Source organism: Myotis daubentonii, chromosome 21 (genome assembly GCF_963259705.1).
Source record: "Myotis daubentonii chromosome 21, mMyoDau2.1, whole genome shotgun sequence".
Taxonomy (NCBI): domain Eukaryota; kingdom Metazoa; phylum Chordata; class Mammalia; order Chiroptera; family Vespertilionidae; genus Myotis; species Myotis daubentonii.
In genome coordinates this window covers 14,883,238-14,954,565 of record NC_081860.1, presented here as the reverse complement: position 1 = coordinate 14,954,565, position 71,328 = coordinate 14,883,238, and the positions used below count along the sequence as shown (strand labels likewise).

The 71,328-nt window shown below is 46.8% G+C and overlaps 2 protein-coding genes across 3 annotated transcripts; one reads left to right on the top strand and one right to left on the bottom strand.

The window, feature by feature from the left end:
• Window positions 1–13,998: 13,998 nt before the first annotated feature.
• On the top strand, window positions 13,999–67,464 carry SV2B (synaptic vesicle glycoprotein 2B). Its single transcript, XM_059677924.1, has 13 exons — window positions 13,999–14,280; window positions 43,192–44,067; window positions 48,402–48,582; window positions 49,503–49,654; window positions 51,879–52,012; window positions 53,469–53,558; window positions 54,894–55,004; window positions 56,128–56,216; window positions 57,855–58,019; window positions 59,936–60,069; window positions 60,996–61,196; window positions 62,675–62,834; window positions 66,070–67,464. Exons 2-13 carry the CDS (start codon window positions 43,617–43,619, stop codon window positions 66,251–66,253), a joined length of 2,052 nt encoding a protein of 683 aa, XP_059533907.1. The 5' UTR covers window positions 13,999–14,280; window positions 43,192–43,616; the 3' UTR covers window positions 66,254–67,464.
• Window positions 50,405–51,151, bottom strand: LOC132222758 (dynein light chain Tctex-type 1). 2 transcript variants are annotated; one of them, XM_059677960.1, is made up of 2 exons: window positions 50,856–51,151; window positions 50,405–50,813 (listed from the first exon to the last, which is right to left on the bottom strand). In XM_059677960.1, the coding sequence occupies exons 1-2, from the start codon at window positions 51,113–51,115 to the stop codon at window positions 50,774–50,776; spliced, it is 300 nt and encodes a 99-aa protein (XP_059533943.1). In that variant the 5' UTR covers window positions 51,116–51,151; the 3' UTR covers window positions 50,405–50,773. The 2 variants fall into 2 exon arrangements, with proteins under 2 accessions (XP_059533943.1, XP_059533942.1); XM_059677959.1 differs by having other exon boundaries at window positions 50,405–51,151.
• Window positions 67,465–71,328: the final 3,864 nt, after the last annotated feature.

Below are 71,328 nucleotides of genomic sequence, written 5' to 3'. Positions count from 1 at the left end.
CTATGGCTGACTCTGGGCCCGGGGATGGCCGGAGGTCAAAGAAGCCCTTCTGTACAGTGACATTTCTGAGCACAGGGCTGAGTTATAAAACTCTTGAATGGAAGGTTTCGGCACTTGGCTTGGGATGGAACAAGGTTTTTATAGAGGCGATTCATGGAACTGCTTATGCTGGTGGAGAATCCAGACTGGTATGACTCACTTGTCTCTTTATTGCTTTGGACCAAGAACTGTTGTTTCTTTCTCAGTCCATCTGTGGGAGCTGAGCTACAGCCGCGGGTCAAGATGACTCTTTCAGAAAGACACTGCGGCCTCAGTGAGTGTGAACAGGAATGTCCCTTTGTCGGGCTCTGGGTCAAGCGCCCTGGACAAGCAGAATGAGGATTTTATTTTTCACCAGGGGACAGAGTTTCTTTTGGAAGCTGGCAGTATTCTTAATGCTTCTTTATTTTTTAAAAAATATATTTTTATTGATTTTTTAGAGAGAGAGGAAGGGAGAGGGATAGAGTGATAGAAATATCCATGATGAGAGGAACATCATCGATTGGCTGCTTCCTGCACGCACACTGTTGGGAATCCAGCCCGCAACCTGGGCATGTGCTCTGACCGGGTGGCTCAGTTAACTACAGCATCATCCTGCACAGCAAAAGATTGTGGGTTTGATTCCCAGTTGGGCACATACCCAGGCTTCCAGTTCGGATCCCCAGTCAGGTTGGGATGTCTACAGGAGGCAACCAATCTATATTTCTCTCTTCCGGTCTCTGTCTCTCTAAAAATCAATAAACACACCCAAACCCACCCCCACCCCCACACACATTTTTTTTTTTAAAGAAAGAAAGTAGAAATCAGTGTGTCTGGGTGGAACTAGGGTCAGCAGAAGGGGTCATTTGGAGTCTGGTTTGCCTGAGGACCTGCTAGGCCTTCTGGGAAAAACTGAAAAGAGAAGTTTTGGACTGGTGGTAAGACCCAGTGCTGGCAGACTTCAGAGACAGCTCCCAATGTTCTCCACCTCCTGGCACCTGCTCCTTTGTGATAGCTCCTCCTCTTCTGTCTGGGCTAAGCCTAGTGACCTGCTTCTCATGAATGACTGTGACAAAAGTTATGGGATGTCACTTCCATGTTTATGTTACAAAAGATTGTGACTTCTACCTTGCTAGGACTCTCTCACTTGCTGAGGATGAACTTGAGGTAAATAAGACTAGAGGAATGTTTTCAGAGATACTTGAACTGTACTTGGGTGGATACAGTGGAGCTGCAGAGATGGGGCCATTAACAGAAAAGTTGGCATAAAGCAGGCAACCGGAAGCTGCTATCCCGTCAGGTTCAGGTTATGCTGCCATTATAGGACAGCGCTGCAGAATGCAAAGTGTCATTCCTTGTTTGGTTTAGCCAGACTGTGAACTCTCTCTGGGAGAATATATATTAATATTAATATATATATATATATATATATATATATACATACATATATATATACATATATACATACATATATATATACATATATATATATATATGTCATTGGAATTCACTTATTTTAAGAATATTCATTCTTAAAATAAGTGAATTCCAATGACATAGTATTTTTGGTACAGTAGTTATCCGGATGACTTTTCAGACCACCTTTGTTAGTCAAGTTCAATATCGATTGTGAAGTCAAGACCCAGAGCTATTATCAGACTGCACATTAAGGGGTGAACGCTTCAGCAGAGTTCACTGCCTACTGAAAAGCCCAGGCTGTTTTTTTCTTGACTCCATTCTCTGCTGCCATCTGCTGGGACAAGGATATCATAGCGTCGCAAAGCAAGATAACCAGTCAAGACAAGCTGAAACAGTGGACAATTTACAACTTAAGTGGAGAAACAAGTGTTACATCCATACTATCTTCCATTTTGAGCTCATCTCCAGTATTTTCCAAAGATAAAATATCCTTCTATTTTTTTCATGCAGACTATCTTAAATATATGTGTTCCCTTGGAAATTTTGTAACCCCATGAAAACAATTATTATTATTATTATTATTATTATTATTTTAATATATTTTATTGATTTTTTACAGAGAGGAAGGGAGAGAGACAGAGAGCCAGAAACATAGATCAGCTGCTTCCTGCACATCTCCCACTGGGGACATGCCCGCAACCCAGGCACATGCCCTTGACCGGAACCGAACCCGGGACCCTTCAGTCCGCAGGCCGACGCTCTATCCACTGAGCCAAACCGGTTTCGGCCATTATTATTATTTTAAAAAATATTTTTATTGATTTCAGATAGAGGGTGAGAGAGATAGAAACATCAATGATGAGAGAGAATCATTGCTAGGCTGCCTCCTGCACGCCCCCTACTGGGGATTGAGTCTGCAACCCAGGCAGGTGCCCTTGACCGGAATCGAGCCCAGGACCCTTCCGTCCGCAGGCCAACGCTCTATCCACTGAGCCAAACCGGCTAGGTCAACAACCATTATTATTATTACTAGCTTTCATATGAGGAAACAGAAGCACAGAGATTTAAATTATATGCCAACTTCAGCCCAGCTGGTGTGGCTCAGTGGTTGAGCATCGACCTATGAACCAGGGGGTCATGGTTTGATTTCCAGTCAAGGCACATGCCCAGGTTGCAAGTTCCATTCCCAGTAGGGGGCGTGCAGGAGGCAGCCGCTCGATGATTCTCTGTCATCATTGATGTTTTGTCTCCCCCTCTCCCTCTATGAAATCGATAAAAAAAAAATTTTTTTTTTTAAAAAGCCAACTTCAAACAGTAAGTAAGTGACTGGGTCAGGACTGAAGTCTCCTTTACTCCTAGTTTCACACTTTTCTCAATAAACATGTTAAAATAAGAAAAAGCTTGAGGGGACTTGAGTGAAACTGCTCATTTGTAGCACCGACAGGGCAGGTCTAGCACAGAGGTGGAGAGGGCTGTACCTCCTCAAGGTTCAACACTTAAAATTCAGTGTGTTGTGTGAAGGTAAGGGTGTATGTAGCAGCACGAACAATTCTGCATACAGAGAGTATACCGACACATATCTACTTGCCAAATTCTTTTGAAGGGCAAAAATCCTCATGGATTGTAAAGAACACTGAATGTAATATATGTCTCTAAATGTCAGCAGTATAATTAAATACTCTGGTGTAGGATGAAGCTGCATCCCTAAAACTCTGCTATTGGAATTTTCATTGATTTCAGAGAGGAAGGGAGAGAGACAGAAACATCAATAATGAGAGAGAATCATTGATCAGCCACCTCCTGCACGCTCCCCACCAGGGATCGTGCTCACAACCTGCGCACGTGCCCTGACCAGAAGTGAACCTCGACCTCCCCATTCATAGGCCAATGCTCAACCACTAAGCCCCACTGACAGGCCTACTGGTGCATTTTTTTAAATTAGTTCTTCCATTTGGAGAACAAATTGGATCATAAAGTTGAAGACACAGGCATCTATGACACAGCAATTCCATCAGTACCATCTATAAAGATTTGTTTCCCAGTCAGCAAAGCCAGAAAACCAAATAGTGCAAACAACTGCATATATAAATGACTCCCAGTGGTTTCATTTTTCAGCAAGAGGACAGCTGAAGAAGAGCAGAAAGAAAACTGACAAAGTTCTTATGAGAGAGAAATCAATGCTTTTCGAATGCTGCTGTCACTAGTTGAAAAGGCACATTGGCAGCAAGTTCTCAGTGACGGAGACCAGCATGCCATTTGCCTCAGACATTTTCAGAATAAGCCTCTCTGAGAGTCACAATTTGAACAGGTAAAGATAGCTGTGCACAGAAGAATCAATGAAGTATTATTATCTCAAGTAGTTCTTATAGGTAGATGGGAAAATACATGAAAAGGAATCTAATTTTTACAGTAACATTTTACCTAGTGTTTTTTTTTTATTAACAGAAGTATTGATACAGGAAATATTGTAGAATTTATCTGTTGTAGGTAAGTAGAGATTTATATACAATAATTTGCTTTACTGATAAACTATTCTGGTAATATGATAAGAGCACGAGTCATCGCCATAGTGACATATGTACAAAAACCCAACTCTAATCTCACTACATGGAGATAACAATTGTAATGGCTGTTAAGGGTATATAGATAGCTCTCTAATATTATTCCACACATATATTTATGAGGTAGGATACACCTTTGCGATATTATTCTAGGCACTTTTCCCCATTGCAAATCTTGTCCTCTATGGTGGGTCATTTGTCACTCCCCCCGCCCCCATTTACTTAATCAATTCTTTTTTTAAAAAAATGTATTTTACTGAATTTTTACGGAGAGGAAGGGAGAGGAATGGAGAGTTAGAAACATCGATGAGAGAGAAGCATCGATCAGCTGTCTCCTGCACACCCCCTACTGGGGATGTGCCCGCAACCAAATTACATGCCCTTGACCGGAATCGAACCTGGGACCCTTCAGGTTCCCAGTAAGGGTCCCCAGGCCGACGCTCTATCCAGTGAGCCAAACTGGCTAGGGCTACTTAATCAATTCTTAAAGGATCAACATTGTCTTCTGAAACATGTAAGTATTAAGAACCTTGCATGTTGCCGAAACCGGTTTGGCTCAGTGGATAGAGAGTCGGCCTGCGGACTGAAGGGTCCCGGGTTCGATTCCGGTCAAGGGCATGTACCTTGGTTGCGGGCACATCCCCAGTAGGGGATGTGCAGGAGGCAGCTGGTTGATGTTTCTCTCTCATCGATGTTTCTAACTCTCTATCCCTCTCCCTTCCTCTCTGTAAAAAATCAATAAAATATATTAAAAAAAAAAAAAGAACCTTGCATGTCAAGCTCTGGGATGTGAATATTTTGAAAGTTCACGTTGCAATGAGTTCAGTGCATAAAAGTGTATTGCAGGGGAGAGGAGCCAGAAGATGAGGACTCCCCAGCCTGTGGGAAGGCAGTGGGAGGACCCAGAGCACTTGCTGAGAGAGAGATGAGTGGGGTCGGGAGGGACTATGTAGCCTGGAGGGGACCCAGCCATGAGCTGCTACCCAGCCTCTGTCTGAGCAAGCACTACCTGTTGCTGGCAATGGAGAGCTTTGAGGGAGCTGTGTCAAGCCCCACTGGCCACTGTGCCCCACAGGAGTAAGCATTTGTCTTACCAGTGCCAAGGAACTAAGTTGGTGTTCCCTCCCTGCCATTGTACTAGGAACGCCCACGGAGATCAGCTAGTGGGTTTCTGGCTCATTGATCTACTGGCATGAGTGTTGTCCATCTGTTTCCTCAGACGCCGCTAGCCGCCATCTGAATTACCTTGTGTGGCCTGGCCTGCTTCATTGGTCAATAACACTTGTGAGCCCAGCTGGAGCCCGGCTCTGGACATCTGGAGTGGCCGTGGTGAGGGTCATACAGAAGGACCCAGTCATGCTTCTTTGGTGCAACTGCGTGAAATCAACTCTTTGGAGCACCCACCCCACCTCTTAGACATCTAAACAAAATTAGGCTAATATTGTATAGTCTATTTGGAGACCCTCCTTTTCTCTTTTTAAAAAATATTTTTGTATTGATTTCAACGAGGGAGAGAGAGAGAGAGAAACATCACGCATGAGAGAATCATTGATCGGCTGCCTCCTGCATGCCCCCCACTGGGGATTGAGCCCACAACCCAGGCATGTTCCCTTGACCAGAATTGAACCTGGGACCCTTCAGTCTGCAGTCTGCAGTCTGACGCTCTATCCACTGAGCAAAACCAGCTAGAACTGGAGATCCTCCTTTTCCACATAATAATCCAATCATGCATGCGCAAGTACTGCCATGATTTACTTTAAAAATCCTTTCTTGTTGGTGTTAAAGGCGATTCCTAGTGTTCTCTGCTACAAATAATGTAACAATGACTCCCCTTGTGAAATCTTTGTGAATGTCTCCAAATTGAAAACAGATTCTTAAGTAATGGCGAGCAATCACAAGATAAGTACTGTGAGCATTATTGTCTGGGTTTGGGCCTAATTTCCCAGGATTATTAGTGGTCCATAAAGCAGCTGAGGCCCCAGCTGCATTGCAGATGGGCAAAGCCCACAGAGGTTCAGTGGACTTAACACACTGGATGGAGGAAGAAAGGCAGACACAGGAATGTAAGACGGCCATGGAAACATGCTTCCTGGCTAAACACACATCTTGGTGTCACACCCATGTCTCAGAGTCTTAGGATGACTCGTGGAGGTGAAATGAGATCCCTCCTTGCGCTCAGCAGTTTCAGAGGAAACTGCCATGTGCAATAGTCTGGGCCTTCTCCCCGTGACTCAGGAAGCCCAGTCTGAGTTGGCCTCACACATGAACAGAAAAGTCATGAAATATTAACGCTTTGTTACTGATTCTGCTGCGAACACTTACAGACCATCAGTCCCTTCTAAATCAATAAGCTTTGCATTATGCATAAGAGGGCCATGAAGTCACATTTATCACTGCCCTTTGGGTTATAGGGTGGAATGGCTAGGAGGATAGACTCAAGCCAGATGACAATACTGGAGGGTTGCAATCCACTTTTTCAATGTTTTTTGTTGTTGTTGTTGTTGTTGTTAATCCTCACCCAAGGATACCTTTTTCTCATTGATTTTTAGAGAGATTGGAAGGGTGGGGGAGAGAAACATCTATGTTAAAAAACCACACAAACACTGAGCCCTATCCAGTTTGGCTCAGTGGTTAGAGTGCCGGCTGGCAGACGGAAAGGTTGTGGTTTCAATTCTGGTCAAAGGCACATACCTGGGTTGCAGGTCTGATCCCTGCCCTCAGGGGGCATGTGGGAGGCCAACACTATCCACTGAGCAAAACTGGCTAGGGCTATTTGTGGTTTTAATTGAGCATTTTATATGATTACATTTCCTCTCCTTTCTTAGCATATCAGTTACACATATACCTACTTTTTTAGTGGTTTAGATAGAGTTTGTAATACATATTTATAGCTAATCCAAGTCCATTTTCAAATAACACTATAACGCTTCATGGGTAGTGCAAATATCTTAAAGCAACCAGATATTCCTAATTCCTTCCTCCTGGCCCTTGTTTGTACCTTGTATCATTGCTGTTATTCATCTCATTTACCGCATACAGACAAAAATATGTGTTTTTTTAAAAAAAAGAAAAAAAACCCCAAAAAGTAAAAAAATATGCTTACAGATGCTATTGTCTATGTATTAAATATATACCATGCATTATATATAAGTAAACATACATAATCAAACAGCGCTGCTGCTATTCTTTTTAACAAGCTCTTATCAGTCTGATCAAGCAAGAGTAAGAAAAAGAAAAGTTTTTACTTACCATCATTTGTTCCTTCTCTAACGCTCTCCCTTTCTTGATCAAGGCGGGAATTTCTGATCTGTGTCCATTTCCTTCTGTTCATGGAGAGGCCGCCATCACTGCCCTTGGCCCACAAGCTGGGCCCGGATAATCAAGCTGGACCCGGATAACCGAGCAGGACCCGGATAATCAAGCTGGACCCGGATAACTGAGCAGGACCCAGATAATCGAGCAGGACCCGGATAATCGAGCAGGACCCGGATAACCGAGAGAACCCGGATAATCGAGCAGGACCCGGATAACTGAGCTGGACCCGGGTAATCAAGCAGGATCTGAATAATGGAGCTGGACCAGGATAATCGAGATGGACCTGGATAATTGAGCTGGACCCGGATAATTGAGCTGGACCCGGATAACTGAGCAGGACCCGGATGACCGGAGGCCTCTCATCCCCTCCCCTGTCCTTGGATGGTATGTCCTCTCTCCATCCCCACGGTGGGTGACATTTTCCAGGATGCAGCCTGCAGAGAGCAGCGGGGTGCTGAGACCCTCCGGACAGTGTGCGGCTGAACCCCGTGAAGATCCCGGTGCGGGTGCCGAGAGCTACTTCCCTGAAGTGAACCCCCTCATTCAGTCCCCTCGCTGCTTAAACCGCCACCCCCGGGTCTGGAAGGGCCTCCTCTGTCCTGTCCTGCGAGTGTGGGGGTCACGGCCTGAGGCCCCCCGGAAGCTCCCTCCGGGTTTCCAACCAGCTCCTCTCCCCGAGGAACTTCGTCTCAACCAGGCAAGGCCCCTGGCAGCGCCTCCCCTCCGGTCCTGTTTGTCTGAGAAAAGCAGTTCTTCACTTTCGAAGGATAATTTCTCCGAACACAGGCATTTGGTTGGTGTTTGTTTTGCTCTCCGCACATCAACTGGGTCCCCCTCTTCTTGGCTCCTGGTTTCTGACGGGAACCTGGACGGAGTTTCAAGTTTTGCTCCTGCACAGGTGGAGGCTTTTTTGTTTGTTTTTTTTCACCCTTTTAGGCTTCTTTCAAGATGTTTCCTTCATTTTGGGGTTTTCTGCCGTTTTGAGGACCATATGCCCGAAAAGGAGGCTTTATTCAGGTACCAACTTGCACGCCGGGCAGCCCAGAAACCAGCTTCTCTGAGAGGAGAAGGCACCGTCTTCCACAGAAGGTTCCCACCCAGGTGATGCGCGCGGGTCGGATTTATGCAAATGAGGCTCTAACCTTCGCTCTGATTGGTTCTCGAGTTGGGCCCTCCTGATTGGTCGTGAGGGAGCAGTTCTGATTGGACGGGGCCGGCCCGGTCTCCAGGTGAGAAGTGGAAGATGCAGGTTGGCGGGAAGGAGCCTTCGGAGTTCTGTCAGAGCTTCTTCCCGGGACCCATCGGGCTGCGGATGGCGGCTGCGTTCTCCTGCATTTTGGGCTCCGGGTTGACGATGGTGAGTCCATTTCGGCAGAGAAATTCCTCCAGGGCGTTTGTGTCCAAGGAATTTGCCTCTCAGCGGCCGCACGGCCTGTATTTATCTTGCCTGTTCTCTGGCCTTCCTGGGTCTGTGACATTAACTTGGGAAAAGCCTCAGTCACTATTGCTTTGCGTATTCTGTTCCTTTCTTCTTCTCCTCTCGCTTTCCCCTTTACTTGCGTGTTATGCCTTTTGGAGTTGTCCCACCGTTTTTGGCTATTCCGTGCCATTTTTTATTTTTCATTTTTTAATTTTTAATATATATTAAATTGATTTTTTTACAAAGAGGAAGGGAGAGGGATAGAGAATTAGAAACATTGATGAGAGAGAAACATCGATCAGCTGCCTCCTGCACGCCCCCTACTGGGGACGTGCCCGCAACCAAGGTACATGCCCTTGACCGGAATCGAACCCAGGACCCTTCAGTCCGCAGGCCCATGCTCTATCCACTGAGCCAAAGCGGTTAGGGCCATTTTTTATTTTTGGTGTTTTGTTTTGTTTTCCAGGCTTTTTTCCGCTTTGCTTTTCCATTTTGGAAGTTTCTATTGATATATCCTCAAGCTCAGGGATTCCCACTCCCCCTCAGCCAAGTCCAGGGTACTAGTCAGCCATCAAAAGGATTTTTCATTTCTATTATAGTGCGTGTTTTTTGTTGTTGTTTGTTTTTGTTTAACATTCTGGAGGTTTCAAACAGTGGAATTTAAAAAATATATACATATTTTTTTATTGATTTCAGAGAGGAAGGGAGAGGGAGAGAGAGGGAAACATCAATGATGAGGGAGAATCATTGATTGGCTGCCTCCTGCACGCCCCCTACTGGGGGGGGGGGTCAATCTCACAACCTGGGCGTGGGCCCTCGATCAGAACCGAACCTGGGACCCTTCAGTCTACAGGCTGATGCTCTGTCCACGGAGCCAAACCTGCTAGGGCTATAGTGTTGTTGTTTTTTATTCTTTTCTTTCCTTTTTTTCTTTTTTTTGGTGTGTGTGTGTGTGTGTGTGTGTGTGTGTGTGTGTTTTAATTTTTATTTCCTGTATTTCTTTTTTAAAAAAATATATTTTTTATTGATTTTTTACAGAAAGGGAGAGGGATAGAGAGTTAGAAACATCGATGAGAGAGAAACATCGATCAGCTGCCTCCTGCACACTTCCCACTGGGGATGTGCCCGTGACCAAGGTACATGCCCTTGACCGGAATCGAACCCGGGACCCTTCAGTCCGCAGGCCGACTCTCTATCCCCTGAGCCAAACCAGTCAGGCTAGTATTTCTTTTTTTAAGTATTTTTTTTTTTATTGATTTCAGAGAAGAAGGGAGAGAGATGGAGAGAGATAGAAACATCAATGATGAGAATCATTGATTGTCTGCCTTCTGCACGCCCCCTACTGGGGATCAAGCCCGAAATCCAGGCAAATGCCCTTGGCCAAAATCGAACCCGGAACCTTCCAGTCCGCAGGCTGATGCTCTATCCACTGAGCCACACCGGCTAGGGCTCTAGTGTTTCTCTCTTGATTCTTAGAACTTGCATCCCTCTGCTTACATTGTCCATCTGTTCTTGCGTGTTACCTATTTTCCCCCTCCATCAGAGCCCTCGGCCTATTAATCACAGCTGTTTTACATTCAAGATCTGTTCATATCAACACCCTGCCAAGGATGAGTGTGGTTCTTCTGTCTCTTCAAACTGCATATGTTGCCTTTTGATATGCCTTCTAATTTTTTCTGTTGTTGTTGAAAGCGGAACATGATGTTCTGGGTAAAAGAAACGGCAGTAAGGTGGCTTTTGGAGACGTGGTGAGGTGTGGAGGGAGGGGAGGCTCGCTCTGTTGTCCTAGGGTTAGGTCTCAGCCTTTTAGTGAGCCTGTGATCCTTGCCTATGAACTTCACAAGTGCCCGGAGGGGGCTGGAGTTGAGTTTTCCCCCTTTCCCCGAGGCTGCTGAGGCTCTGACAAAACCCTTACGCATTATTTTGCTTTGACGAAATAGTTTCTCCTGCGGGCAGGCTTTGTTAGAAAGAGCAGAATGCTCTGGCGTATTGCAAAAAAAAACGCCCCATTTTCTCCTCCGTTTGCTAGAAGCATGGGGGGTAGGTGGTAATTTTCTTCTCATCTTACTTGTGAGCATCTGGTTGAGCCCCTGGAGGAAAAACACACACACTTGAAACCCCCCTGGAATTTTTATCTCACCCACAAGTGCACACTGGAGCCTCCGGAAATTCGTCAGTTACAGCTCAGGTTTTCCTGTCCTGGCAGTGGTTCCTGTGGGGGTTCCCACTTGTGGGAATCTGCTCTGGGAACAGTGATTCTCTGTATTTGCCTGTCTGTCTTTCTAATCTGGGGAGTAGGGGTTTGCCCTGTGACCTCACTTTTTATATGGATCAAAGAAGAGAGTTGTTGATTTTTTCGTTTTTTGGTCCTCCCTTCTCCCCCCCGCAGCTGGAATTCTCAAATACTGCAGGTGGGACTGGAAATTTTGGCAGTATCTACTAAAAAAAGCCAGGCACTTACCCTATGACCTAGCAATTCTACTCCAAGTTACGTACTCAAAAGAAAAGAATGCATATGTCCATCAAGTATTCACAGTGGTTTTATTCATAACAACTAAAAACTGGAGGCAACTAGAATGTCTACAGCCAGGAAAGAGACATATAAATTGTGTTATATTCAGACAACGCAATACTATACAGCAATAACAAAGAATCAACTACTGATATGTGAAACAATATGGATCAATCTCATAGATATTATTTTGAGTAAAAGAACCCATACACCAAATTGTATCTATCTATCTATATCTATCTATCTATCTATCTATCTATCTATCTATCTATCTATCTATTTATCTATCAGAAGCCTGGTGCATGGATTCATATACTGGTGGGGTCCCTCTGCCTGGCCTGCGGGGATCAGGCCAAAACCGGCTCTCTGACATCCCTTGAGGGGTCCCGGATTGCGAGACCCCTCCTGCAGGCCCTGCCCCCAGGACCTGGGTGCCCACGGGTTCCCTCCTCCCTCCTCTCTGGGTCCGGGGTGCCGGTGAATCAGATTCAGGGCCGACAGTGCCCCGGCAGCAACCTAACCCACGCTGATTCCACAAGGAATCTGGCTCCCTCCTCTACTGGTAAGAGTGTCTGGCCCCTGGTGGTCATTGTGGGTCATAGCTACCGGGCGAATGGTTGAATGGTTGGACCGTTGCTTAGGTATTTATATTTATACCAGAGGCCTGTGCACGACATTCGTGCCCTGTGAGGGGGAGGGGGTGGTCCCTCAGCCCTGCCTATGCCCTCTTGCAGTCCAGGAACCCTTGGGGGATGTCCGACTGCCACGGAGGTGGGAGAGGCTCCCACCACCACCACTGTGCTCACCAGCAGTGAGCCCAGCTTCTGGCTGAGCAGTGCTCCCCTGTGGGAGTGCACTGACCACCAGGGGGCAGCTCCTGCATTGAGCGTCTGCCCCCTGGTGGTCAGTGCGCATCATAGCGACCAGTCATTCCCCAGTTTGGCCAATTTGCCTATTAGCCTTTTATTATATAGGATTTATATTTATATGATTCCATTCACATATAGTTCAAGAATAAGTAATACTAACTGATGCTAAAGACATGAATATAGTTCATACAACATCTGGGGGCTAAGTGGTTATTGCCTGGGAAGAAGCATAAAGAAACCTCTGGATGACAGAACTGTTCTACATGTTAGCCTGGATGGTGGCTGTACTAAGGTATATCGAGCAGACACTATATGCTTTGCGCCCTGTGCACATGTGGCAGATAAGAGAGACATGCTTACATTCTAGGGAAGAAGACATTAGGCACTAACTTCAGTGACGTGTGTTTGGGTAACAAGTTGGTAGAGGAGATAATGGTGGCTTTAGGCACAGGGAACAGAGAAAACTCAATTATTGTGGGGACGAGGGGGAGATTTCCTGGAGGGAGAGATGGCATAACTGAGAGCCATTAGGCATTAGGCAGGGATAAGAAGATTGGGAGGCAGAGAACATTCTAGGTATTGGGAACAATATAAGCAAAGGCCTGAAGGTGAGAGAGGGAGGCACGCGCAAATAATTACAAGTTTTGAGTGCAGGGGAAAAGATGGTGATAGAGAGGCAAAGTGATGGTGGCGCTCAGCAGGGGCCAACTTTTTTGGTGACTAAATGAGATGTTAAAAGAGCTTTGGCTTTTCTGAGGGCGTTGGGAAACCCATGCATAGTTTTAGGTAGGAAAGAGTCCAAGTCACATTGACATTTTAAGAAATGAGTCTGGGGTCCTAGCCGGTTTGGCTCAGTGGATAGAGCATGGGCCTGTGGACTGAAGGGTCCCCGGTTCGATTCCAGTCAAGGGCACATGCCCAGGTTGCAGGCTCCATCCCCAGTAGGGGGCGTGCAAGAGGCAGCCGACCCATGATTCTCTCTCATCATTGATGTTTCTGTCTCTCCTTCTCCCTTCCTCTCAGAAATCAATAAAAATGTAGGAAAAGAAAAAAGGAGAAGAAGAAGAAGAAGAAAAAGAAATGAGTCGGAGAAGCCCTGCAGGTGGTCCAGGTGAGAGAAGATGGGGCCTGGATAGTGGCGAGTGGAAATGAAGACGGTGTGATGGTAGGATGTGCTGGGTGGGGAAGACGGGAGAGTCTGGCAGGAGCTGGCTGCATTTGGGCACTTTTGGGAAGGACTATGATTCCACACGCTGGAGGAGGCCAGGGACCTGAGGTATGCGGTTTGATTTCCCCCCTCTGAATTTCCAGTGTCGTTGCTTCTCGCTGCCTCCTAGAAGGAGCCTTGCTCTTAAAGAGAGAACCTTTCAGTTGAATTTGCTGTTCCCTTTCGTGGGTGGAGGTGGGGGAGTGGGGTTGGAAAGGAGGGAGACTTAGTTGAAGGCATTAAGCCCCCACCACTTCCTCCTCCCCTCCACTCCCCAAGCAGGTTATTTTCCTGTTTCCTCGTGCATTTAAAAGGACAGAGGGATTGAATGACCTCCATTAGCAAAGATGCTTGGGGGCGGGGGGGGGGGGGATATGCCTTGGGAGGGTTCTTCTTCCCCAGAATTTTAGTCCTGTCCTCTGATGACATGTCTTAGTTGGGAGATGGTGAATGGGGACCCAAGAGGGACCCAAGAGAGATGACTACCATCATCAACTGCTTAAATTGATTTACATGCATAAGGAAAATTCTCGGAAACTCGAGCAATAGGAAGTTTAACATCCATGGGTCTGCCAATGCGGAAAGCCTGGGCCCCTGGTGGGTCCCTTTCGCAGGCACTCCGCCCGGCATCAGAAGGGGATTTAGCAGCGGAGAGCTGCCTGCCCACAGCGCAGACCGTTAAGGCTCCTGCCGGGAAGAAAGCCGGTTAGAATCTGATCCCGCAGAACAGGAGACCCAGGAGCCGCCCGCCCGCCCGCCCGCCTCCCGGTGCCGTGTCGCTGCAGCGCTGCGCCAGGGCGGGGCGGGCGTCGGAGGCGGCGGCGGCGTGGGCGCTGTGTTGCAGGTGTGACACCCGCGGACTCCTGCCTCTGTCGGGATCGCCAGGGCGGACGCTGCTCCTCGGGAACCCGGTGGCGGTCGCTTGCTCGTGGATTTCCGCCCGTGGACTTCCCACCCAGGTAGGGGATGGCGCTGCTCGCCCCGGTGCGTGCAGACCCGCAGGGGACGCGGGGACTGGGGGTTCCCAGGCTTGCCTGCCGGAGCGGAAACATACACGCTGGTACCTCTGAATGCGGGTAGTAAAGGCACAAAAGACACGGGGAGGATCGTGGAAAAGCCAGGACTTACCCTCCGCGCAAGGCTGCGCGCTTCTGGGAAGGTGGCACTCCCCAAGGGCTGTGTTACGCACCCTGCTAGAACTATTAGCTCGCCTAGTTTTTGCAACTTAGGCTAACTCCGTTTCCCTAAGCCAGCGGCTTTGAGTTTCCATTCTATTCCTGGGAGATGGATTTTCGTCGTTGCTGTTGGTTTGTTCTTAAAAGAACAGATGAAAACACACACACACACACACACACACACACACACACACACACACTCACACACCTAGAGGCTCTGGGTCCGGGTTTGTGAGTGTGCATTTCTGTATGTGGAGGGCGCCCTCCGCGGGAGTGGGAGCGGTTCCTTAGGGACACGGAGGATTTGTTTTGTAGCTGGATTTCAGCGCAAGGAAAAGAACATGATTTGTTCTGCAGGGATGGGTGAGCAAATGCATTTAGCCAGGGAGGAGCGAGGCACTGCTGTTCCTCCTTCCGCAGACCCGTATTAGGTATCTCTGCTGTCCAGCAGCCGGGCTGCTGAAACAAAACCTTTAACTGCAAATCACAGATGCAAGCTAGCTCAAAACAGGTAACATAATGGTGCCCTGAGCTCTCATGGGGTAGGGTGGGGCGCTGGAGAATGCCTGCTCATTTTATTTTATTTTATTATTATTATTTTTTTACAAAAGGCCTGCCGGGGAGGTAAATGTGGGTGGCTTTGAGGTTGAAGGAGCAGCAAGTGAGGGATGCGGTGTGTGTGTGTGTTTGGGGGAGATCTGGGCATTGCCAGCGGTCCTTCTGGTCAGCAGTGGTCTCTTCTATGTTTCTGCTTCCTGCCCTTTCCAGAGAGGATCCTTGTCCTGTCTGCCCCAGCCCACGCAGCAGACACATACAGGCACATTCCGCATCTCTCTTGAGTCAGCAAATACTCACCGGGCAGCTGGCATATGTCAGAGGCCAGATGAATCCTTGGGGGCGCAGAGGTGACCTAAACACGGTCCCAACCCTAACCCAGCAGCTCACACCTGGTGGGGGCAAACACCTGTATTAGTGAACGTGGCACATTCAGTAATGCAAGTGTGAAAAGAGAGCGGTGCAGGCAGAGAGGAAGCGGGACAGTGATTATTTTTGTAAACGATGCTCTCATCAATGAGACATGGCATGGATTTCAGTAGGGACTGGGTCCCTCGTGTGTCTGTGACCCATATCATTCTATTACCCATCAACATCACTGCCACTGGATGGCAGGGCTTTAACAGTTCGCCCCAGAGCTGGCATTTGATCAGATCCCAGAAGACACACGCAGGCTGACGCCAAAGGAGGAAAGCACTCAATGCAGGTCAGGCTATGCTTTTTGTTATATATATATATATATATATATATATATATATATATATATATATATATATATATATATATATATATATATATATATATATTTTTTTTAAAGCGGATTGTTTTCCTAACTCCCAGGACCAGGAAGGTTTTGAAGCAGTACTTCACCGAAGCAGGGATTCTGGAAAATTCGGGGGAGGTCTCAGAGCAGGTGAACTGATTTTTTCCCCCCTGGGGTCCCTGACCTATCTGCATGGCTCAGCCCAGTTCAAAAGGAAAGCTCTGACGTTGACTCTGAGTGGGTGGAATAAAGAGAAGCTAAAGCTGGTACGAGTTGTCTTCCCTGGGAGATGAAAATCCAGTCTCACGGATGTTTCGTCCTGGACAAAAGCTGTGGTGGGCAACGAAAAATGATAGAACGAAGAGCTCTCATGTCATGCATGTTTGCCAGCGATGCGCATCACATGCATTTTGTCACCTAAACCATCCGGAAGGTATTTGAAAAGCTGGCTGGCACAGTGCAGGGAGTGTGGGCTTTTGATGACCAGACAGACCGAGGTGAGTGTCTTGGGAAAGTTACGTAGCTCTCTTTGAGCTTTGGTTTCCTGATCTGTAAAATGGAGATAGCAATAGGTTGTTATAATAATGAAATAGTAGGTGCTTAAAAATATTTGTTCATTGTGAAATAATTGTCCGATATAAATTGCTTGACAGATGCAGGTGCTCAAAAAAATGGCAGTTCAGCCTGACCAGCATGGCTCAGTGGTTGACCGTTGACCTATGAACCAGGAGGTCACGGTTCCATTCCAGGTCAGGTCACATACCCGGTTGTGGATCCAATCCCCAATGGGGGGCACGCAGGAGGCAGCTGATCAGTGATTCTCTCTCATCACTGATGTTTCTATCTCTTTCTCCCTCTCCCTGCCTCTCTGAAATCAACAACAAAAATTTTTTTTTAAATGGCAGTCATTCATTGAGTCCCTATTATGTGTTAGATAACTGCCCTATGTAAGGGGAATACACAATTGAACTAAATAAAGCCCCTTAAAGAGCTTAACTTGTGCGTGTGTGTAAGATATTGGACAAATAAATAAGTAACTAGAGAGTGTATCAGCCGATGATGCATTGTAATGGAGAGAAATAAAGTAAGGTAAAAGGAATTCGGAGTGCTGCCAGAGGGCAGAGTACGGATTGTTATTTTTCTAAGCAGCTTGGTCAGGGAAGGCTTTGCTGATAAGTGACATTTGACTAGACCCCTAGGGAAATGAGGGAGTGAGTCAGGCAGCTGTCCGAGAAAGAACATTCTGGGCATTTTGATTCTTTGTGGTATGTTTGTGCCCCCCCCCCCCATAGTGAAAGAAAGGGTCACCTTTATTGAATAGTCCTGCAGGTATTGTCCTTGCTAGTTATTATTTGTTTTTCTTTGAGAGAAATAATAGTTTCTATGGTTATGGAAAGGTGTTGGAATCAATTGGAAATGCATAGACCTTTGGTGTACCATGGAATGCATATATATAACATGATATGATGAGTTTATTTGAGCTTATAGGCTTAATATGAGGATGAGCTTGCTGCTCTGCCCCTTTGAGACTTTGTTCCTCCCAAGAGCATGGTTTTGGGATTTGAGAGCTCCACCCGCAGGATAGATCCTGCATCCGGTGCAGTAGGGCTACTGCAGAGTGTTTCATGGATGGAAATAGGGCCGGATGCTTGAGAACTCGGTCCAAGTTTCTGTGACATAGGATGTGGTGAGGCTGGGTCATGGTCAGGGTGGCTGGCTGGATGTCCCCTAGGTCACCTCAGAAGATAACATTTACCTCTGTGAATTTACCCCACCTAAGATCTGGCTTTTAGTCTTGCTGCCTCAGAAACCTGATCTGTCTCTGTGGGTCTCACGACAGTGACCTTGCTCACCTACATGCCATTCTATTGATTTGCAATGGCCGAGGCACTGTGTGGCATGGCTGGTGTGTCTCCTTCCTGCAGACTTCCCTTCATGAGAACGTCATCACAAGAAGGTTTCCTTGGTGAACATGTAATCAGGGCAAAGAGCTGAGATGCCCACTCTAAGGACTGATCACACACGTTATGGGTGATCTTGCTATTGGGACGACAGAACAAACTACCCCAAAAGTTAGCGGCTGAAGACAGCAACCATTTAATATTTTCTCATATGTATACGGGTTGGCTGGGCAGATCTGGGTTGTGCTTGGTTGATCTCATCTGGGTATGCTCATGTGACTTTGGCCTGCTGATGGTGTGGCCGAGAACTGGCTGCTTCAGGATAGCCTCAGCTGGGATGACTTGACTCTGCTCCATGTGGTCTCTCATCCTCCAACACGTGACCCCAACATGTTCAAATGTAAGGTCAGAGTCTAAGACAGAGTGGACACTTGCATGGCATTTGAGGCCCAAGCTTTTAGCTGACATACTGTCGCCTCATCCTTGTCTATTGACAAAAGCCAGTCACAAGGCCAGCCCAGAGTGAAGGAGTAGGGAGTAGACACCACTTCTTGATGGGAGGAGCAACATCATCACATTACAAAGAACATGGATCCAAGAAGGGGAAGAAGTGAGGATATTTTTGCAATCTCTTTGGGCTCCTTTTATTGGCTCTGTTTGAATGGACAATGGCTGCAATGTGTGTGTTTTTTTTTTCCTCTCTCTGTGTTTTCATGGTTGACCTACTTTAGACATATATATTTCCTAAATATATATTTTTTGAGTTTTTTTTTTCAATGTGCCAGGCACATTATAGGCAGGGAAACCAGCGGTAAAAATAACATGATCCATCTTCATGAAGCATTCATTTTAGTTTGGGAAGACACATAATATGCAAGTAAGCACGTAACTGTGTAATGTCAGGTGATGAAAGAACATCAAGAAGGGAAAGAAAGATTGGGAATGCCTGGTTGAGTTGGGATAGGGAACTAAGGTAGAGTTGGGGGCGGGCATTTTATATAATGCATATCTGGGGGAAAGACCTTTCCAGGCAGAAGAAATAAGTGCAAAGGACCTGAGGCAATAGAATACTGAGGCATGTTCTGAGAACAGCAAGGAGACCAATGTAGAATTAACTGAGAGAGGGGGACATGGCAATAGACGATGAGACCAGACAATTAGTGGGGAGCTAGGTAATACAGGGTCGGGTAGGGCAGGGGTCCTCAAACTACGGCCCGCGGGCCACATGCAAATACAAATATTGTATTTGTTCCCGTTTCGTTTTTTTACTTCAAAATAAGATATGTGCAGTGTGCATAGGAATTTGTTCATATTTTTTTTTAAACTATAGTCTGGCCCTCCAACGGTCTGAGGGACAGTGAACTGGCCCCCTGTTTAAAAAGTTTGAGGACCCCTGGGGTACGGTCTTGCATAGATTTTGGCTTCTACTCTGAGATAAAAAGCCATTGGAGAATTTTAAAAAATATATTTTTATTGATTTCAGAGAGGAAGGGAGAGGGAGAGAGAGAGAGAAACATCAATGATGAGAGAGAATCATTGATTGGTTGCCTCCTGCATGCCCCACATTGGGGATCGAACCTGCAACCTGGGCATATGCCCTGACCAGGAATTGAATCATCTCTGAGCCACACTGGCTGGGCCCATTGGAGAATGGGCACAGGTTGTCATCACCTGATTTATGTTTTGTAGCGATCACTTATTGAGTTTTAGATCTTAGAATAGACTCTTAGGGGGTCAAGAGTGAATACAGGGAGTTTAATTATGAGACCTCTACAATGTTCCAGGTGAGAGGTGATGGCCATTTGGACCAGGGTGGATAGTGGCTGATGGTGAGAGAAGGCCACATTCTGGACATATTTCATGTTAGAGGAGATAAGACTTGCTGGTAGGTTAATTTATGAGAGAAAGAAAGGAGTCAAAGATGACTCTACATATTTTGACCTGAGCAACTGGAAGGAGTGGCCCTTTACTGAGAGGGAGAAGGAATAGTTATGGGGTTCAGTAGGCCATCCAATGGGAGATGTTAAGTAGGTAGTTGTATCTTCTATCTACTTAACAGAGTTGAAGCAAGGATATATATATATATATATATATATATATATATTTGAGTATCATTCCCACACATTCCCATATTACTTATTTGTTTCTTTAATGAGCCAAGTCACTACCATATCACCAGTGCCCAGAATATTGCCTGGCACATAGTATGCGCTCAATGAATTTTTATTGAATGAATGAATGGAACCATTTAATCACCAGAGGTGACTGCAGATCTTTGCTTCAGTGGATCTTGAAGTGTAACTCCCTGAAGTTATTACCTTTCTTTCCAAGGTCCCCTGGGAGCCTCACTGTGGATCTCTTGGTCTAAAAACAGACTTTAAATGTGAAGGCTCCAATTGCTTATATCTTACAGAAAGCAATGTGTGATGACAAGTAAGAAAGAGAAATGAGTGGAAACCAAAAAATAGCTCATACTTTCAAAAAAAAGGAGACAAAATCCTCGGAGAGAGGTGGCTGAAATTTAGGGGTGTGATGTTCTTGGTTTATTATTGTACTGCTCTTAATTTAAAAGTAAGCAGTGCCGGGAGCCGGTCCATCCTTGCTGTTTCAAGGGACCTGGCATATATGGCATACTGTTCTTAATATGTTTGCTCACCTTCTTGGCGCTGTGTTTTAACCAAGGTCACCTCTCCGAGAAAGGTTGAATCCCCAGGTAGGGATTTTCCCCTGAAGTTAGGGAGGGAATAAAACCCCTCAACAAGTGCCAGGCGGGTAATTAATCCCTTTAACTACGAACAATCATGCTTAAACTACATAATCTTTTCTCCCTGGAATGGAGATAAGAAACGCCCTAACCTTTGTAATAGAGATTGATAGGATTGAATCAACTGGTATAAATACAGTTGTAACAAGACAGAAACACTCAGAACTCAGAACACAGAACTAAGGACACAGGGCTTGGAAGACAGGACCAAGAGAGACAGAGCCTAGGCACAGAACCTACACAGAACGTTCTCTAGAGACAGAAGAACTTCGCTGGCGAGAGCATGCCGGAGGATCCTGGACAGGGACTGGCCTCGGAGCCTGGAGGCAGAGCCTGGTGAGAGAGCATGGCAGGGATCCTGGACTGAACCTGACTGCGGAGATTGGCAAGAGAACCTGACCAGGACCTGGCCACAGAACCTGGCTGGAGATCCGAAGCAGAACCTCTCTGGAGATCGAGACCATTCCTTCTTCACCGACTCCGTCCACACCTTTGGGGACCCCTGGACCTGCTGGGGTTGGACCCCGGCAAAGCAGGATCAGGGGAAAATCTTGAAGAAGGGAGACATTTATTTAAATCAATTTTATGCCCAGGGGGGAAAAAAATCCCATATCTACAGCATCTTGAATAGTGTGCTTCTGTTTATAAAAGGAGAGAAGTAGGCAATATAACCTTATATGAAAAGGGGAGGGCTGGAATGACTTCAACCTCAGACTTGAGGTGCTGTCCATTCCCTCCCCATAGTGTGGCTGAATATGTTGAGTGTGAGTGTGTGAGTTTTGTTTGCAAGGATATTGTGAGGGGAGGGGGAGGGTTGCCTCTGTGTGTGGGGGGGCAATCAAGGAAAAACATGATTGAATCCCAGAAGTATGAGAAAGATAGCAAATTGGCCTCCATTTTTAGGTGTGTGTACTAAGCCTGACCATGTAGGGCAGCGGATGAAGTAGTGGGTGTGCTATCAGACAGAACCGGGTTTGAGCTCAAGCTCCATTACTTTATGGATGTATAAACACAAGCGATTTATTTCATATCTGTGAGCCTTGGTTTCCCCTCAGTTCTAAGATGATGGTGATGATGACGATGAAGCTGATGATGGTGGTGGTAGTAATAACACTCAAGTATTCTTCAGTTTCCTTCTTGCTTCTTGACTGGGAAATATGTCATTTCTTTTGCTTCCAGCTATGCGTAGATGCAAGAGAAGTTAATTTTGCCAGACCTCTGGGGCCTTCTTGAACCACAGATGTCTGGGTCTGGAGGTTGGCTGTTTAAGCCGGAGTTGCTTCTTTTTTTCTTTTAAAAAAAATATATTTTTATTGATTTCAGAGAGGAAGGGGGAGCGAGAAAGACAGAGAGAGAGAGAAAGAGAGAGAGAGAGAGATAGAGAGAGAGAGAGAGAAGCATCAGTGATGAGAAAGAATCACTGATCGGCTGCCTCCTGCATGCCCCCCAATGGGGACCGAGCCCACAACCCAGGCATATGCCCTTGACCGGAATTGAACCTGGGGCCCTTCAGTCCCCAGGCCGACGCTCTATCCACTGAACCAAACCAGCCAGGGCCAGAGTTGCTTCTTATGTCAACCCCAGATGGTACATATGTTGGCAGGAGCTCTGGGTTCCTATAACTCACCTAAGCAGTGATAGTGTGTTTTTAAAGTCTTTTTAAAAAAAATACGTTTTTATTGATTTTTAGAGAGAGAGGAAGGGAGAGGGAGAGGGAGATAGAAATATGGATGAGAGAGAAACCTCATGAATCAGCTGCCTCCTGCACATCCCCCACTGGGGATCAAGCCCGAAACCCAGACATGTGCCCTGATTAGGAATTGAACTGGTGACTGGTTGGTTCCTGGGTCGATGCTCAACCATTGAGCAACATTGGCCAGGCTCAAGGTCTTTCCATGACAGAAACCTGCAAATGAAAGATGCTAAGGAGAAGGAACAGAATCTGTCCTTGGATGAATGTGCCATCCATCATCCCTGAGCGTGCAGGTTTTATTTTCATATATATTTCCTGGGCAGGTTGCTTTTCAGATCCAGAACAAGTTCAAGGCAATGCAAGCACTTACCTGAAATGGTAGGGGGTCTTAGTGTTTCAGAGCTGAAGGGACCTTACAAAGCAGGACTCTACACTCCTTACTCAGCAAAGGAAGGAGCTGAGTCTAGAGAAGGAAGTTAATGAGAAAGAGGATCAGAGCAGAGCCCCAAATCAGGTCATCTGAGGGTAGAGGTCAAGAGAGAACAGGAAAACAGAGCCCGGGTTCTCTTTCCTATTATGCTTAGCAATCCACAGCTAATTTTTACAGGCACGTGAAATCCCTCTTAGGCCCCTCAACAGCTTCCTCTGAAGAATCCTGTAGGATTTCCCCTGCTGGCTCCCAAAACCCAGGCCCAGTGAAGGCTGCTCTTATTTAGCCTGCAGCCGCTGCTCTCCTGACCTGGACAGAATCTGACTGTGGCTTCCCTCCCCATCCTGGGGGCAGCAGATGGCACTGAGGAATGGAGCCCAGCTGGCATGCAGTAGGCTCTGGGGAGAGGAAATGGCCTTGTGGGATAGCCTGCTCTGGGCAGAGTGCTGGGCCCAGGGATGGGGCGGGAGAGGTCACAGCAATGTCAGAAACTCCTGACCTTGGCCCTGAAGAGTGCAAGGGTCTCAGCTCCACCCCTCCCCCAATGATAATAACTGATGAATGCATCCTACCCATGGTTAATGAAAGAGCCATGGATTAAAATGCAGACCCTTAAAGCAATGTAAAAGCAGTAGCTTAAAAAATTCAAGTAATAGCCCTATCTGGTTTGGCTCAGTGGACAGAGCATTGGGCTGTGGACTGAAGGGTCCAGGGTTTGATTCCCGGTCAAGGGCACATGCTGGGCTTTCAGGCTGGATCCCCGATGTGGGGCATGCAGGAGGCAGCCGATCCATGATTCTCTCATCATTGATGTTCTCTCTCCCTCTCCCTTCAATTTTTTTAAAAATTGAAATAATAGAAGATAAACTCAAGAGGAACAATGAGCCCAGGCTGGTTTGGTTCAGTGGATAGAATGTCGGCCTGCAGACTGAAGGGTCCCAGGTTCTATTCCGGTCAAGGGCACATACCTCAGTTGCAGGCTCAGTTACTTGTGGGAGACGATCAATTGATGTGTGTCTCACATCGATGTTTCTCTCGCTCTCTGTTTCTCCTCTTCCCTTCCACTCTGTCTAAAGATCAATGGAAAGAAATATCCTCAGGGGAGGATTAACAACAACCAAAAAAGAGGAACCATGATGAGGTGCTGAAAGGGTCAGAAGCAACGTGGAAGTGGTGGGATGCTGAGCCACGTTTTCCCCTCACTCCCCACGATGGGTGACTTATTTCTTCTTCTTTGGGTGGTGCCAGCCAGTCTCTGGCAAGAGAAGCTGTGCTGGGCTCCAGTCCTCACATCACAGGATTGGTGGCCTCCTGTTTTCCCAGTGGCCTCAGTTTCCTCATCTGTGAAATGGCCACAATCAGATCTACTTTCTGGGCTTATTGAGGGGCATTTGTCAAAGAGGTAACGGTTGTCTAGTGCTTAGTGGGGTACATGGCACTCAATAGGTGCTTCCCCACTGGATTGAAGCTCCCTGAGAGCTGGGAGCTTATCTACCACAGTAGCTCTGGTGTCTAACACAGTCCCTGGCGCACAGTAGGTGCTCCTGTTAGTCATTAAACTTGGCGCACCTTAAAGAAACCTGCATATTTCAAAGGAGAAATGCTGTAACCCTGGATTGGAGAAGGAGAAAGGTGGAGGAATGTGGAGACCTTGGGGTGCTGGAAGGTTCATTGATCAGCTCACCTAAAAAGGGTTACGGAGCAAGAATTTGCAAAAGAAGGCCGGGGTGCTTCACGTTCCTAATGTGCTTGGGATTGCTCTATATTTGGACGACGACTCTCGTCTGAGGGTTAATCCTCTTTGTCCCAGTCATCAGCGAGGGGATTAACTGCCTTAAACTCCAAGCCTCACGGGCCCTGACAATGTGAGCTTTGCGTTGCCAAGGCCCAGGGCTCCCAGGAATCAATTTCTATTGATCCAACACACAGGGCTCCTTTGTTGTTATTTAATCCCAGCCCCTTAATACTGTTGAGGGGAGGTCATCTATTTCCTGTGGCAGATTTGCGATCAGAACCCCTGTTTCCACCGTGGAGTTCTCCCCCCGCCCTGCTGCTCTGTGCTCGTCTCCAGGGAAGGGTCCGAGGGGAGTAGTTTGTGACTCTGGGAGCACTCCGGGACTGACGTTCATGCCACGTGTCTTCTGGGGAGTCTCTGTCTGTGAAAAGTCCAGTCTGCTCCCTGGCTGACAGATGGGCTATTTAGAAACACCCCCAAAGGAGCTGAGAACCCCAACTGTTTTCTGGGAGAAATCTGCCTGGCCCATTCCTGAGGTCACCCCGACTATGAGTCCCATCTGGAGTGAGGGAAGGGCAGTTCCTCAAAGGAAAACGGAGGACTCCTTAGCAAACGAAAGGGTCAGGGTTGCTGGGTGGGCCAAGCCCACAGGCAGTCCACCCCACACGGAGCTGGCTTCCCTTACGGAAATGATATTACAAAGTGTTAGCTTCGTTGGTGTCCAAGACTTTGAAAAGTCTGGCTGTATTTCCATCTTTCCTTCCATTCATTTCTAAGGGGTTCCAATTTTCATAACCCTGTCCTTGCTTGGCCTAACCTTGCCATTTTAAGAATTAATATCTGCAAAATTCAAAGATTGAGTCCCTGCTCCTCCTTAAATCCCTTTCACATCTACTTATTCAGCAGATATTTCTTTTTTTTTTTTTTTTAAATATTCTACTGATTTTTTACAGAGTGGGAGGGAGAGAGATAGAGAGTTAGAAACATCGATAAGAGAGAAACATGGACCAGTTGCCTCCTGCACACCTCCCACCGGGGATGTGCCCGCAACCAAGGCACATGCCCTTGACCGGAATCGAACCCGGGACCCTTCAGTCCGCAAGCCAACGCTCCATTCACTGAGCCAAACCAGTTTGGCACAGGTATTTCTTAAGATATATTTTTATTGATTTCAGAGAGGAAAGGACAGGGAGAGATAGAAACATCAATGATGAGAGAGAATCATCCGTAGGCTGCCTCCTGCATGCCCCCCTGGATTGAGCCTGCAATCTGGGCATGCGCCCTGACAGGGAATCAAATCAGTGACCTCCTGGTTCATGAGTCTACATTCATCCCCTGAGCCACACAGGCTGGGCTCAGCAGATATTTCTTTCTTTCTTTTTTTAAAAAAAATTATTTTATTGATTTTTTACAGAGAGGAAGGGAAAGGGATAGAGAGTTAGAAACATTGATGAGAGAGAAACATGGATCAGCTGCCTCCTGCACACCCCCTACTGTGGATGTGCCTTCAACCAAGGTACATGCCCTTGACCGGAATCGAACCTGGGACTCTTCAGTCCGCAGGCCGACGCTCTATCCAGTGAGCCAAACCGGCTAGCGCAGCAGATATTTCTTGACTGCCCACTGTGGGAGGCATTGGAGTGAGTGGTAACTACAGAAGACACGGCCCTTGCCTTGTAATTGCCAGCTTATGTCTCACTTGGAGACCTGTAAGCGCCATTGCTGCCCATCAGGGATACCAACTTCGGTTCAAGAGAAGTCAACTTCGGTCAGTCGTTGAATCACACTGACGAGTTATTCTGCCAAAGAACATAGCATTGCCTTCTCCCTGTGCATAGAACATCTTGCAAGTTGAAGAGAGAGAGAAAAAAAAATCCATCTTGGGACTGAACTGCTTGCTGCTCTGCTCTCTGGAGCGCGTGGGTGGCCTTCATCTGCAGGCTGTGAATGGGGCCTGGCAGCCTCGCCTGCTTTGTTTGTGTGCTGGTGTTTGAACACCGGACAGCCTGTTGCTTTGCTATTATCAGGTTATTTGTATAATCCCAGCAGCTGGCAACTGGGAAATAATATAATATTCAAAAGAAAAATCTAGAGATATTTGCTTAGAGAGAATAAAAATAGGCAGAGAATGACATGTGCGGTTGCAAGGCTGTGCAGAGCGGCGGATGGCTGACTGCACTTGACAAAGGCTGGCTTGGATCCTTGGTAGAATTCCCCATGGGACTTCCCCTGCTCGCAGTTCAGAGAAGGGTCATGCATTCTGGAAAGGAAGCCCGTCTCATTCTTTTTGTTGCTGTTATTAATCTTCACCCGAGGGTATTTTTCCATTGGTTTTTTTAGAGAGAGTGGAAGGGAGGGAGAGAGAGAAACATCGATGTGAGAGAGACACAGGTACATGCCCTTGATGGGAATTGAACCTGGGGACCCTTCAGTCTGTGGGCTGACACTCTGTCAACTGAGCCAAACCGGCTAGGGCCTGTCTCATTCCTTTTGCACACACTGACAGAGCTGGAAAATGGCCTCAGCCCTTGGGATCTGCTCAGGTTGTGCTGACAGAGGGCTCATAAGTGCCATCGTGGCCTTAGCCCAAGGCCGGCACCCGAGTACAGTACAGACTTAGAAGACCACAGAGCTGCCCCTTTCTCCCCTTCTGTTTTATGTTCCGTGGTGGTTAGAGTATAGATTCTGGAATCAGATTATTAGAGTGGAAACTTATCTCCTTCCTTTACCAAATATGCTTAAATATTCTATTCCTCATGTTCTTTATCTGTAAAACAAAGGTAATATTAATCATGGTCTATATGAGACAGTTGTTAAGAGAAACAAGTTGAGATTTAGTCAGTGTTCAACAAAATGTTGGGCATATAGCAAGCAAGTGTATTAGTTAGCTATTACTGCACTGTCATCTTAATGCTGTGTAACAAGCAGCCCCAAATATCTCAGTGGCTCCACAATAGACATTATTTATCTCACAGCCAACTGGGGACATTCTTCTTCATGTTGCAGGGTAGGTTTAGGTCTGTTCCACGTGTCTCTTATCCAGCTACTAGGGACATTTTCTCATAGTAAATGATAGGAGGCCTTAAAGGATGCCAGACTATACTGGCACATTTAAAGCCTCTGTGCACATCGTGTTTGCTCCATTCACTGCCCAAAGTCAATGACCTGGCCAAACCCAAAATCAATGAGAGGGGAAGTATACTCCTCACAGTAGGAAGCATTGCATTGTTATGTGGCCCAGAATGTGGATTATAGTCATATTACCTGGGGGAGAAGAATTGGAACTGATAATCTGATCTACCAAAGCAAATTAACTTGGTAACAGGATGGGACTTTTCTGTTGTCTGAGGATGGGCATTCAGAGCATAAATCTGAAAATAAGATGGCTTAGGTACTCTGCTTTTATATATATACTAGAGGCCCAATGCACAGAATTCATACAAGGGGCTTGGCCCTCGCAGCCCCGGTTTCATCTGGAAGGTCGTTTGGCTGTCTGGTCTAATTAGCATATTACACTTTTATTATTATAGATTGGTTTTAGAGAGGACAGGAGAGGGAGCGAGATAGAAACATCAGTGATGAGAGAGAATCATTGATTGGCTGCCTCCTGCACGCCCTCTCCCCCCAACTGGTGATCAAGCCCAAAACCCAGGCACATGCCTTGACTGGGAATCAAATCATGACCTCCTGGTTCATAGGTTGATGCTCAACCATGAGCCACACCGGCCTGACCTGACTTCTCTCTCTCTCTCTCTCTCTCTCTCTCTCTCTCTTTTAAATCCTCACCCGAGAGTATTTTTCCATTGTGTTTTTTAGAGAGTGGAGGAGGGAGGGAAAGACAGAGAGAAATATCAATGTGAGAGAAACACATTGATTGGTTGCCTTCTGCATGTACACAGACCAGGGCCTGGGCCGTAGAGGAGCCTGCAACCGAGGTACATGTCCTTGATTGGAATCAAACCCGGGACCTTTCGGTCTACAGGCCAACGCTCTATCCACTTAGCCAAACTGGCTAGGGCCTGATTTCTCTTATAGCTCCTTCGCTTCTCCCTTCAGCTCTATTTGATGGCCTCCCAAACTTTCTGCACTAGGAGGCTATGCCTGCGGGGGGCGGGGGGCGGGGGTGGTGGCGGAGAGGGGGTGGTGGCGGGGAGGGGGTGGTGGTGGAGGAGGGGGGGGCGGTGGCATGCTGGCTGATCCGCTTGGGGCTCCAGCTTTTACTCTTAATCCCCAGCTTCTGTCTGGCAGGCAGCAGATGGAATCCTCTGCAGGATGCTCAGCCAAGTTAGCCCACTTTTTTAGACTAAATCGGAGTCCAAAATACATACATAAAACGCTGGCACCGAGCATAGTGTTGCAGTGAGCAAAGGGTTGGCATTTCTGGGGAAACAAGCTTTTCCTAAGGGTAAGAGCTATCTTTTTTTTAAAAAAAAATATATTCTATTGATTTTTTTACAGAGAGGAAGGGAGAGAGATAGAGAGTTAGAAACATCGATGAGAGAGAGAAACATCGATCAGCCGCCTCCTGCACACCTCCCACTGGGAATGTGCCCGCAACCAAGGTACTTGCCCTTGACCGGAATCGAACCTGGGACCCTTCAGTCCGAAGCTCTATCCACTGAGCCAAACCGGCTACAGCTAGAGCTATCTTAAAAAAAAAAAAAAGATGCATCTTTCCCTAATTTGACAATCCCTTAGCTCTCCGGGAGGGATTACGTGGCTCAAGTGGACAAGGAAAGGAGGTGCCGGAGGTTTTATCATTTGAGATGCGAGTACAACGCTATGGCGAGAATTCATTAGTTCTCACGCTGAAATCTGGGCCGCTTGCTGACCTGCCTGAATTTAGCAAGTGACAAAGTTCCCTCCTGGCTCTGGTTGTTGTAAACTAATATAATACACACATTGAGACTTATTCGAAGCCTTGCATTTGCAGGGGGATTTGAAATTACCCAAATTTATTAGTTTAATTAGTGAGCATTTAAAGCCAAAACTCTATAGAGATGGGGCTGGGAAATGAAATTTGTTAAAGAAACTGCCGGTGCTTGTCATCTGTAGCCAAGGGCTGAAACCCAGGGACGGAGTAAACCTTCCATTTTGATTTCTATTTCTGTTGCTTGTATTTGTCTTCTAGCGTTACTCACAGTTCTTGGGTAGAATCTGTCTTTATTCCTGTCTTTCATGTCCATTATATTCTCTCATAATTTTACTGTTTTATATTTTTCTTGGCTTGTGGGAGATGGGTGAAGCAAACAGAGCACCCACGACCTGAAAGAGAAGAGAGAGAGGATTTGACTTAAAAATAGAAGCAAATGATGCACAAGGCAGTTTGGCTCAGTGGTCAGAGCATCGGCCGGTGGACCCGAGGGTCCAGGTTTTGATTCCGATCAAGGGCATGTACCTCGGTGGCAGGCTGGACCCCCCTCCCTGGTCTGGGTGGGTGCAGGGGGCAACCAATCGATGTGTCTCTCTCACGTCGGTGTTTCTCTCTCTCTGTCTCTCCTCTCCCTTCCACTCTCTCTAAAAATCAATGGGAAAAATATCCTCGGGTGAGGATTAACAACAACAACATAGAAGCAAATGAGAGCAGAACATCAGCTCTCTTGAACCACGTGGGTCCCCATTCCAACTGGGATCAGTTCCTCTAGGCCACTCCCCACCCTTCTGCATCCACCTCAAGAAAGCATCAAAGAAGCATCTATTTATAGTAATCCTATTTTTTTAAAAATATATTTTATTGACTTTTTACAGAGAGGAAGGGAGAGGGATAGAGAGTTAGAAACATCGATGAGAGAGAAACATCGATCAGCTGCCTCCTGCACATCTCCCACTGGGGATGTGCCCGCAACCCAGGTACATGCCCTTGACCGGAATCGAACCTGGGACCTTTCAGTCCGCAGGCCGACGCTCTATCCACTGAGCCAAACCGGTTTCGGCAGTAATCCTATTTTTTAAAGTAACGCTTGTCCATTGTCTCCAGGAGTCTGACTACAAAAACTATTCCCAGTGTCGTCCCCACCAGGCAAACACCCACTATGTCAGGTCCTAGAAATAGATTTCCCATGAGGCCAGGTGTGTTGTGGACGCAGGTAAGACAAGCACAGAGCCTGAATCAGAGGAGCAGTTGCTCAAACATGTCCTTTCTCCCTCCGTTAAGACTTACATCATGGTGCTCACAGATAAGGGTCCCTGGACATCCTCCTGGGGATTCCGCTGGGAAAGCAGGAGTGCCTGGGATTCATTTCCCCGTCGGAATCGTCTTTAGCGGCTCAGCTTTCTCCTGCGGGGCCGACTTTGCTCCATCCTTATGCCTCTGGGCCCCTTGGGCAGCGTCCCCTGCTTGCTCTCCGCCAGCACACTTCCTGCAGAGCTGGCTCCGCTCCCTCGCCATCCTTTCTGCTGTTCTAGCTGCGTGTTTTGCCTCCCTGAGTCATTTCACAGAAATGGATGCCCCAGTTAAGCTGTTTTGCATCGGGGCCTCATCTTCTCCAGCCTTTTGTCTGTTCTTCGTCCTGTACTTTTAAAAAAATACATATTTATTGATTTCAGAAAGAAGAGAGCGGGAGAGAGAGAGAGAAACATCAATGATGAGAGAGGATCACTGATCGGCTGCCTCTTGCACATCCCACACTGGGGACCGAGCCCACAGCCTGGGCATGTGCCCTGACTGGGAATCGAACTGTGACCTCGTGGTTCATAGGTCAATGCTTAACCACTGAGCCACGCCAGCCGGGCTCGTCCTGCACTTTCCAACAGATACATGGAAATAAGAGCTCGAGGGAGGGCCATAAAACCAGAGAAGCAGCATTTGTGGCCTAGGAATAGCCTAGAAAGTCAAGATCCGTGCAGCGAATGCTCATGGGCCCCCCAGCACACTGTGCTATTTGGGGGACACGATTGGGAGCGATTTGCATGTGTTGGATGCCACTTGTTTGCCTACCATTTTCTAAGGAGTAGACTGCGTTTGCTCTTTCCAACAAATTCCTGTGGGGTGGGAAGTATGATTCCTGCCTTGCAGAAAAGCGAAGTCACTCAGAGTTGGTGCGTGGCTGCCATCCAGGCCTTTGGACTCGCCATCCATTGCTCTTTTCTTTCTCGGGGATGTCCTCTCTGAAGGTCTCCAGAGATGAGGAAGGAGAGAGTAACTGGGAATAGGCTGGATTTGCTGGGTAAGCAATCGCCAGGGGAGACAGTCCTGACCTCTGAGCATTCTTCCTGTGTGTCCCCTAAAAGTCTCTAAGTTACCCCTTTACCTGGAAGTTCCCTGTGCCCATGTAGAGAACTGTGGCCCAGAGAGGTGCCCAGAAGATGTGCATGGGGGAAAATGGGGTGCATTGTATTGCTCTGAAAGCCACCCCATTGCGAGGTGTTCAGTTTTGCCAGTTCAGAGGAGATGATGTAAATCCTCGGGAAATAATTTATCCATGTGACCTCGTGCCCCTCCTGATGGAACAGTCATCAGGGTGGGCAAACGGTGTTTCGGCTTGCTGGGACTGGTTTGCTATTCTTATCACATTCATTAAGTTATCAAAACGTTATTTATTACGATTTACACGAAACCTCCCAGTTTCAGGGCCCATCTGTTCCTGCTATTTATTCCCTCAGGGAAGTCACGAATCTGCCATTTGTGATTTTACAGTTTTTCGTATCTTCCAGCGGCGTTTCCTCTGCGAGGCTAGGATGCGTGACTGTCCACACGGGACTCTTGGGGGGCGGGGGGGAGGGGGGACCGTGGAGCCAATGCACCTCCTTCCTCAGAAAGTGAGAAACCCTCCATTGAATGTCAGGCCGAGCAGCCAAGTCCTGGTGGGAAAAACGAGCATTCTCACCCCACAGAACAGAGATTTTCTAGGCCCACAGAGGGACCAGGGGCTTCTTTTAAGTCGTGCGTCAGCTTTCTGATGTCCAGAGGTGCCAGAAATATCTGTTCTTGAGAGCGTATTCGTTTTCTAGGGCTCACAGAGCCAAGTGCCACTGACTGGGGTGGCTTCACAGAAGTTGGCTCTCCTATTTCGGGAGGCTAGAGGTCCAAGATCAAGGTGCCAGCAGGTGGGTTTTCCTCTGAGGCCTCTCTCGTTGGCTTGCAGATGGCGTCCTGCTCACGCCTCTTCAGACGGCCATCCCTCTGTGTGTGCATGTCCCGGATGTCTCTTTGTGTATCCGAATCTCTTCTTAGAAGGACCTCAGTGAGACTGGGTTGGGGGCAGCCCTAAGGTCCTCATTCAACATAATCACCTGTTTGTTTGTTTCTTAAACTTTTTAAAAAATATATTTCTTTATTGATTTCAGAGAAGAAGGGAGAAGGAGAGAGAGAGAGAAACATCCATGATGAGAGAGAATCATTGATTGGCTGCCTCCTGCACGCCCCCTACGGGGGATCGAGCCCGCAACCCAGGCATGTGCCCTTGGCCAGAATCGAACCTGGGACCCTTCAGTCCGCAGGCTGACGCTCTATCCACTGAGCCAAACTGGCTGGGGCATCACCTGGGCTCCATCTCCAAATAAAGTCCCATTCGGAGGCACTGGGGGCGGTTAGGACTTCAACGTGGATGCTCGACTTTCTCTTTAGGGGGAAAAAATGGTGGAAGAGATGGTGTGGGGAGCGGGGGCGGGGAGTGTAAGCATTTCTGGGACGTTCTAACCAAGGGGCAGAGGCCGGGCAGGAAACAGATGCGCTGCGCCCTTGGTGAGGCCATTGCAGAAGCAGCTCATTAGGCTGTGCCCTCAGTTGAGGCTGCCAGGGAGACACTCTGTTCGCCAGACGCGCGTGCCCGCGGCGCTGTCCAGCAGTTCTTGCATCCTCTGGCAGAAAGGCTCTTTTTTTTTTTTTTTTTTTTTGAACAAATAGCCTCTTGGATGAGAAATAAAATACATACCCCAGAGGAATGACAGACACAGGATGGGCCCAAGGACAGCCCAGAAGGGTGTGTGGATGGGGAGGGAGCTGAGACGCCAGAGGGGAGGTTGAGGAGGGGGAGGGGAGGAGGGAGCGAGGCATTTGGCCTAAGCCTTCTGCTGGGCTCCAGCAGGATGCTTTTATCAGCCAAGTTCCGATTTGGACTCCTGCATATTGGGGTGCAGAAATAGTCCCAGGCGCTAACCAGGATTTCTGTGTTCCCTCTACCAAATTTAACGGATTCAGGAGCTTTTCTCTTATTTCCGTCTTTATAAGCCTTGAAATGACATGTCATTTATGGGCTGTGAGGAGACTTGGGAGGAGGTAGGGAATAATGACATCTGCAGAGAAAAGCATCCCCCAGGTATTCCAGCATATTCCATGGGGACAAAGGAGCCCCACAGCTGTGAGCACTTACCTTTCTCAGGTTGATCCCAAGGGCTCAAAGCAAACCCGAGATTGGGCAGCCCCTGGGTCCCCACCCTCTGGGGACAGATGCCAGCACCAGGCCTACGCGTGTCTGGCAGAGATTGCCGGCCCCTCCCGGGCGATGTTTCAAACCCTCCCACCCATGAGTCATCCTCAGAGGCTGTTCTCTGAGAAGGTGGGACGTGAGAGCAGGAGGAAGTGTCAGATTGCAAAAGCTGTTCTGTTCTTTCCTTGAAAATTCACTTTGCAGCTTGGAGGTGGGGATTTATTTATTTATTTATTTATTTTCTGCACGAAGTCGGAGCAAGTGAGTGGCCCAGGGAATGATCCAGGGTCTGGACCCCTCTCCCCCGCCCCCCTCCCCAATTGAATGTGAGAATGTTATATTGTCATGTGCAAGTCTGTTCAGCTGGTTTTCAAACAGGGGTCAAAGAATCATCGTGACAGTGTATGTGAGATCCTTGGGGTCAGGTCATTTTATAAATATTTATTGTGCCCGACAGTAATTAGATCACACATATAGAAATGAGTATGTTGAGAGTATTAGCCCTCAAGACAATTATAGTTATTGGCAAAATAAATATAATAGTTTCCTCTTATTACCCAGCTGGCATGGCTCAGTGGTTGAGCATTGAGCTATGAACCAGGAGGTCATGGTTCAATTCCTGGTCAGGGCACATGCCTGGGTTGTGGGCTTGATTCCCAGTAGGGGGCGTGCAGGAGGCAGCTGATCAATGATTCTCTCTCATCATGGATGTTTCTATCTCTCTCTCTCCCTCTCACTTTCTCTGAAATCAATACAAAATATATATTTAAAATGGTATTTAGTTCCACTCTTATTCTAGTCTAATTCACTACAAAACCATTTCTGATAAAAATAAAGTTTAGGATATATCCTTATATTTTTATAGCCTGCAATTTGGTATGACTCTACATTAGTTTTCTCTCTCTCCCTCTCTCTCTCTCTCTCTCTCTCTCTCTCTCTCTCTCTCAGGCAGTGACAACTGGTAACATTGCTTATATTTCCTTCTTGGACAAGATAGAGTACGGAGCTGCTTGTAAAATATCTGGTTGCACATCTCTATGTAATGAAAAATGTCATTTACTCCAGTAATACTTCTTTTAAAAAAAAAAATATTTTTATTGATTTCAGAGAAGAAGGGAGAGGGAAAGAGAGATAGAAACATCAATGATGAGAGAATCATGGATCGGCTGCCTCCTGCATGCCCCACACTGGGGATTGAGCCCGCAACCCAGGCACGTGCCTTTGGCCAGAATCGAACCGGGGACCCTTCAGTCCAAAGGCCGACGCTCTACCCACTGAGCCAAACCGGCTAGGGCTCCAGTAGTACTTCTTGACAATGCCAGCAGACCATACACATTTCACTTGGATGAAGTTGGATAATGTTATACACAGGCAGGAACTGGCCAGAGGGACCAAGGTGAGATTCTTAGCTGATATATTTAATTTAGAAAATGGAACAGTAAACACAGGGCTGAGGTGGTCTGGGGATATAGTATGCTTAAATACATGTTTCCTTGGCATGCTTTAAGCAGAAAAAGAAAACTCAGAGATTTGGGTGGTAAATGTGTATTTTCTGGCCATGGTGAATACATGCCTGAGATGTCTCGAGTTCTTGAGTTGAAGCTTTCATGGATTTTTTTTTTTTTAAAAGCATTGACTAGCCCTGGTCAGTTTTCTTTTCAGTGGTTAGAGTATTGGCCTGTGGATCAAAGAGCCATGGGTTCGATTCCTGTTCAAGGGCACATACCTGGGTTGCAGGTTCAATCCCTAGTTCCAGTCAGGACACGAGCGAGAGGCAACCAATCAATGCCTCTCTCACGTTGAAGTTTTTCTCTCCCTCTCTCCCTTTCTTCTTTCTCTAAAAATCAATGGAAATATATCCCCAGTTGAGGATTAACAACAACAACAATAACAACGAAAGGCATCAGCTCATTCTTTCCCAAATAGATGGAACTGGCGATAAATAATGAAAAAACATCAAATGCTAGGAAAATGGCATGCAGTTTTTCCTTCCTCCTTGATATATAAGCCCTACTTAATAATTGATGCGCACATCTTTTCTAATGGCAGGCAGCTTTTCCTTAGGGAGCTGTAACGTGGGCAAGGCCGAGAGAGAGTTTCTGACCCGTGGCCAGCTCCAAGGCCACTAAACCTTTTGCTTCTCAGCAGAGGAGTATCTCTCAGGCGAAGACACCAGAGAGAGAGATACTGCTCTCCTCTACTTTCCTCTCTTTATTCTGTGATGCGGAGTCTTCTTTGGCAGCTGGCCTGCTCCTCATTTTTTTTTTTTTTTAAATGGGAAGCCACTATAATGAACACCTCAAGCCTGTTTCTGCTGGGTTAATTAATGTGCATACAGGAGGCTACTGTTTTCCCTGAAGCTGTGATGAATAGGACGGGTTTTCATGGAAGGCGCCTAGAGCTTTAGCAGATGTAGCAGTTGGCTCTGGGATCCATTAACACTGCAGAGCAACACACAACCAATCCCGCTTGATAAAGTCTACCAGGCTCTAGGTCAGCAGTTCTCAACCTGTGGGTCGCGACCCCTTTGGCGGTCGAACGACCCTTTCACAGGGGTCGCCTAAGACCATCCTGCATAGCAGATATTTACATGACGATTCATCACAGTAGCAACATGACAGTTAGGAAGTAGCCACGAAAATAATTTTATGGTTGGGTTACAACATGAGGAAATGTACTTAAAGGGCCAGAAGGTTGAGAACCACTGCTCTAGGGTGCCAAGAGTGGTCCCCAGCTTGCTCTGTGGCTTTGAGGATGATGAGGACAGTGCATGGGATCTATCCACTGAAATCACTCAGGTCTGAGTTTTAATGCCACTACGCATGTAGTTTAAAGCACATAGTAAGTAGTTCACAAGAATAACTTTAAAAAATATATTTTTATTGATTTCAGAGAGCACAGGAGAGGGAGAGGGAGAGAAACATCAATGATGAGAGAGAATCATTGACTGGCTGCCTCCTGCACGCTCCACACTGGGGATGGAGCCTGCAGCCTGGGCATGTGCCCTGACCACGGAATCAAACCGTGACCTCCTGGTTCATAGGCCGATGCTCAAACACTGAGACACGCCAGCTGGGCCACAAGAGTAACTTTATTTATTTATTTATTTATTTATTTATTTATTTATTTATTTTTTAAATATATATTTTATTGATTTTTTACAGAGAGGAAAGGAGAGAGACAGAGAGCCAGAAACATCAATGAGAGAGAAACATCGGTCAGCTGCCTCCTGCACATCTCCCACTGGGGATGTGCCCACAACCCATGTACATGCCCTTGACCGGAATCGAACCCGGTACCCTTCAGTCCGCAGGCCGACGCTCTATCCACTGAGCCAAACCGGTTTTGGCAAGAGTAACTTTATATCATTATTTCTGAGCACAGAAACATTGGGTGTTTGGGCTTTTTAAAAATATATATATTTTTTATTGATTTTGAGAGAGAGATTGAGAGAGAAACATCAATAAGAGAGAAACATCATCGATCGGCTACCCCCTGACCAGGAATCGGGAATCAAACCAGTGACCTCTTGGTTCCTGGGTCAGTGCTCAACCGCTGAGCCACACCAGCTGGGTTGTTTGGACTTCTGAGCTGGCAGGAGTACGAGGCTGGTGGCATATGGAGTCTTGAATGTCTGGGCCGGGCTGCCTTTTCTGCCGCTGCAGTAACTCTGGCAACAGCCTAGCTCTGTGCAATAGATTGCAGTTGCTGCCGGATGCTTTCCACTGCCCTGGTCTGCTGGGCTGGGTCGTGCATCAAGTTGGCAGCTAATTTTCCCCAAGCTTGTGCTGGGAATGGGACTCAGAGGCTGTGCCTACAGTCATAAAGCACACAGATTCCGTTTAAATGGCCGTCATCTCTCCTCTTGATGTCCGTGGATTGCCGCGGCTTTCCTGAGAGCCCTCGCTTGCTCTCACAAAAAATCCTGTGCTTCCCCCATACAGACCAGTTTCGTGGTTTTGTGCGCTCTCTTTTCTCTGGGCATTTCGACAAAACTCGCTGAATTAGCAATGTTCCTGTGAGTGTTTTCAAGTGCTTGGGTGTTGCTCTGGCCGCTCTGGCTCAGTTGGTTGAGCATCGTCCCATACACGGAGAGGTTGTAGGTTCGATTCCCAGTTAGGGCCCAGGTTGCAGGCTGGATCCCCAGTGAGGGACATGAAGGAGTCAACTGATGGATATTTCTCTCTCTCATCAATACTTCTTTCTCTTCTTTCCCCTCTCTCTGAAATTGATGAAAGCATATTTTAAAAAGCTAAAAATAATAAAGTGCTTCACTGTTTGTGACTCTACCTTGCTCCATGGATCAAAAATGGAGATGACTGAAGATATCATTGCCTCCTTGATCCACCCCCTCTCTGAATTGTCTTTCCAGAATAGCAATCTGATTGCCCTGACTGGAAATTGAACCGTGAACTTCTGGTTCACAGGTCTACGCTCCACCACTGAGACACGCACGTCAGGCAATATAGTATCTTTTAAATAGGACCAGCAATTAAGTAAGTCCTGATGGTATTGTGTGGTGTTTCTTTTTGGTGGGGGTGCCCAAGCAGTTATCTAGGGTGTTAAGCAAGTTGTGAAAACAAGACATGTTGAAATGATGAGCAGATGAAAATGTCAACGTTTTCAAAGGCCAGGAGGAAAATTCAATTTGTGTTCCATCCTGTCCTTGGCAAATAGTCATTTTCCTCCCCCTCTGTTTTCCTGTTAATCACAAGTGAATGTGGGTGTGGCTTCTCTACTTCTTTGATCTGTTTGCTCGTTGCCTTTCACGCAGCTTTGGGACTGGGCTTTCATTTCCTTTGTCTTCTGGATGAATGTCTGGGCAATTGCACAGCACAGTGATTGTGAAGTGCAATAAAAGTGATTCAACGATAGGACTGAGTCTATGGGGAAGGCTAGAAGACATTCTTTTTCTTTTCTTTAAATATATTTTTTATTGATTTCAGAGAGGAAGGGAGAATAGTTTCACAGGGTGATCTGATCATAAATTCCTAACTGGGCAGGCCATGGTGGGTAGTCATGCCCCATGCCTATTGGTTTTTAAATATATATATATATTTTTATTAATTTCAGAGAGGAAGGGAGAGGGAGAGAGAGAGAGAAACATCAATGATGAGAGAGAAACATCGATCGGCTGCCTTCTGCACACCCCCTATTGGGGATGTGCCTATAACCAAGGTACATGCCCTTGACCGGAATCGAACCTGGGACCCTTCAGTCCGCAGGCTGACACTCTATCCACTGAGCCAAACAGGTTAGGGCTGATCATAGCTATTTGTTAGCTAATTTTTAGCCTTCAGCTCTCATCTCAAAGGCCATCTCCTTAGGGACGTCTTTCTTGAGGACTACTAGGTCAAGTCCTTGGTAAGTTACTGTAAATGATGCCTTCTTCTTGGCTTCTATAGGATTACATATTTGTAATATGTCTGCTGCCTGGACTATGGATTCCATGAGGGCAGGATCTCTCTAGCCTTGTCCCGTGCCTGGCACCCCATAGGTGCTCAATAGAGGTTGTTGAATGTGTAAACAAACATTAAGCAGTAGCACAAGTCTTAGGGCCCCTGGATATACAGATGAATGACAATTCTCCGTGACAGTTTCCAAACTTGACAGCTCTGTATTCTCTGAGCCTGGTTCATGGTTAACTGCTATCTAACAGAATTGTGGCTTTCCCCCTTCACAAACAGCATTTTTAAAGGTGGTAGGAGGAACTCCTTAAAATCAAAGACCCAAAGAGATGGTCCTGTCCTCTGAGAACAGGCAGTTGGACTAGTTTATCCAGGTATGACTCTGTGCTGACCCATCGTATGTGATTCCCCTGCGGTCAGTGGCATACACGTGAGAGATGGCCCAGCCGGACGTATCGCTCAGTGTGGTGGCTCAGAATCACCAAAGCTCACCGGCCCCCAAGGGAATTAAGTTCATGGTCATGGCCTTCAGCATCAGCAGTGCTATCATCGATGGAACCGATTTAGGTTTCATCATCTTATTTCAGACTCTTGAAATAGGAATGTCTAGATTTCGAACTTGTTGAGGTCCCTTCTATTCAATTATTCATGTATTACATACACTCAGAAAATATTAATTGAGCCCTTGCTGTGTGCCTGCCGCAATGTGAGGCATTAAATTTAGTGCAGGACGTGAAGCACAGCAGGTCTTCCATCACAATGGCGCTTAGATGGATGGTCACATTGTCATGGGAGGTTTCCAAAAGGAGGGGCTTGAACTTGCTTTAAATCAGCCCTAGGAGAAGCAGCCTCCTCTCTCAAGCCTGTTTCTCTCAATTGGATTTATTTTGAAGTGTCAGTGTGTTCTTAGTTTGAATGCATTTTTAAAATCAGAAGGCCGATCGAAGGTGGCTCTAGACATCTTATATTTGAGATGTGTAAGTATTTCAAAATGAAAGAAGAAAGTGCAAAATTTCAGTGTTTATTTAAGGTCTTAAACATGCCTATAATGTAAATATACACACATACACACTCCTCTCTCTCTCTCTCTCTCTCTCTCTCTCTCTCTCTCTTTCAATATAGATTGCAGAGACTTATAATCCAGCTTGAACTAAATTCTTTCTGGTTCTAAGAGACCAGATGCTACGAATTTTCTTACATTACTTTAAAAATAACCCAATAAGTGTTCAACCATAACTCCCACATGGAAAAAGTGACAGATGACAACCCCTCTTCTCAGAGAAGTTACAACCTCAAGATGGTCGTCAAATGGATTATTCCACTTGTCCATTATTTATGTAATTTGTTAATTGGGTGAGTCATTATTTAAAGATAAGGAGCTAAAATAGAACTTAAAAAAAAGCCTTAGGCTACTCAGAAGCAGTGCTTAAAGGAAGATAACACTACCTAGGTTAAGACAGTCCCAGATGCTACAGGATTCTTATCCCCAAGGTTGTGGGACAATCCTGTGATGTCAGTTCTAACCAAGGAAAGGCTTGGTGAGAATCTGAATGGTTCATGATATGAGATTTTACTATTGAAGGAAGTGGGGCTGCACATTAGAGACAGAGAGAGAAGTATCCTATATAATAAAATGCTAATATGCAAATTGACCAAATAGTGGAACGACCAGTCGCTATGACGTGCACTGACCACCAGGGGCAGATGCTCAATGAAGAAGCTGGGCTCACGGCTGGCAAGCACAGCAGCAGCGGTGGCAGGAGCCTCTCCTGCCTCTGCAGCAGTGCTAAGGATGTCCAACTGTGGGGAGCAGGCCTAAGCTGTCAGTTGGACATCCCCTGAGGGCTCCTGGACTGCCAGAGGGTGCAGGCTGGGCTGAGGGACCCCCCCCCACCCCAGTGCACGAATTTCATGCACTGGGCCTCTAGTAAATGTATATTTACATTATAGGCATTTTTAAGACCTTAAATCTAAAAGAATTAAAGAATGCTCGTAAAATGCTTAGCACAATGCTTGGCACATAGTGACTTTTCAATACATGCTACCCATTAGCACCTTACCTGGGCATCATGAGCAATGGATGTCAGATGTTGTGGGATTTGATGGGTTAGCGCAGTGGTCGGCAAACTCATTAGTCAACAGAGCCAAATATCAATAGTACAACGATTGAAATTTCTTTTTTTTAAAAAATATATTTTATTGATTTTTTTACAGAGAGGAAGGGAGAGAGATAGAGAGTTAGAAACATCGATGAGAGAGAAACATCGATCAGCCGCCTCCTGCACATCTCCCACTGGGGATGTGCCCGCAACCAAGGTACATGCCCTTGACTGGAATCGAACCTGGGACCTTTCAGTCCTCAGGCTGACGCTCTATCCACTGAGCCAAACCAGTTTTGGCTGAAATTTCTTTTGAGAGCCAAATTTTTTAAACTTAAACTATATAGGTAGGGACATTGTTATTCACTTAATTAGGGTCCTCCTAAGCTGGCCTTTGCTAAAAACATCCTCAATCTGAGGGGTCGACCTCAGCGAACGTACCCCCACTTCTTCTAACGCCATTTCTTCAAAATAGACTTGCCCAGGCCGAAAACCGACTTCTGCGCATGGGCCACGAAGTTTCAATCGCACTGTATGTGTGCCCCCGCACGTGGCATTTTGTGGAAGAGCCACACTCAAGGGGCCAAAGAGCCGCAGTTTGCCGACCACAGGGTTAGTGTTACTGTTAGTGTTAATGTTAGGGTTAGGTTTATTCCTTGGGAGGGAAAATTGGCTTTGGTAATGCTCTCTAAAATACCCCTTTCTTAATCTTGTATGCATATATGCATGGCCCATGGACACAGACAGTGGGGTGGTGAGGGCCTGGGGCAGGTGTGGGTTGGAGGCAGCCAATGGGGGGAAGGGGGGACATATGTAATACTTTCAACAATAAAGAATTATTTAAAAACTAAAAATATTTTATCTTAAAAAATAATAAAATATCCCTTTCTTTAAGCATTTTCCCCAAGGTCCTGCTCTTGGAGCCTACACTGACTTCTGATCCATCACCCCAGGACTTTCTGTTCCCCAGTTTTTCTCTTCTTTAGTTTGTTTTTTTCCATTGCTGGTCAGGTGCTTCTTTGTGAGCTTGAAAAGTGCCGACTCATGACTTATTCGCTACTTCAAAGCCATATGTTCCATTTTATCATTGGCATCCAACTTATCTATCTGACCTTCACCACTTTATGCAAAATTCAGGCAGTCAGAAGCAAACACCTTTCATCTCCTCACATGTTTGCTTAAAAGCTCAAAGTCAAAATGTCACCACCGCGTCTTAAGATTTCTCAGACTATTTTGCATAAGAGAACAGACATATACACTGGATCTATTAACGTCAGGATAATAAAATTATTCCGAGTCCACTTTGATGACAATAAATATTCATAAACGTTTCTTTCATTTTAAAAGAGATCTGATATTGGAAATTATTCTATCCTGTCCCCCGAGCTTTCTTTTGAAACAGATGTTCCGTCCACCCAGTTGAATGTTAACTCAAAGACATATCAGAAAAAAAAAAAAAAACCCAACAAAAAAACCCTCTTTGAAATCAAATTTATTTTGATTTAAAGAAATATTTTTATTGATTTCCGAGAGGAAGGGAAAGGGAGAGAGAGAAACATTAATGATGAGAGAGAATCATTGATCGGCTGCCTCCTGCACGACCCCACCTGGGGATTCAGCCCCCAACCCGGGCATGTGCCCTGACCAGGAATCGAACTGTGACCTCCTGGTTCATAGGTTGACACTCAATCACTGAGCCACGCTGGCCGGGCTGTTTCATTCTTATACAAGATTTGACTCCTTTTATGGGTGAATCAACACTTCCAAGGGTTTCTCTGACCCTGTTCTTTCTCCCTTTATTCTTTGTCTTACTGATTCAGTCCTCATTCATTCACCATGGATCTGAATGTCTCATCAAGATTTCCTACACCTTCCACATGAAGCACTGGCATTAGTAAAATATTTACTAGTAATTCTGAGAGTGTTTGTTAGAGTTTTAGCAGTTTGTAATCCTCTTCTCTTTCTCTTTGTACTTCCAGGGCATAACCTTCAGTAACAGAACGAATCAGGCCACTCAGCAAGCTGCCAGTTCCTGCCAGCACCTTGTTGAGGAGCCCAGCTGGACCCATTTCTAATCAACATCTCCCCCACGCTGCCCCCCCCCCCCAACACACAACATCTCTGGGTCACTGAAGGAAACCAGACCAGAATTCGAAAATTTTCAGACTTCCAATAGACATTGTGTGCCAAAGGATACTTAGGTTGCCTTGCACAAATCTGCTCTAATTGAGGGACACAGCGGGGAGAATACAGGTGTTACTTTTACCTAAGAAGTCACACAAACACATTCTCCATTTACACCTCTGCACACAGAATGGATGATGGTTATTGAAACAGCCCGAACCTCTACCACGGTGCACAAGATATAGCTTGAGAGGTGACCAGGCGGCCGCGGGACCAAGGAATGGATGCTTATAAATATCAGGACAACTATGAGGGCTATGCCCGCACGGATGGTTATTATCCCGGCAATGAGTCCAACCCAGAGGAGGATGCGCAGAGTGATGTTACCGAAGGCCATGATGAGGAGGATGAGATCTACGAGGGCGAGTACCAGGGCATCCCTCACCCGGATGATGTCAAGGCCAAGAAGACCAAGATGGCGTCCTCCAGGGAGGATGACCTTCGGGGCCAGGCGGACCTGATAGCTGAAAGGATGGAAGATGAGGAGGAGTTGGCTCATCAGTATGAGACCATCATGGACGAGTGTGGCCACGGGCGTTTCCAGTGGATCCTGTTTTTCGTCCTGGGTTTGGCCCTGATGGCTGATGGGGTAGAGGTGTTTGTGGTGAGTTTTGCCCTGCCCAGTGCAGAGAAGGACATGTGTCTGTCCAGTTCCAAGAAAGGAATGCTTGGTAAGTGGAAATTTCCAAAGATCATTCTCTTCCTGGCATTAAAATATGAAGGGGGAAAGAACAGTAAATTTATTTATTTATTTATTTATTAATATATTTTATTGATTTTTTTACAGAGAGGAAGGGAGAGAGATAGAGAGTTAGAAACATCGATGAGAGAGAAACATCGATCAGCCGCCTCCTGCACATCTCCCACTGGGGATGTGCCCGCAACCCAGGTACATGCCCTTGACCGGAATCGAACCTGGGACCTTTCAGTCCGCAAGCCGACGCTCTATCCACTGAGCCAAGCCGGTTTCGGCAAGAACAGTAAATTTATGTAGCACCCGTCACTGTTCGGCGTCTTAAATCTGTCATCATATCCTTTCAGCATTATCATTTGACACACGATTTGCCATGACGGTGTTTTTTATCTTAGAGAAATTAATTCATTGGTTCACATTTAGACGGCTAATGAGTACTGGAGCTTGGAATTCAGTTTTGTTTGATTCTCAAGCTCTTAGTTCTTTTGTTGTTGTTGTTGTTAATCCACACCCGAGGATATTTTTCCATTGATTTTTAGAGGAAGTGGACGGGAGAGGGAGAGACACACAGAGAGAAACATCGATGTGAGAGAAAGACATCAATTGGTTGCCTCTCGTATGTGCCCTTGACTGGAATCAAACTTGCAACCCTTCAGTCCTCGGGTCAGCACTCTACCCACTGAGCAGAACTGGCTAGGGCAAGCTCTTAGTTCCTTTTCCAAATCTTGTGCCCTCCTTGAGAGTCTGAGTTCTCTCTCCTTCATATTTATATATACATATTTTTTATTAATTTCAGAGAGGAAGGGAGAAGGAGATAGAGATAGAAACATCAATGATGAGAGAGGATCATTGATTGGCTGCCTTCTGCATGCCCCTTACTGGAGATTGAGTCTGCAACTGGGCATGTGTCCTAACCGGGAATCAAACCGTGACCTCCTGGTTCATAGGTCAATGCTCAACCACTGAGCCATGCCAGCCGGGCTCTCTCTCTTTCATATTAAACCATTTTCCATATCCAAGTGACAAATACGTTTTGTGAGTGGCAGGCCAAGGTCTCTTCCACTCTGTGCTTTCCTCTGTGTCCTTCCAGAATCCACTCTGCTGCTGGTCTCTCTTGTATGCAAGTCTGAGTAGGCCCAATGCCCACATGTCTTGGGGATAGATGCTGGGCTGAGCACACCCACGGAGCCCCTGCAGGCAGTTGAGAGTCATGTGGTGAAGCACAGATGGATTCTGCAGGGTGGAGGCCCAGCTTGCAAATCAATGAGACGAGCACCCTCAGAGCCAGCGTCAGCCATCAGGTCTTGATGCAGCGAGGATTTTGTGAAATTTGAGGAAGGAATGTGGCAGAGAAGAGATTCATCAGCATATGAACAAGGATTTGTCCTGGTCATTCAATGTCCAGCAAAACCCATTCGTTCTCCAAATGTAGAGGCTGTGCCATGGATCCGTTAGCAAACATACAGTTATTGAAAGCTTACTAGGAGTCAGGTTCAGACTCAAGACTGAAACCTACTTAATGGCCCCCAAGAACTAAAAATCTATCTAGCAACTGTTTATTCATTTAACACGTATTTGCTACTTGTATTCCATATGCTCATCTCTGTGTCCAGCCCCTGGGGAGAAAATAAGGAACTAGATAGACACAATCCTTGCCTCTCAGCGAGCTTACGTAGAGCAAACATGTGAGACAAACACAGAGACTTAGTACAGGCTATGAAATACCTGTGTTATTCTGGTCCCCAGTGCGTGCTTTCCAGCAGTGGTGGCAAACATGTTTTGTAAAAGCCGGGATAGTAAATATGGTAGGCGTTGAGGGTCCAGATGGTCTCTGTCACCACTAATCAACTCTGCCGCTGTAGCACAAAAGCAGCCTTAGACAATAGGTAAACTAGTGGGCGTACCTGTGTTCTAATAAAACTTTATTTACAGAAAAAGACAATGGGTAGGATTTATCCTATAGGCTGTAGTTTGCTAGCCTCTGATACAGAGTCATTACAAATAAAATTAAGACACAAAATTTTTAAATCTCCATAATTATCCCTGGAGGGAAAAGACATGGAGTATACACAACCAGAAGAAATGACTTGAGAAGCAAGGCTGTCAACCGGAGCTTTTAAACACCAACATAATTTTAGTAGTATTTTGGGTATTGTTTGTTTATTTATTTTTAATCCCCATCCCAGGATATATTTTCTTTTTTGTCTTTTTTTTTTTAGAACAGCATCCTAGTATGGGATTAGGTGCAACAGAGCCCTCTTGTGGAAATTCTGAGAACAGCATGATAGTGTGGGATTAGGTGCAATAAGGTTTTTAAACAATGAGCACTTTTTAAAACAGTAATTATTACTGTTCTCAAACACTTTCATACACAAAACACACTCCTTAAAACAAGAATTCCAACTGCTCCACTTTCCTAAACAATAAGTACCTCTTAAGTCAAGAATACAGTGTTTTCAAACACTTTTCTACACAATGCCCTCTCTTTCAAACCAGGAGTCTACGAGTTTTGAAACACTTTCTTACGCAACGCGTAGCTTTTTAAAACATGAAAATGGGAGTGTTCCAGACAGAGTTAGCTAGTAGTGTTTATGAATATATTGTTTATGTGCTATCATAGAGTAATACATGCTTTATCTATTGGTTGGATGGTCCGCACTTTGAAGGAATACATAGATTAACCCAGTGTGTGGAAAGCTATTAACCTCAGTGAAATACTGTAATATAATTTCATTTACTTGGGGAACTTGCTGGAGCATTCATAACACAATTAGGATAGGTATCCTTTAGTAATTATAACTATGGTGAAGCAGTTTACTGAAATCCAATGTGGCAAGAATGAATTCTAAGTGTTTTCAAATACTTTCCTACACAACTGACAGCTCTGTAAATGTGAATTCTGTTTTCAAACACTTTTCTGCACAGTTTGCAGCAGTTTAGCAGTGAATTCTAAGTGTTTCCAAATGCTTTTCTACAGTTTTCAGAGTAATAATTATAAGGGTGCTCAAACGTCTGGATAAGAAATTAACCAACATGTGTAAGAATCAAGAGGAAATGAAGAATGACATAGCTTCAATAAAGAACACAATGGACCGTTTCAACAGTAGACTAGAGGAAGCTGAGGACCTAATCAGTGAATTAGAAAACAAGGTAGAAAAAAAATCCAAGCAGAGCAGCAACTGCAAAAAATTAAAAAGCAGGAGGAGAGTCTAAGGCAGCTTTGGGATAACAAGAAATGAAACAACATCTGCATAATAGGGGTGCCAGAAGGAGAGGAAGCTGGGCAAGGAATAGAAAACCTGTTTGAAGAAATAATGACAGAATAGTTCCCTGGCTTTGGGAAGAAAAAAGTCACACAAGTCCAAGAAGCACACAGAGTCCCAAACAAAATGAACCCCAAAAGACTGACACATTGTAATTAAACTGGCAAATGTCAACAACAAAGTAAGAATCTCAAAGGCTGCCAGAAAGAGACAGAAAGTTACCAACAAGGGATCTCTCTTTAGACTATCAACTAATTTCTCATTAGGTCAGAAGGGAATGGGATGAAGTATGCGCAGTTATGCAAAGCAAGGGACAAAATCCAAGAATACTCTATCCAGCAAGGCTATCATTCAAAATTAAAGGTGAAATCAGGAGCTTTGTAGACAAAAAAAAAAAAAAAAAAAGACTAAGGGAGTTTATTACCACCAAGCAAGAAATGCTAAAGGGACTGTTATAAAAGTAAAGAGATAGAAAGCGAAGAAGTAATACAGGCATAAAGAATAAAAACGGCGACAAACAAGTACCTATCGCCGAACCGGTTTGGCTCAGTGGATAGAGCATCGGCCTGCGGACTCAAGGGTCCCGGGTTCGATTCCAGTCAAGGGCATGTACCTTGGTTGCAGGCACGTCCCCACTGGGGGGCGTGCAGGAGGCAGCTGATCGATCTCTCTCATCGATGTTTCTGACTTTCTATCCCTCTCCCTTCTTCTCTGTAAAAAAATCAATAAAATATAAAAAAAAACACACACACAAGAAAACAAGTACCTATCAATAGTAACCTTAAACGTAAATGGATTAAATGCGCTAATGAAAAGACATAGGGTAGCTGAATGGATAAGGAAACATGACCCATGTATATGCTGTGTACAAGAAACCCACCTTAGAACAAAGGACTCACACAGACTGAAAGTGAAGGGATGGGAAAAATAATGTTTCAGGCAAATGGAAATGAAAAAAAAAAAAAAAAAAAGCTGGAGCACCCATACGAATATCTGACAAAATAGACCTCAAAGTGAAGGCCATCCTCTCCCCTCTCTTTCCCAACAGGGATGATAGTCTACCTCGGAATGATGTCGGGGGCCTTCGTCCTGGGGGGCCTGGCCGACAAGCTGGGGAGAAAGAGAGTCCTCAGCATGTCTCTGGCCCTCAACGCCTCCTTCGCCTCCATCTCCTCCTTCGTGCAGGGTTATGGAGCCTTCCTCTTCTGCCGACTCATCTCGGGCATCGGGTATGTAGTCTTGGCGCTTGCTTCAGCTGGACCCTCCTGGAACAATGGTCCGTCCTTCCTGGAACTCCAGCTCTGAGCTGTACCTCCAAAAATCCTGGGACTGGGTGTTTGCCTGGATTCCAAGATACTGTATTGAAGTTACCCTTAGAAAGTTACCCTCAGTTCAAGTCAGTATAACATGACCCTGTCTCTCTGCCAGGCTTTCTTTCTTTCTGTTTTTTAATCCTCACCTGAGGATATTTTTTCCATTGATTTGTAGAGAAAGTGGAAGCGAGAGGGAAAGACAGAGAGAGAAATATTGATGTGAGAGAAACACATCGATTGGTTGCCTCTTGCACATGCCCGACCATGTCCCGGGCTGGGGAGGAGCCTGCAACCGAGGTATGTGCTCTTGACCGGAATCAAACCCAGGACCCTTTTGTTCGCAGGCCGATGCTCTACTCATTGAGCCAAACCGGCTAGGGCCTCCGCCTGTCTTTCAAATCCACTTGGTTCTTTCACCACAGAGCCTATGGGTGGGGTAGAGGCCGCTTGGTTTCTGCTGTGACCAGCGGTTCTCAACCTGTGGGTTGCGACACCTTTGGGGGTCGAACGACCCTTTCACAGGGGTCGCCTAGGACCATCAGAAAACACATATATAATTACATATTGTTTTTGTGATGAATCACTATGCTTTAATAATGTTCAATTTGTAACCATGAAAATACATCCTGCATATCAGATATTTACATGACAATTCATAACAGTACCAAATTTACAGTTATGAAGTAGCAACGAAAATAATTTTATGGTTGGGGGTCATCACAGCATGAGGAACTGTATGAAAGGGTCGCGGCATTAGGAAGGTTGAGAACCACTGGCTGTGACCATTTTTAGTGTGTGACTTGATTCTTTCCTTCTGGCATTTTTACCCCCTGCAGTATTGGTGGCGCTCTGCCCATTGTGTTTGCCTATTTCTCTGAATTCTTGTCTCGGGAGAAGCGAGGGGAGCACCTCAGTTGGTTGGGGATCTTCTGGATGACCGGGGGCATCTATGCGTCTGCCATGGCTTGGAGCATCATTCCGCACTATGGTGAGCGCTGGCTTCAATAGCCAGGGGCCTCCCTGTTACTATGGCACCTGCACCCAAACGACATCTCCTGTCCTCAGCCTCGTTCCCCATGCTCGCACGCATTTCCTGGGTATGACCGAGATCTTCCTAAAGAACTTCCAACACTGGAGACACATTGGCTAATTTCCTTACGTGTTTCAGGAAGTAATTCAGTCTGTCCTGCCCCCCTCCCTCCCGCCCACATCCCCTTCCTCCTCCCTAGGTCTCTCCTTTCCTTTTCTTTTTTCCTTCTTTTTTATTTGAAAGAAATTTCATCTGTAATCTCCTTCAGCCATGGTCCCCTGAACAAGTGAGGCTCTGGTAATTCCATTTTACAGATGATGCAACAGAAGCCAAGAGAAGTTGGTGACTTAGCTAAGGTCACCTGGCATGACCTTGAATCCTGATGCTGCCTCACCATCCCCAGCCCCTAGGCAGGACTCTTGTAGACAAGAGCAGCTCTCTCTCTCTCTCTCTCTCTCTCTCTCTCTCTCTCTCTTAAAATATTTGTATTGATTTCAGAGAGGAAGGGAAAGGAAGAGAGTGATAGAAACATCAATGATGAGAGAGAATCATGGATCGGCTACCTCCTGCACGCCCCCTACTGGGGGATCGAGCCTGCAACCCAGGCATGTGCTCTCGACCGGAATCGAACCTGGGACCCTTCAGTCCACAGGGCAACGCTCTATCCACTGAGCCAAACCAGCCAGGGCTCAAGAGCAGATCTTTTTTTTTTTTTTTTTAAATTGGAATAATTTATTCTAACAAAAGTACAAAGTATGGAAAAATTAGTGTGTTTGAATGATTTCAGAGAGTAGAGAAAGGTTCACACTATCAGGTTGAGTGTTTAGCACCTTTGAACAGAGATATTCAGAGTGCGGACACGTGGCAGTCCAGGTTCCGACTGCCCAAGAACGATCCGTGATTGAGGGTGTGCTGATCACAGGACAGTGCGGTCGTTTGGGTTTTCTCTGCATGTTGAGAGTGCCACCGAAAACAAAGAGCGGGAAAGCTGTTCACTGAATTCATGGCTGGTGGTTAGAAGATCGGAGAGAAATGTTGAGACAGAGGAGAAAGAGCCTGGGGGGATGAGGTGGTCAGTCAGATGGACAGTCCGAAGGCGCTGACGATGCAGTACATGGTCTTATTCTCCCATCGCACGGTGCAGCTCCCGTCAGTAGAGCTGTCCCAGAAGCAAGAACTAGCCGTGTGTAGTCCTGCTCCGTTCTTCTGCATAATTATACAGGTCACAATGTATTTGAATGGTTTTCCCAGCTTGGTGAGTTGGCTTAAAGTTTGTTCTACGACATTTGTGGTCCACTGATTGACTTTGCTGTGCTGATAGGCGTTGCCACCGATGGCACTTTCTATAGCCTCTTTCACAATGTTGCTCACTTCGTCAACAACAAAAGTGGTCTCTTCCGCAGTCTGGTAGTCTTCCATCTTCCCCGGCGCGTCGCCTCCGCCGCCCTGAGGAGAGCGCACCCAAGAGCAGATCTTATGACAAGGTCTGGTGTCAGCCGGGACAATTTTATTATCTGGATAATTGTGAAAAGTCGATTCTCTGGGCAGAGACCTGGCAATGTTAACTTTCACTGTTGGTTTTGTGAAGAGTGAAGTAGGGAGAAGGCAGCAGTTTTGAATTTGATTAGGTCTTTTGAGTATCCTGGCTGACAAATACCACCAGCATCCTTCAAAATCATTTCCAGAAAAACACTGATGATGGTGTAGGATTTGCCATCACTTAGGACCTGCAGAGGGATGGGGATAGCAGACATCTTGCTCCTGAAGCTAACCAACACTTCTCTCATATTGTTGTTGTTGTTAATCCTCACCCAAGGATATTTTTTTCCATTGATTTTTAGAGAGAGTAGAAGGCAGGGAGAGAGACAGAGAGAGAAACATCAATGTGAGAGAGAAACATCCACTGGTTACCTCTCTCATGCGCCCCAACTGGGGTCAGGGATTGAGCCTGCAGTCAAGTTAAGTGCTCTTGAGGAAACTGAACCCGGGACCCTTCAGTCCAGCTCATGCTCTAACCACTGAACAACTGGCTAGGGCTTGGTGTCCTTGTTTTAAATGTGGTCCTGTGTGTGTTCTGAGCTAGGGGAGGCTCAGGCGTATCTTTTTTTTTTTTTTTTTTTTTAATATTCTCTCTTATCATTGATGTTTCTCTCTCCCTCTCCCTCTCTTCTCCTCTTGGCAGGCTGGGGCTTCAGCATGGGCACCCACTACCACTACCACAGCTGGAGGGTGTTTGTCATCGTCTGCGCTCTGCCCTGCACCGTGTCCTTGGTGGCCCTGAGGTTCATGCCCGAGAGCCCACGGTTTCTGCTGGAGGTGAGACAGCGCCCAGAGCTGGCTCTGCATTCTCGGCCCTTTAGACCCTCGTCCTCGCTGGCTGCCTGTGATGGTGGCTTGCCCTGGACTCATGGACTGCCTAGGCAGGGGGCTCAGGGGCTTACCAAGCGCTGGGCGAAGGGGCTGGAGGGGGTGCCTCCTGAGTTGCTTCCGCTCCTCACTCTCTCTGGGTCCCGGTAATGAGGCTCTGCAAAGCGGCGTGACGTTTCTCCCTGGGAGGTCTGTGGTGAAGCTTGTTGCTTCAGGACTCTTAGCCATGCCTCCTCACCCAAAGGCAGCTCCCGGGGTCCTGAGAGATGAGTCCCCGGAGCCTTCCACCTCGGGGTCTCCTGCGTGCAGCGGTCAGACGGGGTTGGGCTGGTAGAAGGACAGTAGGACTCACAGGCTGTTGCAGCCCCAAGTCTGAGTCTACTTGTGGGCCTCTTTCTTGACCTTTCTTCAGAGTGAAATTTCCCACTGACCAGGAGACAGATGCAGCAGGGAGTGGGTTTTTTAAAAATATATTTTTGTTGATTTCAGAGAGAGGAAGGGAGAGGGAGAGAGAGAGAGAAACATCAATGATGAGAGAGAATCATTGATCCGCTGTCTCCTGCACGCCCCCTTCTGGGGATGGAGCCCGCAATCTGGGCATGTGCTCTGCCCGGGAATCGAACTGTGACCCCCTGGTTCATAGGTCAATGCTCAACCACTGAGCAACACTGGCCGGGCAGCAGGGAGTGTTTTTAACTAGGGATATCTCAAAAGTTACCCTTGGCTGTGTATTAGCGACCTGGAGCTGCTGTAACAAAGGAGCACAAACTGGGTGGCTCAGAGGAAGGGACACTTGTTGTCTTAGCATCTGGAGGCTGAAAGTCTAAAGTCACGGTGTGGACGGGGCCACGCTCTCTCTGGAGCCCCAGGGGAATCCTTCCTCACCTCTTTTACTGGGTTCAACGCTCTATCACACCAGTCCCTGCCTTTGTCATCACCCGTGTCCTCCCTGTGTGTCTCTGTGTCTTCACACGGTGTCTTTTTATAAATACCTAGTCCTATGGATTAGGGGCCCACCTACTCCAGAATGCAATCCTTTTCCAAAAAGGTCACACTGTGAGGTCCTGGGGGTTAGGACTTGAGCCTATCTTTTGAGGGAGGGGCACAGTGCAACTCGTGCCATGCTGTGTCTTTGCTTTATCCTGTCAGGGACTAAATGACCCTCACTCAGGAGCCCATTCAATCTTACAGCTCCAGCAGCTGCAGTGCAAAATGATGTTAATACTGAGCATTCACACCTTGAAGGCACAACCTCATAATCCTCCCACCGTTGGCTGGGGACAGAAACGTGTCCTCATCTCTCATAAGCCCTTCGTAGTCACAAGTCCACAGCCTGTCGCCTCAAACGCAGGTGTCAGCATTAAACAGCAAAGGGCTCCTCACCTGTCTTTCCTTGGTTTACCAGATGGGCAAACATGACGAAGCTTGGATGATTCTCAAGAAAGTCCATGACACCAACATGAGAGCTAAGGGGACCCCGGAGAAGGTGTTTACGGTGAGTCGGGGGGGTCGCCTATGCCAGCAACAGGGACTGCTCCTCTTTTCTGGTTTGGTTTGCTGAAAAATAATGTTGCTATGTAAGCACAGCCCAGAAAATTTGTCTCTGATGAATAAGACCCTTGACATTCTTATCATAATAAGTTCTTTGCATTTTGATGGGTGTCCTTTTCAGTATCAGTAATAATGAAAGATAAAACTAGCTGTGTTCATGAGGGGAGAACATAACTGCATGTATTCACAAGTACGTGTTACTTAAGAGTTCTCATGAGTACTCTGTATGTTGTCTCATAGTGTTCATAAGCATGCTTTTAAAAAATATATATTTTATTGCTTTCAGAGAGGAAGGAAGAGGGAGAGAGAAAGAGAAAGATCAATGATGACAGAGAATCATTGATTGGCTGCCTCCTGCACAACCTCCATTGGAGATTGAGTCCGCAATCCTGGCGGTCAAGGGCACATGCTCTCTTCACTAAGCCAAACAAGCTAGGGGCCCTAAGCACGCTTTTTATTTTATCCTCATCTGAGGATATTTTTTTCCCATTGATTTTTTTTTTTTAAGAGAGACTGGAAGGGAGAGATACAGAGAGAGAAACATAGATGTGAGAGAGACACATCAATTGGTTGCCTCCCACATGTATCCCGACCGGGCTGGGGGTGGAGCCTGCAACCGAGGTACATGCCCTGGACCAGAATCTGAACCCAGAATCAGTCCATGGGCCAATGCTCTAATCACTGAGCAAAACTGGCTAGGGCTGTTCTGTCGGGCTTTTAAAATGTCCTACATAGCAAACCCCATTTCCCCATCACACACACACACATACACACACACACACACACACACACACACACACTATTGCCTACATGGGTTCTAGACTTCTGTGATGTTAATGACCATTGAGGATAAATTTGTGAATTTTAAGGTAGAGTCAACCGTACTGTGGGAAAAATCTGATATACATGGGAATTTAGTGAATTACTTACCCATTAACTTCAAGGCTTGACTGAGGGATACGACTGATTCATTTTAGTCTGCAGTGGGATAAATATCCCAAAGATATTTGTGCACATCTTTGGTTATAATGTGCACTATTAACCGGCACACCAAATGTGCACTACCTGGTATTAACCGTTATACCAAATCCGCATTACTATCCGGTACACCGAATGTGCATTATTAACCGGTACACCTGGTAAGCATCACTGAACTAGAGGGTCGCCACAGGCTCCTCTGGCCCTCAATACATTAATAAAGTCACCTCCATGAAACTACAAATGGAAAAGTCTGGTAGAAAGTAGGGGTAAGATTCTCTGGCTCATCTTTGCTTGGCAGGTGTCGCACATCAAGACTCCCAAGCAGATGGATGAGTTCTTTGAGATCCAAAACGCAACAGGAACTTGGTACCAGCGCTGCCTGGTCAGATTCAAGACCACTTTCAAGCAGGTATGGCCGGGGACGTGTGGTGGCTGAGAGGCGGGGCTCTGTGGAAATCTGGAGCCTCAGTGGAGAAAGCAGAAGTCTTGAGCATCCCCATCCACCCGAGGCAGTGTGAGTGGGAGGGAGCAGCCCTGCCCGGGGACCTTTGGGACCAAGCCCATGACCACCTCTCACTTGCTGTGAGTCCTCGAGCCACATACTCTCTCACACCTTAGCTTCTTTGCTTTGCTCGCCCTCCCCAAGGCAGAGATTTTGAATGTAGGTAAAATGTGTCGTCTGAGTAAACATCCTTTTCTCTAGCCTCTTCTCTTTAAATAATCGATCAGAAGAAAGGAGTGAGTGAAATAAATGCTCCCCTACCCCCACCTGCCCCCTGAGGTTTGCTAGTGATGTCTGAGACAGTCTTCATAAAGGGCCAGGCCATTTCTGCAGAAAAGTGGCTCCGACAGGCAAGCCAGCTGCTGAGCACCGAGGCAGCTGATGGCCAGTCTGCTGAGACTGGTGCCCTTGGTGCAGGGCCCTTTAATGTTTGGAAAGTAACAACCCATTCCCGCAGGCAGGGAGCGGAACTCAGCTCTCAAGCGTATTCAGTACTTGAAATCCCCACTCTGCCTTTTTTTTTTTTTTTTTTATTAATCCTCACCCGAGGATATTTTTCCATTGATTTTTAGAGAGAGTGGAAGAGAGAGGGGAAGACAGAGAGAGAAACATTGATGTGAGAGACACGTCGATTGGTTGCCTCTCAAATGCACCCTGACCGGGGCTAAGGATTGAGCCTGCCACCAAGGATTCTGGTGTCCTTGACCAGAATCGAACCCGAGAATCTTCAGTCTGCGGGCCAATGCTCTAACCACTGAGCAAAACTGGCCAGGGCCCACTCAGTGTGCTTTCGCTCACACGCATGGGATACTGTTGTGTTTCCAGGGAAGATGCTCTGGGACTGTTAGAGGTCGAGGCCCGACAGTAAGAAGAGAAAAGGCTTTCCTTGGAACAGGAGGGCCACTCGCGGGAGATAACGTCGCCCATTGTCTCCATGGCTTCCTAGGCAGTTCATGAGGAAGCCTTAGAAATGAGGTGTGCTGAGTCACGGTTCCTGCCTTTAACCCCCGTGGTCTGGTGTGGGTTTCAGGTCTGGGATAATGCTCAGTACTGCCTGCTGGGGCCTTACAGGATGAACACGCTGATTCTGGCTGTGGTCTGGTTCACTATGGCCTTCAGGTAAGTCCTTACTAAATTCGCTAATTTCTCTGAGCTTCACGGGCCTCATAACTGATGATTGTGATCAGTTCTAACTCGTGGAGTCTGAATAGGACTGGATGCTTTCAGCCGCAAATCACAGGCAAGGTACTCTAGTAGCATCTTTAATGAAATTTTTTACTCTTGTAACCGAAATTCCATAGGGCGGCAGGCCACAGGAGGAATTTCTGCCTCAGGAAAACCATGACCCCCCTGGTTTATAGGTTGATACTCAACCACTGAGCCACACTAGCAGGGCCTTTCTCATTTTCTTATTCAAAGGAATACACTGTTGTATCTGCTTCAGGTACTCCACAATATATCCTGGAGACCTCTCAGACCAGTAAATGGAGATTTTCCTCACTCCTTACAGCCCTCCACAGAAAAGTTCCTCCCTGTATCCAGCCAGGGGTTCATTGCTCAAGTCTTGGGGAGATTTCAGACTTCTCCTGTTGCAAACACTGCCACAATGACTCACTGTCTGGAGGCGACGTTCTATTGTGCAACTCTATCAGTGGAATAGATTCCTAGAAATGGGATTATGGAGTCAAAGAGGGGAATCCCATCAGTGATTTCTTTAGACATTGACCCATTGTCCTCCATAGGGTATTGTGCAGTTTTATCCTTTACTCAGCAATGTCTGAGACCACCTGTTTACCCACAGCCTCACCGACAGGGTGTTTGGCAATCTTTGAGGTTTTGACAATCTGGTAGGCGAGAATGGTAACACAGTATGTCTTTCATTTGCATTTTTCTTATCCTGCGTGGGATGGAGTATGTTTTTTATGTCTCATGACCATTTGTTTGAGTTGGTTATTTTGAATTTTCCAGGTATAAAACCGTATCGTCTACAAATAGTTGTTTTACCTTTTGCTTTTTTATATTTATGTTCTTTCTCTTGTCTAACTGGTAGGCTAAGACCTACGCTATAGTGTTCAATAGTAGTGGTGATAATGGGTGTCCCAGTCTTGTTTCTGACATTAGGGGGAATGTCTTTAGTGTTTCCCCATTAAGTGAAACTCTCCTTTTTGAGCTGAGATATGCATTTTCTTACATGTTATGGAGATAGGAAGGGAGGGGGAGAGACAGAGAGAAACATCGATGTGAGAGAGACACATCGATTGGTTACCTCCCACATGCGCCCCAACTGGGGCTGGGGATCGAGCCTGCAACCAGCCGAGATCTGTGCCCTTGATCAGAACCAAACCCAGGGCCCTTCAATCTTCGGGCCTACAATCTATCCACTGAGCCAAACCAGTGGGCTGGACTGTCCATTTCGTTTGTCCCAACCTATTGGTATTTTTATCAGGAACGAATGTTGTTTTTCATCAAATGCCTTTTCCGCATCTATGGAGATGGTATTGGATTTCCCCCCTTCGATCTATTACTATAATGTGTTATCTGATTAGAGCAAGCATGTCAAACTCGTGGCCCATGGGCCACATGCCTCATTGATTTGGCCCGTGTTAGCCTTTGAGTTTGACGTGCTGGGATGAGAGTTTCTACTGATGAACGATAATAATACATTTAAAAGGAGTGTTATCTACCTCAAATCAGGGATGCAGACTCTGCTCATGAGATAATACTATTTGCTCACATATTGTGTCTTCTCTGCTCCAGTTACTACGGCCTGACGGTTTGGTTCCCCGACATGATCCGGTACTTTCAAGAGGAAGAATACAAGTCCAAGATGAAGGTATTTTTCGGCGAGCACGTGTTCGGAGCCACCATCAACTTCACGATGGAAAATCAGATCCACCAGCACGGCAAGCTTGTGAATGACAAGTAAGTGCGAGACTCAGACAGCCCCTCGGTCAGCGGATGGTCCAGGGGACTGTTCTTGGGAGAGAGCCACTGGACAGATGGGAATTCATGGCCGGGGAATGAGCTCCAAGAATATTGTGGTCCCACAACTTCCCATGGCTGCCAGAGACCCTCTAAGTCCCCGGGAGGCCCTGCCTGTGTCCTGTTGGCTCCCAGTCATCCCTCATCACCTGTGGTATCTGATCCATCCAAGGATGGAGGCATTTGACTGATGAGCATCTATCAGACCATCTTTCCTGAGACCCCACACCTTGTTTTTTGTGTTTTTTTTTTAAAAATATATTTTATTGATTTTTTACAGAGAGGAAGGGAGAGAGATAGAGAGTTAGAAACATCGATGAGAGAGAAACATCGATCAGCTGCCTCCTGCACATCTCCCACTGGGGATGTGCCCGCAACCCAGGCACATGCCCCCGACCGGAATCGAACCTGGGACCCTTCAGTCCGCAGGCCGACGCTCTATCCACTGAGCCAAACCAGTTTCGGTCCCACACCTTGTTTTAAAATAAATATATTTTTATTGATTTCAGAGAGGAAGGGAGATGAGAGAGAGAGAGAGAGATAGAAACATCAATAATGAGAGCGAATTATTGATCAGCTGTCTCCTACACACACCCTACTGGGGACTGAGCCCGAAACCCAGGCCTGTGCCCTGACTAGGAATTGAACCATGACCTCCTGGTTCATAGATCGATGCTCAACCACTGAGCCACACCTGCCGGGCACCAAATGTATCTCTCTGAACGCCTGCGCAAGTGCATGTCGGCTTCATTCGTAGAGGTGGTTTTTCCTAGGACAGAGGGATTGTGCACTAAAAATATTGCAAAACTGCTTTTCAAACAGACTGCACAAATTACATTCTATTAACAATGTGAGTGAAACTGCCTATTTCCCCACATCTTTGTTGGGAAGATTTAAAAAAAATGAAGATTCTCACAAGTCTCTTGTTTGTTTTGGTTGTTGTTAATCCTCATCAGAGGAGATTTTTCCATTGAATTTTTTTTTAGAGAGAGTGGAAGGGAGGGGGAGAGACAGAGAGAGAAACATCGACATGAGAGAGACACATCGATTTGTTGTCTTCCACATGGGAGATCGAGCCTGCAACCAGGTACATTCCCTTGACTGGAATCGAACCCGCAACCCTTCAGTCCACGGGCTGACAGTCTATCCACTGAGCCCAAACTGACCAAGCCTTAAATCTCTTGTTTTTAAACCTACTAAGACCAGCGGAGGGACCTGCAGGTTTTGAAAGCTCCTCATAATGTAAGATGCTACCAGTATTTTCGTTTCGCATGGTTCACATTTCTATGAGTCCAATGTGGACGGTCCAGGGGCCTGCACTTGAGAACCATCAGGCTGATGGGGTAGCCCCGTAGGTCCCAGCTTCCACCCTCCTGAGCTTCCCTCACCTATAAACCAGCAGCTATGAAAGGGGGTAGCCCTAGCTGGTTTGGCTCAGTGGATAGATTGTTGGCCTGTGGACCAAAGGGTCCCGGGTTCAATTCTGGTCAAGGGCACCTTTTGGTTGCAGGCTCCTCCCCAGCCCAGGCCCTGGTTGGGGTGCGTGCAGGAGGCAACCAGTCAATGTGTTTCTCTCACATCGATGTTTCTCTCTGTCTTTCCCTCTTTCTTCCACTCTCTCTAAAAATTAGTGGAAAAATCCTTAGGTGAGGAGTAACAAAACACACACACACACACACACACACACACACACACACACACACAAAAGTGGGGGGAACTAGTTTGGGCTGAAAATCATCTTTCAGGATCTTTTGGTTTGTAGTTCTCCCTTTTTATGCCTTCCTATGGTTTTCATTTCACTCTCAAATCTCCTTTCCCCCTGGTGGATCTCTCAGGAACAAAACGTCTTTCCACAGGTTCACAAAGATGTATTTCAAGCATGTTCTCTTTGAAGACACGTTCTTTGATGAGTGCTATTTTGAAGATGTTACGTCCACGGATACCTATTTCAAAAACTGCACCATCGAATCCACCATCTTTTATAACACAGGTAAGAACCGGGGCAGAGCGGGGAGATTGTCATGGGGGTGGACTAGTCTTGTCTAAGAACCAAAGTGGTCATAAGCTTTGGGAGCAGTAAATACAGCACAGATACCCGTGCTGAGCCTGAGGGTGGAGAAACGGTTCCTGCCCCAGGGACGGCGCAGGTGAGTTGCACAGTCTTTACCAAAGCATTTCATGGATCTGCACCCGTCTTATCACATGTAAAATAACAATGAGTTCTCTGCATTCTTATTTGCGATTGAAATATGGCACACCTTTTCCCACGTCCGTCGATTGGTTGTTTCCCACATGGGGCTTCGGGTGGAACCCAGGTACGTGCCCTTGACTGGGAATCGAACCTGCGACCTTTCCCTGCTCAGGCCAATGCTCTAACCACTGAGCAACACCAGCAGGGCAATGTTTGCATATTCTTAACAGGGGGATTCCTGCCAACACTAAAAACCCTCTGTACTCTCCATTCATCTCCCCTGCTCTGGCCCCTGCACCCCGCCCTCCAAAAAAAAAAAAGAAACTACTGACCAAATTATCTTTATTTTGAAGAATGTTCAGGTTTCTCTATGGGCCCTGGGGTGGCCGCCTCACTGGGTCAAATTCTTTTGTTGTTGGCTTTTATAAGCAGGTAGCCTCAGAGGACTGCTCTGTGCTTGAGAGATGATGTATTTACACAAGCCTCTCAATGAATGCTTGTTTCCTTTTCCCTCCCGATTGGAGTTGAGCAGGTCATCATTGCATGTGTAGAGGATTTCTGCTTCCTCCACACCTTGGCGAGCGCCACCTTGACTTTGAAACTGTGTGATGGCCAGAGGCTGGTGCAGGCTGCCCATGGAGGAGGCCCTACTTCATCCCTGCCCCCCTGCCCCCCGGCTCCCCCACCCCACGTTACACGAGCCCAAGGTTTCCTTCTCTTCCCAGACCTCTATGAGCATAAGTTCATCGACTGTCGCTTTATCAACTCGACCTTTCTGGACCAGAAGGAGGGCTGTCACATGGACTTGGAACAAGATAACGACTTCCTGATTTACCTGGTCAGCTTCCTTGGCAGCCTGTCCGTCTTGCCGGGGAACATCATCTCCGCCCTGCTCATGGATAGGATCGGGAGGCTCAAGATGATCGGTGAGTTGTCAGGGCCAAGGCTGAGACGTAAGGTGTACGGTGGCATTTTTTTTTCCTTCATTTTCTTAAAGAAATCTTGCACAGGAAACCACACAGGTAAGATGGAATCTGCCGGTGTGGAGTCGGGGAGGCACGTAGGCAAAATCCCGGGGCCCCGTGGAGGTGGTCCGACACCTCTAGTCCCAGGACTGGGAATGGGAGGGGCTTAAATGCAGAATAAGCAGGGTTCCCTTCTGTAGCCCATTCACAGGTGTGTTCTCACTAGAATGTAAGTTCCAGGAGAAGGGATTTTTTATTTTTTATTTTTTTTAAATTTGGAAATTATGGGGGAAGCCAGTTGTGAGCTTGGTACAAGGGACCAAGTTCCACTGAGTCTCCGTTCCCATCTGTTTTTATTTACTAGAATACACAGTCGCCTTTTAGGAATGCAAATAGACATATCAATGGTAATGTTTAGTAAACAGTAAGATTATCAGGTTGGGGGAGTTTGCTTTAGGCCACTGAGTCAGCAGTAGGCAACAAAATGCAGATATTCAGCCCTGTGAATATCACAGAGCCCCATTCATCCGAGAAGGGCTTTTTGATAGTGATGTATCTTAAGCATCCAGAAGGCCTGACATATAACAGACTGTTCACTCACCGACCTCTGCCTGGTCCCCAGTTGTCCGGGGCTGTGGCGACACCAAGAGTGACAGTTTCCAAGTTCTTCCCTTAGGCTGACTGGCGACAGGACCCATGTCCAGGCTCCATTTCCATGGCTGAGTCTCGTCTCCATTTCCTGACTGAGCAATTCTGTGACAATTACTTATTTTATTAGCACTTCAATAGGGATGTTAAATATACCCACTCTGCATCCTCTGTAAGGTTGTCAGAAAAATATGTAAAATGCTCTTTTTTTCTCCTTTTAGAGAGGGTAGAAGGGAGGCAGGGGGAGGAGAGACAGAGAGAGAGAGAGAGAGAGAGAGAGAGAGAGAGAGAGAGAGAGAGAGAGAGAGAGAAATATCGATGTGAGAGAGACACATCATTGGGTTGCCTCCACTTGTGCCCCAACCAGGGCCAGGGATTGCACCTGCAACAGAGATACGTGCCCTTGACCTGAAATCGAACCTCAGTGGCCGATGCTCTCACCACTGAGCGAGCAAAATTGGCTTCCAAGAGGAAGGGAGAGGGAGAGAGGGAGAGGAACATCAGTGATGAGAGAGAATCATTGATTGAATGCTTCTTGCACACCCGCTACTGGAGAGTGAGCCTGCAACCCAGGCAGGTGCCCTGACCAGGAATCGAACCTGCGACCTCCTGGTTCATAGGTCGACCACTGAGCCACACCGGCTGGGCCAGATGGGCCTTTCACTGGAGGTAGCCCATTACTTGCAGTGTACCTGTGAGGGTGGGAGATGGGGCAACAGGTGTGGGTAACCATTTCGTCCGAGCCACAGGCTTCACGTTTCTTTGGGCCCCTGCCCTCCCTCCCTCCACAGGTGGCTCCATGCTGATCTCGGCGGGCTGCTGCTTCTTCCTGTTCTTCGGCAACAGCGAGTCGGCGATGATCGGCTGGCAGTGCCTGTTCTGCGGGGCCAGCATCGCGGCCTGGAACGCTCTGGACGTGGTCACCGTGGAGCTGTACCCCACCACCCAGAGGTCAGTCCCCCTCCCGCCCCCACAACCCCCGGGCTCCTCCTGGGATTGTGTGGACTTCAGCTAGAAGTCCACCTGCTCCGATCCTGCCCGGGTCCGCCTTGATCTTCCTGGAGCTGATGGACCGAACGTTGCTTAGGTTTTTGAGTTTCTCCTGTGTGGGGGCTGGCACAGGCCTGGAAGTGGGCAGACCAAGGCTTACGAGGGTGGGGCGAAGGGCAAGATGCAAAGGGTGCATGAAACCATGCCCAGGAGAGAAAGGAGGAGGGCAATACCATATGCACCATGCAATCAAAAAGAGGTGAGAACACGCCTTCCACTGGGAGATAAAGTGAGAAGGGGAGGAACTAGGTAAACACAGGCCTGGGGGAGGCAGAGGGAGATAAGGTGGGATGAGGGTGATGGTTTGGCGCATTTGCAGAGAATGTGGCGGGTTGTCCAGGGTGTACTTTTTAAAAAAATATATATTTTATTGATTTTTCATAGAGAGGAAGGGAGAGGGATAGAGAGTTAGAAACATTGATGAGAGAGAAACATCCATCAGCTGCCTCCTGCACACCTCCCACTGGGGATGTGCCCGCAACCCAGGTACATGCCCTTGACTGGAATCGAACCTGGGACCTTTCAGTCCGCAGTCCGACGCTCTATCCACTGAGCCAAACTGATTAGGGCTCCCAGGGTGTACTTTTATTTTACACAAGCCATGTGAGGAGAGACCTGCTTTAAAGGCCTTGGGACAAGGCAGCTCTTCCTCCTCACAGAGGAGGAAGTGGGAATTTTAAGAATAGCAGATAAAGGGGGGCCTGGGGTCAAAAAGGACTGTGAAGTGGTGGGGAAGGCAGGTAACTGAAATTCTGCAAAAAATCCTAAATTGGTGGTGGAGGTACTGGCATGTAGGTTGCCATGGGAACGCCTAAGTCTTACAAAAAATTAAGGGGAGGAGAAATGATCGTTATTTGCTTGGGATGTGAGCTCACATCTAGGAACCTCAAGAGAATTAACTGAAGAGACTATTAGGAATCAACACTAATAAAAGAGAAAAATGGTAATTGGCGTACAAGCTACCCTTTTCATTGGCTGATCAGGGCTATATGCAAATTAACTGCCAACTAAGATTGGCAGTTAACTGCCAACTATGATTGGCAGTTAACTGCCAACAAGATGGCGGTTAATTTGCATATGTAGGCACAATGCAGGGAGGCGAAAGGGAAAGCAGGAAGAAGCCCCCTGCCACTGACAGTGATCGGAAACCCAGGGGGGAGCTAAGAGCTGGGGGGCAGGGCAAAGGCGGCCCTGGGGCCGCCTTTGCCCTGCCCCCCAGCCATGATCGGAGAATCAGGTGCCTTTTCTGCCCTGGCCAGTGATAGCAGGAAGTAGGGGTGGAGCCAGCGATGGGAGCTGGGCACGGTCGAAGCTGGCAGTCCCGGGAGCTAGGGGTCCCTTGCCTGGGCCTAAAGCGGAGCCCACGATCGCGGGGCCGCTGCAGCTGTGGGTCCCCGCTGCCCGGGCTGGACGCCTAGGCCAGAGGTGTCAGGCCTGGGCAAGGGGCCGATCCTGTGATTGGAGGGTGATGGGGGTCAGCGCCTGAGGGCTCCCAGTATGTGAGAGGGGGCAGGCTGGGCTGAGGGACACTCCCCCCCCACACACCCAGTGCGCGAATTTCGTGCACCGGGCCCCTAGTGATAAAATAATGTGGTAAGATGGTCAGTAATAGAACTAAGTTAATAATGTATATAGACTTTAAAATATGTTAAACAATTAAAAATGAAATTGAAATCCGTTTCATAACAGCAGAAATCATAAAATATCTAGGAATCAATTTGATGAGAAAGGTGAAACCCTTACATGGAGAGAACCATAAAACTTTACTGAGAGATATAAAAGAAGACTTAAATGTGTATCAGGAAATATCTTATTGAATTCTAAGAAGATTTAATCTTACAAAAATGTCAAATTTTCTTTAGATTTTTTCTAACTTGAGTCCATTCAGCCTAGCCAGTATGGTTCAGTGGTTGAGCATCAACCTATGACCAGGAGGGCGTGGTTCCATTCCCCATCAGGACAGGTGCCCAGGTTGCAGGCTCAGTCCCCCGTAGGGGGCATGTATGAGGCAGCCAATCAGTGATTCTTATCATTGATGTATCTCTCCTTCTCCCTTCCTCTCTCTGAAATCCATAAAAACATATTAAAAAAAAAAGATTCCATTCAAAATTCTATGAGATCTCCTCCCCCCTCCCCCAGGAACTTGAGAAAATTAATCTAGACCTTATTTGGAAAATAAAATTGTCAAAATATCCAAGAATATTCTGAAAACAAAAGACTGGAATTGGGGATTAGGGATTGTAAGGGTAATACGGGTTCAGAAAAGAAAATATAAAGAAGAACTTAAAGTATAAATATATAGCCTCATTCTTAATTAACTTGTGGTCTGAAAAGGAAAAAAAAAAAAAGCAAGTTTGAAGGAAATACTCCAAAATGTTAATAGTAGTGATCGCTTTTCAGTGGCAGGGTTATATATCCCTGCATCTTCATGCTATTCTGTATTTCCAAATTTGACTAAAATGAGAATGTATTATCTTTATATTTAAGGGGAAAAAAAGTTCCCTCCCATACCTTTTTTTTTTTTTAAAATATATTTTATTGATTTTTTACAGAGAGGAAGGGAGAGAGATAGAGAGTTAGAAACATCAATCAGCTGCCTCCTGCACATCTCCTACTGGGGATGTGCCTGCAACCCAGGTACATGCCCTTGACCGGAATCGAACCCGGGACCTTTCAGTCCGCAAGCCGACGTTCTATCCACTGAGCCAAACCGGTCTCGGCGCCTCCCATACCTTGATTACACCTTCCCCCACAGTGAGGAAGAGAAAGAACGTCTAGTTCAGCGGTTCTCAAACTGTGGGTCACGTCCCCTTTGGGGTTCGAAGGACCCTTTCACAGGGGTCACCTAGGACCATCGGAAAACACATATATAATTACATATTGTTTTTGTGATGAATCACTATGCTTTAATTATGTTCAATTTGTAACAATGAAAATACATCCTGCATATCAGATATTTACATGATGATTCATCACAGTAGCAACATGACAGTGATGAAGCAGCAACGAAAATAATCTTATGGTTGGGGGTCACCACAACATGAGGAATGCATTAAAGGGTCGCGGCATTAGGAAGGTTGAGAACCCACTGGTCTAGTTGGTGTCTGTCAGCATGTACTTCCTCTTTCTCTTACAGGGCAACCGCCTTTGGCATCCTCAATGGATTATGCAAATTTGGAGCCATCCTGGGAAACACCATCTTTGCTTCTTTTGTTGGGATAACCAAAGTGGTCCCCATCCTTCTGGCTGCCACTTCTCTCGTTGGGGGCGGCCTGATTGCTCTTCGGCTGCCAGAGACCCGAGAGCAGGTGCTGATGTGAACCGGCCACGGGGAGAGGAAATGTTGGAAGAACCTTTCCCGGGGACCCTCAGGGCATCCACACTTCCTGTCTGTCACCGCCCAGAGGACTTTGGAAACACCGGAGGAGATGTTGACTTTGCGACCCCTAATCTAGGACCCATCTCAGCTTTAAGATGTTGGTAACTCAGGTGACCGATGTGGGGTGTCCTGAGCTGCCCTGGTAATCATGGAGCTGTGTGCTTGGTTCTCGGTTGCCCCAGCCCAAGGCAGGGGAGGAGGAGTAACACCCCCCAGGGGGGTGCGTGCTAAGCAAGGAGGTGCAAGGACATCTTTGCACTTGAAGGTGGATTTGAGCATGAGGACACTCAAGCTCCTTCATAAAGTTCTTCGGAGCCCAGTGACCTCACAACACGTTAACTGGGCAAGAAGTTAGCGTCATCGTATAAATATTGGGCTTGAAGTACAGGGTCCATATATTTTTTTGGCATTGAAAAGAATCACCTATCATATTTTCCATTTGAAAATTGGCACCACCACGGGGAAGATACGCTGATATAGAAAAACAAATATTTGAGCATTATCTATAGAAACCTACTCCCTACCCCAAATGTCCTGAGCTTTTCAGGACGATTAGGTGACACATTTAAGAAAGATATTTATCCCTTTTCGATCTAGTCAAAGAAACCTAATGGGATAGGTATTCTGTGAAATAACTTTGTACATACTCTACTTGGTTTTCCTTTGCAGACATGGTTTCTGCAAACATTTGCCAGCAATTATAGCCATATTTCGGGAGGACTCGGGGATTGAGGTCCCAGGAAACTGGGTCCGATGGAATGAAATGCAAGCACAATTTCTTATAGCCATTCAGCTTGCTGTGGGGAGATGCGCTCAGCAGACCCACATCGCACAGTTTGTGGAGTCTAGACACGTCCCTTCGTGTAGCCTCTCTCACACTGATCGCTTGTGAAACTCAGGCTCACTGTCTGCGGTCTGGGATTTGACGTTGCTGCTTCCCCAGAACAACATGGGACGTGCTCAGTGGCCCCTGGTGTCTGTGGGTGAGCATCAAACACGGTAGACAACACGCGGGATGGAGGGAGAAGGGAAGTGTCCCCACAGCTCTCCAAAGCGCTAATTCTCCCTGTTCCTTTCAGCAGCAAGACATGACCCAGATTTGGTCCCATGAGAAACCTATGCTTTGTGTTTTGGTCCAGGACTTTTTTTTTTCCATCTTCCATCCTCCCCGCCCCCACCCCCCCCCCCCCGCTTTGCTCCCCTCCTTCCAGCCCCTCCCCACCCCTCCAGGCCTTCACTGCCCTATTGCCCATGTCCATGGACTGTGCCTATAAGTATATACGTTCTTTGATTTATTCGGTCCAGGACTTTTAAAGCAGATGCCATTGCCATGGGAGAAGGGAGTGTCATGGATCTCAAATACGTTTTCCTTGAGGGCGCTCAGGGGACTCCTTCCTGAGACCCAGTTTGGACATGAATTGGGGGTAAGAGTGGGGTGAGGAATGGAGGACAAACAACATTGGCAGGGGTCAGCAGTGGGCTGAAGTGTGGACGAGAGAAAAGGCTGACGTTGTGTCCATGAGAACTGTCCTGCATGGAGGGGCAGTGAGCTCTGGACTCGCGCCACTGGCGGGGAGCGGCAGCCTGAAGAACGCATGCTTTGAGGCGATAAGCGAGACGCTCAGGACTTCGAGGTGCCCCTTTCCCGACCAGCGGTCTCCAACAATCTTAAACACAGTGATGATGGCTCGCCACGTGCTGTCTCAGGGTTTGAGAGGCGCTCGGGTCCCAAGACAGCTGGGGGCCGTCTCCCTGTGGTTCTCTGGAGTGACTGACGGTGGAGAGCACCTTTCTACCCTCAAGCCGAGATCGGTTTTACTGGTTAAAATATTTCCTCTGCTTCTCTTGTGTCCCACCCCTTTGTTCACCTTTATTTTTCTGTACAGCGAAGACACATGGGCTCTGATTTGCCATCCTGATCCTCCCAACTATATACATACGCCACTGTGGGCTAGTGTTTCTTCCAGGGCTTTGCAGACGTCACCTAACAGGAATGCTAGGTCGATGAGGAGAGGCCCGGTGTAACATAGCTGTAATATACTCGCCACATTCTTAGGATGTGAAATGCAGTGGCTAGTTTTCTGCAAGAGAGCCGTGCCCACCTGGGATGACTACAGCCCTCGTAGCATTGTTCTTCAACGGGATAGCGGGATTCGATGAGCAGCTAGCACGTGAGAAATTCACAAGGCCGTGAGAAGCTGCATTTCTTGTTACGGTGGATCTTGTAAATCTAAAACGTGGTTGCTTTCTTAGTGTTGGGGTGGCCGCCATAATTTGGGGGTAAGCTCTCTTTGATGTCCGAGCGCTAACTTCTGCACTCTCTTTCTGGCTCCTTATACCAACCACCTAAACAACCAAGGGCAATTCTCGTCGCATCCCTGCGTTTCCCCACGAAGGATTGTCGGGCGCCGGCACGTGCCCACCTCTCAAATGCTGCCACTCCTGCGGAGATAAATGCTTCTTTAAATACAGTCTCTGTGGCAGGGCATGGGTGGGGAATGTATAGCATTCACGTTCTACCCAGAGAAATGGAATCGTGGAGAATGAAAGGAATGAGGTTCTCCTTCGGCGAGCAAATCTGTACCCAGTTCACGATGGACTTTACGACCACCAGTTTGGGAGTGGTTACTTTGAAGAGTCTCCACGGTATTGTGTCATTTCCTGATGCCGATCTCCGATCTTCTGTTTCATTGAAAATAATTAGTGCGAGGGGTTGTGTCAGTCTGTGAAGTGTTTAGCACATGAGCCCGAGGTCATGGTACACAGACCCCTCCGTGCCTAAGGTGTCCTGGTACCTTGTGTGCGTTCATTAAAAAAAATAATAAAAACAATTGTAAACAAACCTTTAAGCACTGAGGCTAGAGATTCTTTTCCGCTTCTGAGGTCTTCTGGATTCCCACGCTGATAGGATCAGCTGGGCGGAGCATCAAGAATCGTTCCCTTTCGCTTTGTTTTGCACACGGGGACCTTGGGAGGTTAAATGATGTGTCTCAGTTGACGCATAATCCTAGAAGCGGGTTATGAGGTTTACAGAGATGCTCTCTCTATAACTCAGGACTAATTCCTCACCGATGTCCTACTACAGCGCCTCCCACAGGGTCTTTGGATAATGGACGATGTGACCAGCCCTTACCTTCCACTTTTCCCTTAGATTGTCAAATTAAAAAATGATGACAGCTACCCAGCCAGCATGGTTCAGTGGTTGAGCATCAACCTATGAACCAGGAGATCATGGTTTGATTCCCGGTCAGGGCACATGCCTGGGTTGTGGGCTCCTCCTCTCTCTGAAATCAATAAAAAAAATATAGATATTTAAAAAAATGACGACAGCCAATACAACAATAGCCATCTGGTGTGAATGAATCATTATTTTATAGGTATTTTTTCTTTTGTCAGATAGGCAAATAAATAAATTATATATATATCAACTCTGGTGTGTTTCAGAGTTTTAGTAATTAGTTTATGTGTGCCGTGAGATGAGCAAGGTTGAAAAGTGCTCCCCTACTTAAATGGTGAGGAGCAATGAACATGTCATATTCAAAATACTTCATCACGGGATCGATCTGAATGCCAACCCAACAGTGTAGCCACAGCTCTGGGCGGGAGAGGGTCTTGGAGGCCCTGTTTTGCTGAGCACAATGGGTTAAGTTATTGGATGGTGGAGAGCACTGGAATTCGGGGGAGTCTCCTGGTTGAGTGGTGGTGTGTGTGGGGGGCATTCAGGGACTTTAGGGTAGTGGCCCTTTGCCAATTGACATGGAATCATTTCAGTGTTTTAACAGGTATGGAGGTGCCAGTGGGAACGGGCTGAATAGAAACCGTAGGAGAAGGACTTGTCAACGCCAGTGCAGCATCCTCAGCTAGTAGTGGTTTCCAAGGACCTATGAAAAGCTTGAGGTGGGATTTAGATTCTACCAGGTATGCATTTTGCTTTATAAACACTAGAGGGCAGCAGCTACCTTGGAACTGTGCAACAGGCCTGTACTCCAGGGCTGGTGAGCGGGCTCTCCCAGTTCCAGGCAAGGGAGATGAGGCAGCTTTTGCAAAAACACCCAAGTGTTTTCTCTCTATTCTTTAGGATGCATCTACATGTGGAGATGATTCCCGAGGACATTTTTTGGAAGGCTCAGGGTGTCCTGCAACCTGTTGTCACATGCTTGGGCCTGAAATACGGAGACTTTTCTAATCTTTGGGGGCAATTGTCCAGATTCAGAGAATATTTATTAAATGCGCAGGTGGAAACGCCTGGCACATCGTAGCAGACGGCTGGCATTTGATCCAAGCTTATTTAACCGGTCCCTCACCATTTACTGTTGCTGGGTAATTGCATATAAGCAAAACACTCTCTGGGTGTGCCCCGGCGATTTGTGAAGATTAAGTGTTATAAACAAGGACGTAGAAGTGAGTGGTGTTTGCATATTCACAAGGTGTCTGTGCAAAAATTGAACTCTTCCACATATGGGAGGTGGCTGCTGACATTAACCATATTTAAACACTCTGTCCTAGCCCAACTGGCAGGGCTCAGTGGTTGAGCATCGACCTATGAACCAGGAGGTCACGGTTCGATTCCCAGTCAGGGCACGTGCCCAGGTTGTGGGCTCCGTCCCCAGTAGGGTCCATGGAGGAGGCAGCTGATCAATGATTCTCTCTCATCATTGATGTTTCTCTCTCCTTCCCTCTCTCAAATCAATAAAAAATCTATTTAAAAAAGTTATTGCACGTAGTGACAAAAAACACAACATGTGGAGGTCCACACAACTTTGCTATTTATTTTAAGCTCCTCTGCAGGATATAAATGGTTTGTGGAGTTTGAGTGAATTATGGATTGTGGGTAAAGTGGTGTGTGTGTGTGTGTGTGTGTGTGTGTGTGTGTGTGTATGGCACTTGGCTGCGTGGTGGTGGGTAGCACAGTGAGGCTTCACGGTTACCATGACTACATCATGAAACTCCCCTGACAACTTGAACTGTATACGGCCAAGAAGGGGGTTTGAAAAATCATACCAATGAAAAATAGAG

Coding starts and splice junctions, on each gene's coding strand:
- LOC132222758 (XM_059677959.1), bottom strand. CDS start 51,115: ATGGAAGACTACCAGACTGCGGAAGAGACCACTTTTGTTGTTGACGAA.
- SV2B (XM_059677924.1), top strand. CDS start 43,617: ATGGATGCTTATAAATATCAGGACAACTATGAGGGCTATGCCCGCACG. Junction 49,655..51,878: donor GAGCATCATTCCGCACTATG/GTGAGCGCTGGC, acceptor TCCTCTTGGCAG/GCTGGGGCTTCAGCATGGGC. Junction 56,217..57,854: donor TGGTTCACTATGGCCTTCAG/GTAAGTCCTTAC, acceptor TCTCTGCTCCAG/TTACTACGGCCTGACGGTTT.